General features: G+C 31.3%; 1 protein-coding gene across 1 annotated transcript; it reads right to left on the bottom strand.

Annotated features, from left to right (window-relative positions):
- Window positions 1-35,716: 35,716 nt before the first annotated feature.
- LOC139901044 (uncharacterized) lies at window positions 35,717-39,364 on the bottom strand. The gene is made up of 4 exons (XM_071883786.1): window positions 39,217-39,364; window positions 38,210-39,144; window positions 37,710-38,071; window positions 35,717-37,118 (listed from the first exon to the last, which is right to left on the bottom strand). Exons 1-4 carry the CDS (start codon window positions 39,362-39,364, stop codon window positions 35,717-35,719), a joined length of 2,847 nt encoding a protein of 948 aa, XP_071739887.1.
- Between the last annotated feature and the right edge of the window lie 32,725 nt (window positions 39,365-72,089).

The following is a 72,089-nucleotide window of genomic DNA, read 5'->3' as shown; positions in this document are numbered from 1 at the left end:
TAAACTATGTTCTAGTGATTACAAGTTTAAACCTTCGAAAAAGATAGCTTTATATGTATGAATTGAATGATGTTATAAACATCATTACTACCTCAAATTTTCTGGATAAAACTACTGGAAATGAGAAAAATGGATCTAGCTTCAAAGGATCCTTGGATGGCTTGAAAGTTCTTGAAGCAGAATCATGACACGAAAACAGTTCAAGTAAGATTTTCACTCGAAATAAGATTGTTATAGTTGTAGAAATTGAATCAAAGTTTGAATATGAATATTACCTTAAAAGATAACCTACTGTAAATAACAAAGGTTTCTTGATCTTAGATGATTACTTGGAATGGATTAGAAAGCTTGGAAGTAGACTTGCAAACTTGGAAGTATTCTTGATTTTTATGAAACTATACTTATGGAATTTATGAAGAACACTTAGAACATGAAGATGGAACTTGAGAGAGATCAATTAGATGAAGAAAATTGAAGAATGAAAGTGTTTGTAGGTATTTTTGGTCATTGGTATATGGATTAGATATAAAGGATATGTAATTTTGTTTTCATGTAAATAAGTCATGAATGATTACTAATATTTTTGTAATTTTATGAGATATTTCATGCTAGTTGCCAAATTATGGTTCCCACATGTGTTAGGTGACTCACATGTTCTGCTAAGAGCTGATCATTGGAGTGTATATACCAATAGTACATACATCTAAAAGCTGTGTATTGTACGAGTACGAATACGGGTGCATACGAGTAGAATTGTTGATGAAACTGAATGAGGATGTAATTGTAAGCATTTTTGTTAAATAGAAGTACTTTGATATGTGTCTTGAAGTCTTTCAAAAGTGTAAGAATACATATCAAAACACAACATGTATATACATTCTAATGAAGTCGTTCAGTCTTCGTTAGTCGTTACATGTAAGTGTTGTTTTGAAACCTTTAAGTTAACGATCTCAATTAATGTTGTTAACCCAATGTTTATTATATCAAATGAGATGTTAAATTATTATATTATCATGATATTATGATGCATGAATATCTCTTAATATGATATATACATTAAAATATCGTTACAACGATAATCGTTACATATAAGTCTCGTTTCGTAATTCTTGAGTTAGTAGTCTTGTTTTTACATATGTAGTTCATTGTTAACACACTTAATGATATATTTAAATATCATTTTATCATGTTAAATATAGTGTATCAATATCTTAATATGATACATATGTATTTAGTAGACGTTATCATAACGATAATCGTTATATATATCATTTCAAGTTTCTTAACTTAGTAATCTCATTTCTTATGTATATCACACATTGTTAATATATTTAGTGAGATACTTACTCATCATAATATCATGTCAACCATATATATATGTCTATATATACCACAACATGATGTTTTTACAAATTTGTAACGTTCGTGAATCGCCGGTCAACTTGGGTGATCAATTGTCTATATGAAACTTATTTAATTTAATCAAGTCTTAACAAGTTTGATTGCTTAACACGTTGGAAAAATTTAGTCATGTAAATATCAATCTCAATTAATATATATAAACATGGAAAAGTTCGGGTCACTACACCAATCCCATGCTCGGTCTATGTGAAATGTCCCGTTCTTATTGATTAAAAACGTTCCATATTAATTGATTTCGTTGCGAGGTTTTGACCTCTATATGAGACGTTTTTCAAAGACTGCATTCATTTTTAAAACAAACCATAACCTTTATTTCATAGATAAAGGTTTTAAAAAGCTTTACGTAGATTATCAAATAATGATAATCTAAAATATCCTGTTTACACACGACCATTACATAATGGTTTACAATACAAATATGTTACAACAAAATAAGTTTCTTGAATGCAGTTTTTACACAATATTATACAAGCATGGACTCCAAATCTCGTCCTTATTTAAGTATGCGACAGCGGAAGCTCTTAATAATTACCTGAGAATAAACATGCTTAAAACGTCAACAAAAATGTTGGTGAGTTATAGGTTTAACCTATATATATCAAATCATAATAATAGACCACAAGATTTCATATTTCAATACACATCCCATACATAGAGATAAAAATTATTCATATGGTGAACACCTGGTAACCGACATTAACAAGATGCATATATAAGAATATCCCCATCATTCCGGGACACCCTTCGGATATGATATAAATTTCGAAGTACTAAAGCATCTGGTACTTTGGATGGGGTTTGTTAAGCCCAATAGATCTATCTTTAGGATTCGCGTCAATTAGGGTGTCTGTTCCCTAATTCTTAGATTACCAGACTTAATAAAAAGGGGCATATTCGATTTCGATAATTCAACCATAGAATGTAGTTTTACGTACTTGTGTCTATTTTGTAAATCATTTATAAAACCTGCATGTATTCTCATCCCAAAAATATTAGATTTTAAAAGTGGGACTATAACTCACTTTCACAGATTTTTACTTCGTCGGGAATTAAGACTTGGCCACTGGTTGATTCACGAACCTATAACAATATATACATATATATCAAAGTATGTTCAAAATATATTTACAACACTTTTAATATATTTTAATGTTTTAAGTTTATTAAGTCAGTTGTCCTCGTTAGTAACCTACAACTAGTTGTCCACAGTTAGATGTACAGAAATAAATCAATAAATATTATCTTGAATCAATCCACGACCCAGTGTATACGTATCTCAGTATTGATCACAACTCAAACTATATATATTTTGGAATCAACCTCAACCCTGTATAGCTAACTCCAACATTCACATATAGAGTGTCTATGGTTGTTCCGAAATATATATAGATGTGTTGACATGATAGGTCGAAACATTGTATACGTGTCTATGGTATCTCAAGATTACATAATATACAATACAAGTTGATTAATTTATGGTTGGAATAGATTTGTTACCAATTTTCACGTAGCTAAAATGAGAAAAATTATCCAATCTTGTTTTACCCATAACTTCTTCATTTTAAATCCATTTTGAGTGAATCAAATTGCTATGGTTTCATATTGAACTCTATTTTATGAATCTAAACAGAAAAAGTATAGGTTTATAGTCGGAAAAATAAGTTACAAGTCATTTTTGTAAAGGTAGTCATTTCAGTCGAAAGAACGACGTCTAGATGACCATTTTAGAAAATATACTTCCACTTTGAGTTTAACCATAATTTTTGGATATAGTTTCATGTTCATAATAAAAATCATTTTCCCAGAATAACAACTTTTAAATCAAAGTTTATCATAGTTTTTAATTAACTAACCCAAAACAGCCCGCGGTGTTACTACGACGGCGTAAATCCGGTTTTACGGTGTTTTTCGTGTTTCCAGGTTTTAAATCATTAAGTTAGCATATCATATAGATATAGAACATGTGTTTAGTTGTTTTTAAAAGTCAAGTTAGAAGGATTAACTTTTGTTTGCGAACAAGTTTAGAATTAACTAAACTATGTTCTAGTGATTACAAGTTTAAACCTTCGAATAAGATAGCTTTATATGTATGAATTGAATGATGTTATGAACATCATTACTACCTTAAGTTCCTTGGATAAACCTACTGGAAAAGAGAAAATTGGATCTAGCTTCAATGGATCCTTGGATGGCTCGAAGTTCTTGAAGCAGAATCATGACACGAAAACAAGTTCAAGTAAGATCATCACTTGAAATAAGATTGTTATAGTTATAGAAATTGAACCAAAGTTTGAATATGATTATTACCTTGTATTAGAATGATAACCTACTGTAAGAAACAAAGATTTCTTGAGGTTGGATGATCACCTTACAAGATTGGAAGTGAGCTAGCAAACTTGAAAGTATTCTTGATTTTATGAAACTAGAACTTTTGGAATTTATGAAGAACACTTAGAACTTGAAGATAGAACTTGAGAGAGATCAATTAGATGAAGAAAATTTAAGAATGAAAGTGTTTGTAGGTGTTTTTAGTCGTTGGTGTATGGATTAGATATAAAGGATATGTAATTTTGTTTTCATGTAAATAAGTCATGAATGATTACTCATATTTTTGTAATTTTATGAGATATTTCATACTAGTTGCCAAATGATGGTTCCCACATGTGTTAGGTGACTCACATGGGCTGCTAAGAGCTAATCATTGGAGTGTATATACCAATAGTACATACATCTAAAAGCTGTGTATTGTACGAGTACGAATACGGGTGCATACGAGTAGAATTGTTGATGAAACTGAACGAGGATGTAATTGTAAGCATTTTTGTTAAGTAGAAGTATTTTGATAAGTGTATTGAAGTCTTTCAAAAGTGTATAAATACATATTAAAACACTACATGTATATACATTTTAACTGAGTCGTTAAGTCATCGTTAGTCGTTACATGTAAGTGTTGTTTTGAAACCTTTAGGTTAATGATCTTGTTAAATGTTGTTAACCCAATGTTTATAATATCAAATGAGATTTTAAATTATTATATTATCATGATATTATCATGTATGAATATCTCTTAATATGATATATATACATTAAATGTCTTTACAACGATAATCGTTACATATATGTCTCGTTTAAAAATCATTAAGTTAGTAGTCTTGTTTTTACATATGTAGTTCATTGTTAATATACTTAATGATATGTTTACTTATCATAGTATCATGTTAACTATATATATATCCATATATATGTCATCATATAGTTTTTACAAGTTTTAACGTTCGTGAATCACCGGTCAACTTGGGTGGTCAATTGTCTATATGAAACATATTTCAATTAATCAAGTCTTACCAAGTTTGATTGCTTAACATGTTGGAAACATTTAATCATGTAAATATAAATCTCAATTAATATATATAAACATGGAAAAGTTCGGGTCACTACAGTACCTACCCGTTAAATAAATTTCGTCTCGAAATTTTAAGCTGTTGAAGGTGTTGACGAATCTTCTGGAAATAGATGCGGGTATTTCTTCTTCATCTGATCTTCATGCTCCCAGGTGAACTCGGGTCCTCTACGAGCATTCCATCGAACCTTAACAATTGGTATCTTGTTTTGCTTAAGTCTTTTAACCTCACGATCCATTATTTCGACGGGTTCTTCGATGAATTGAAGTTTTTCGTTGATTTGGATTTCATCTAACAGAATAGTGAGATCTTCTTTAGCAAAACATTTCTTCAAATTCGAGACGTGGAAAGTGTTATGTACAGCCGCGAGTTGTTGAGGTAACTCAAGTCGGTAAGCTACTGGTCCGACACGATCAATAATCTTGAATGGTCCAATATACCTTGGATTTAATTTCCCTCGTTTACCAAATCGAACAACGCCTTTCCAAGGTGCAACTTTAAGCATGACCATCTCTCCAATTTCAAATTCTATATCTTTTCTTTTAATGTCAGCGTAGCTCTTTTGTCGACTTTGGGCGGTTTTCAACCGTTGTTGAATTTGGATGATCTTCTCGGTAGTTTCTTGTATAATCTCCGGACCCGTAATCTGTCTATCCCCCACTTCACTCCAACAAATCGGAGACCTGCACTTTCTACCATAAAGTGCTTCAAACGGCGCCATCTCAATGCTTGAATGGTAGCTGTTGTTGTAGGAAAATTCTACTAACGGTAGATGTCGATCCCAACTGTTTCCGAAATCAATAACACATGCTCGTAGCATGTCTTCAAGCGTTTGTATCGTCCTTTCGCTCTGCCCATCAGTTTGTGGATGATAGGCAGTACTCATGTCTAGACGAGTTCCTAATGCTTGCTGTAATGTCTGCCAGAATCTTGAAATAAATCTACCATCCCTATCAGAGATAATAGAGATTGGTATTCCATGTCTGGAGATGACTTCCTTCAAATACATTCGTGCTAACTTCTCCATCTTGTCATCTTCTCTTATTGGCAGGAAGTGTGCTGATTTGGTGAGACGATCAACTATTACCCAAATAGTATCAAAACTACTTGCAGTCCTTGGCAATTTAGTGATGAAATCCATGGTAATGTTTTCCCATTTCCATTCCGGGATTTCGGGTTGTTGAAGTAGACCTGATGGTTTCTGATGCTCAGCTTTGACCTTAGAACACGTCAAACATTCTCCTACGTATTTAGCAACATCGGCTTTCATACCCGGCCACCAAAAATGTTTCTTGAGATCCTTGTACATCTTCCCCGTTCCAGGATGTATTGAGTATCTGGTTTTATGAGCTTCTCTAAGTACCATTTCTCTCATATCTCCAAATTTTGGTACCCAAATCCTTTCAGCCCTATACCGGGTTCCGTCTTCCCGAATATTAAGATGCTTCTCCGATCCTTTGGGTATTTCATCCTTTAAATTTCCCTCTTTTAAAACTCCTTGTTGCGCCTCCTTTATTTGAGTAGTAATGTTATTATGAATCATTATATTCATAGATTTACTCGAATGGGTTCTCTGTCCTTCCTGCTCAAGGCATCAGCTACCACATTTGCCTTCCCCGGGTGGTAACGAATCTCAAAGTCGTAATCATTCAATAATTCAATCCACCTACGCTGCCTCATATTCAGTTGTTTCTGATTAAATATGTGTTGAAGATTTTTGTGGTCGGTATATATAATACTTTTGACCCCATATAAGTAGTGCCTCCAAGTCTTTAATGCAAAAACAACCGCGCCTAATTCCAAATCATGCGTCGTATAATTTTGTTCGTGAATCTTCAATTGTCTAGACGCATAAGCAATCACCTTCGTTCGTTGCATTAATACACAACTGAGACCTTTCTTTGATGCATCACAATAAATCACAAAATCATCATTCCCTTCAGGCAATGACAATATAGGTGCCGTAGTTAGCTTTTTCTTCAATAACTGAAACGCTTTCTCTTGTTCATCATTCCATTCAAATTTCTTCCCTTTATGCGTTAATGCAGTCAAGGGTTTTGCTATTCTGGAAAAGTCTTGGATGAACCTTCTGTAGTAACCAGCTAGTCCTAAAAACTGGCGTATGTGTTTTGGAGTTTTCGGGGTTTCCCACTTTTCAACAGTTTCTATCTTTGCCGGATCCACCTTAATACCTTCTTTGTTCACTATGTGACCGAGGAATTGAACTTCTTCCAACCAAAATGCACACTTTGAAAACTTAGCGTACAATTCTTCCTTCCTCAATACTTCTAACACCTTTCTCAAATGTTCACCATGTTCTTGGTCATTCTTTGAGTAAATAAGTATGTCATCAATGAAAACAATGACAAACTTGTCAAGGTATGGTCTACACACTCGGTTCATAAGGTCCATGAACACAGCTGGTGCATTAGTTAATCCAAACGGCATGACCATAAACTCGTAATGACCGTAACGTGTTCTGAAAGCAGTCTTTGGAATATCATCTTCTTTCACCCGCATTTGATGATACCCGGAACGTAAGTCAATCTTTGAATAAACAGACGAGCCTTGCAGTTGATCAAATAAGTCATCGATTCTCGGTAGTGGGTAGCGGTTCTTGATGGTAAGTTTGTTCAACTCTCGGTAGTCGATACACAACCTGAATGTACCATCTTTCTTCTTGACAAACAAAACAGGAGCTCCCCACGGTGATGTGCTTGGTCGAATGAAACCACGCTCTAAAAGTTCTTGTAATTGGCTTTGTAGTTCTTTCATCTCGCTGGGTGCGAGTCTGTAAGGAGCACTTGCTATTGGTGCAGCTCCTGGTACAAGATCTATTTGAAATTCAACGGATCGATGTGGGGGTAATCCCGGTAATTCTTTCGGAAATACATCAGGAAATTCTTTTGCGACGGGAACATCATTGATGCTCTTTTCTTCAGTTTGTACTTTCTCGACGTGTGCTAGAACAGCATAGCAACCTTTTCTTATTAGTTTTTGTGCATTCAAATTACTAATAAGATGTAGCTTCGTGTTGCCCTTTTCTCCGTACACCATTAAGGGTTTTCCTTTTTCTCGTATAATGCGAATTGCATTTTTGTAACAAACGATCTCCGCTTTCACTTCTTTCAACCAGTCCATACCGATTATCACATCAAAACTCCCTAACTCTACTAGTATCAAATCAATCTTAAATGTTTCGCTAACCAGTTTAATTTCTCGATTCCGACATATATTATCTGCTGAAATTAATTTACCATTTGCTAATTCGAGTAAAAATTTACTATCCAAAGGTGTCAATGGACAACTTAATTTAGCACAAAAATCTCTACTCATATAGCTTCTATCCGCACCCGAATCAAATAAAAACGTAAGCAGATTTATTGTCAATAAGAAACGTACCCGTAACAAGCTCCGGGTCTTCCTGTTCCTCTGCCGCATTAATATTGAAAACTCTTCCACGGCCTTGTCCATTCGTGTTCTCCTGGTTCGGGCAATTTCTAATAATGTGGCCCGGTTTTCCACATTTATAACAAACTACATTGGCATAACTTGCTCCGACACTACTTGCTCCGCCATTACTCGTTCCGACACCATTTGTTCCTTTCGTTCTATTAACCCCTGGTCCGTAGACCTCACACTTCGCCACGCTATGACCATTTCTTTTACACTTGTTGCAAAATTTGGTGCAGAACCCCGAGTGATTCTTTTCACACCTTTGGCATAGTTGCTTCTGATTGTTGTTGTTGTTGCGGTTATTATTGTTGTTGGGATGATTGTTGTAGTTGCTGTTGTTGTTGTTGTTGTTGTTGGGCCGTTTGTTGTAGTTGCGATTGATGTTGCGATTGTTGGGATAATTGTTGCGATTATTGTTGTAAATGCTGTTGTTGTTGTATTGGTGATTCTTATCACCGTTTTCCTCCCACTTTCTTTTGACTTGCTTCACATTGGCCTCTTCAGCAGTCTGTTCTTCAATTCTTTCTTCAATCTGGTTCACGAGTTTGTGAGCCATTCTACATGCCTGTTGTATGGAGTCGGGCTCGTGTGAACTTATATCTTCTTGGATTCTTTCCGGTAATCCTTTCACAAACGCGTCGATCTTCTCTTCCTCATCTTCGAATGCTCCCGGACACAATAGGCACAATTCTGTGAATCGTCTTTCGTACGTGGTAATATCAAATCCTTGGGTTCGTAACCCTCTAAGTTATGTCTTGAGCTTATTGACCTCGAATCTGGGACGGTACTTCTCGTTCATCAGGTGCTTGAATGCTGACCACGGTAGTGCGTACGCATCGCCTTGTCCCACTTGCTCTAGATAGGTATTCCACCATGTTAATGCAGAACCTGTGAAGGTATGCGTAGCGTACTTTACTTTGTCCTCTTCAGTACACTTACTTATGGCAAACACCGATTCGACCTTCTCGGTCCACCGTTTCAATCCGATCGGTCCTTCAGTTCCATCAAATTCCAAAGGTTTGCAGGTAGTGAATTCTTTGTAGGTGCATCCTACACGATTTCCTGTACTACTAGATCCAAGGTTATTGTTGGTATGTAGCGCAGCCTGTACTGCGGCTATGTTTGAAGCTAGAAAAGTACGGAATTCCTCTTCATTCATATTCACGGTGTGTCGAGTAGTCGGTGCCATTTCCTTCAAAATAGTTAAATGGAACAAGTTAATCATACAGAATATTAAGAGTAGTTAATAGTATTTCGTAGCATAATATGAACTCATTTATAAAAGCTTTTTCTTCATATTAGCGTTTTATAAGTTTAAATTCGGGTAGTACCTACCCGTTAAGTTCATACTTAGTAGCTAATATACAATTCAACTACTACAATTCTATATGAAAAACTGATTATAATAATATTTCGCGTTCAAACTTTTACACAATATTTTACAAACTTACAATACCGCTTATTTTACATATAGCATGAAATATAGCACACAATAAATTTGATACAAGATGGTTGTGAAGATAATTCTAGCTAGTACACAAGTCGTTCAGCAAAGGCAATAAAGACACGTAATTCATACGTCCAGAAACAAGTCATGCATTCTGGTTTTACTAGGATTACTTCCCATCCTTGGTCTTGTGGAACATAACCGTTATGGCCGTTGATAAGACAGCGTGTTGTAACGTCGTCAAAGGGACGAGGGTTACGTAATGTCCAACAGTCCCGTAACAATCTAAAAACCTCATTTCTTACCCCAATTACCGACTCCGTCACTTGTGGGAACGTTTTGTTTAATAGTTGTAGCCCGATGTTCTTGTTCTCACTTTGGTGAGAAGCGAACATTACTAATCCGTAAGCATAACATGCTTCTTTATGTTGCATGTTAGCCGCTTTTTCTAAATCACGAAGTCCAATATTCGGATATATTGAGTCAAAATAATTTCTTAACCCATTGCGTAAAATAGCATTTGGGTTCCCCGCAATATATGCGTCAAAGTAAACACATCGTAACTTATGGATTTCCCAATGTGATATCCCCCATCTTTCGAATGAAAGCCTTTTATAAACCAAGGCATTCTTGGAACGTTCTTCGAATGTCTTACAAACTGATCTCGCCTTAAATAGTTGTGCCGAAGAATTCTGACCGACTCTAGACAAGATTTCATCAATCATGTCTCCGGGTAGGTCTCTTAAAATATTGGGTTGTCTATCCATTTTGTGTTTTTATACTGTAAAATAGACAAGAGTTAGATTCATAAAAAAAATACTTATTAATACATGCAATTTTTACATATATCATAAAGCATAAGCACACTATATTACATATATTACACCACACGAATACAACTATCTTATTCCGACTCGCTTGTTTCTTCTTCTTCGGTTTTGGTTCGTTTTGCCAAGTTTCTAGGGATATATGATGTTCCCCTAATACGAGCCGTCGTGATCCACATTGGTTTAGAAAAACCTGGTGGTTTAGAGGTTCCCGGGTCATTGTTACAACTTAAGGACTTCGGGGGTTGACGATACATATAAAGTTCATCGGGGTTGGAATTAGATTTCTCTATTTTTATGCCCTTTCCCTTATTATTTTCTTTTGCCTTTTTAAATTCAGTTGGGGTAATTTCTATAACATCATCGGAATTCTCGTCGGAATCCGATTCATCGGAGAATTGGTAATCCTCCCAATATTTTGCTTCCTTGGCGGAAACACCATTGACCATAATTAACCTTGGTCGGTTGGTTGAGGATTTTCTTTTACTTAACCGTTTTATTATTTCCCCCACCGGTTCTATTTCTTCATCCGGTTCCGATTCTTCTTCCGGTTCCGATTCTTCTTCCGGTTCCGACTCTTCTTCCGGTTCCTCTTCGGGAACTTGTGAATCAGTCCACGAATCATTCCAATTTATATTTGACTCTTCATTATTATTAGGTGAGTCAATGGGACTTGTTCTAGAGGTAGACATCTATCACATAATATCAAACGCGTTAAGAGATTAATACATCACATAATATTCACATGTTAAAAATATATAGTTTCCAACAAAATTTGTTAAGCAATCATTTTTCAAGTAAACACGGTCGAAGTCCAGACTCACTAATGCATCCTAACAAACTCGATAAGACACACTAATGCAAAATTCTGGTTCTCTAAGACCAATGCTCGGATACCAACTGAAATGTCCCGTTCTTATTGATTAAAAACGTTCCATATTAATTGATTTCGTTGCGAGGTTTTGACCTCTATATGAGACGTTTTTCAAAGACTGCATTCATTTTTAAAACAAACCATAACCTTTATTTCATAGATAAAGGTTTTAAAAAGCTTTACGTAGATTATCAAATAATGATAATCTAAAATATCCTGTTTACACACGACCATTACATAATGGTTTACAATACAAATATGTTACAACAAAATAAGTTTCTTGAATGCAGTTTTTACACAATATTATACAAGCATGGACTCCAAATCTCGTCCTTATTTAAGTATGCGACAGCGGAAGCTCTTAATAATCACCTGAGAATAAACATGCTTAAAACGTCGACAAAAATGTTGGTGAGTTATAGGTTTAACCTATATATATCAAATCATAATAATAGACCACAAGACTTCATATTTCAATACACATCCCATACATAGAGATAAAAATCATTCATATGGTGAACACCTGGTAACCGACATTAACAAGATGCATATATAAGAATATCCCCATCATTCCGGGACACCCTTCGGATATGATATAAATTTCGAAGTACTAAAGCATCCGGTACTTTGGATGGGGTTTGTTAAGCCCAATAGATCTATCTTTAGGATTCGCGTCAATTAGGGTGTCTGTTCCCTAATTCTTAGATTACCAGACTTAATAAAAAGGGGCATATTCGATTTCGATAATTCAACCATAGAATGTAGTTTTACGTACTTGTGTCTATTTTGTAAATCATTTATAAAACCTGCATGTATTCTCATCCCAAGAATATTAGATTTTAAAAGTGGGACTATAACTCACTTTCACAGATTTTTACTTCATCGGGAAGTAAGACTTGGCCACTGGTTGATTCACGAACCTATAACAATATATACATATATATCAAAGTATGTTCAAAATATATTTACAACACTTTTAATATATTTTAATGTTTTAAGTTTATTAAGTCAGCTGTCCTCGTTAGTAACCTACAACTAGTTGTCCACAGTTAGATGTACAGAAATAAATCGATAAATATTATCTTGAATCAATCCACGACCCAGTGTATACGTATCTCAGTATTGATCACAACTCAAACTATATATATTTTGGAATCAACCTCAACCCTGTATAGCTAACTCCAACATTCACATATAGAGTGTCTATGGTTGTTCCGAAATATATATAGATGTGTCGACATGATAGGTCGAAACATTGTATACGTGTCTATGGTATCTCAAGATTACATAATATACAATACAAGTTGATTAAGTTATGGTTGGAATAGATTTGTTACCAATTTTCACGTAGCTAAAATGAGAAAAATTATCCAAACTTGTTTTACCCATAACTTCTTCATTTTAAATCCGTTTTGAGTGAATCAAATTGCTATGGTTTCATATTGAACTCTATTTTATGAATCTAAACAGAAAAAGTATAGGTTTATCGTCGGAAAAATAAGTTACAAGTCATTTTTGTAAAGGTAGTCATTTCAGTCGAAAGAACGACGTCTAGATGACCATTTTAGAAAACATACTTCCACTTTGAGTTTAACCATAATTTTTGGATATAGTTTCATGTTCATAATAAAAATAATTTTCCCAGAATAACAACTTTTAAATCAAAGTTTATCATAGTTTTTAATTAACTAACCCAAAACAGTCCGCGGTGTTACTACGACGGCGTAAATCCGGTTTTACGGTGTTTTTCGTGTTTTCAGGTTTTAAATCATTAAGTTAGCATATCATATAGATATAGAACATGTGTTTAGTTGATTTTAAAAGTCAAGTTAGAAGGATTAACTTTTGTTTGCGAACAAGTTTAGAATTAACTAAACTATGTTCTAGTGATTACAAGTTTAAACCTTCGAATAAGATAGCTTTATATGTATGAATTGAATGATGTTATGAACATCATTACTACCTTAAGTTCCTTGGATAAACCTACTGGAAAAGAGAAAATTGGATCTAGCTTCAATGGATCCTTGGATGGCTCGAAGTTCTTGAAGCAGAATCATGACACGAAAACAAGTTCAAGTAAGATCATCACTTGAAATAAGATTGTTATAGTTATAGAAATTGAACCAAAGTTTGAATATGATTATTACCTTGTATTAGAATGATAACCTACTATAAGAAACAAAGATTTCATGAGGTTGGATGATAACCTTACAAGATTGGAAGTGAGCTAGCAAACTTGAAAGTATTCTTGATTTTATGAAACTAGAACTTTTGGAATTTATGAAGAACACTTAGAACTTGAAGATAGAACTTGAGAGAGATCAATTAGATGAAGAAAATTGAAGAATGAAAGTGTTTGTAGGTATTTTTAGTCGTTGGTGTATGGATTAGATATAAAGGATATGTAATTTTGTTTTCATGTAAATAAGTCATGAATGATTACTCATATTTTTGTAATTTTATGAGATATTTCATGCTAGTTGCCAAATGATGGTTCCCACATGTGTTAGGTGACTCACATGGGCTGCTAAGAGCTGATCATTGGAGTGTATATACCAATAGTACATACATCTAAAAGCTGTGTATTGTACGAGTACGAATACGGGTGCATACGAGTAGAATTGTTGATGAAACTGAACGAGGATGTAATTGTAAGCATTTTTGTTAAGTAGAAGTATTTTGATAAGTGTATTGAAGTCTTTCAAAATTGTATAAATACATATTAAAACACTACATGTATATACATTTTAACTGAGTCGTTAAGTCATCGTTAGTCGTTACATGTAAGTGTTGTTTTGAAACCTTTAGGTTAACGATCTTGTTAAATGTTGTTAACCCAATGTTTATAATATCAAATGAGATTTTAAATTATTATATTATCATGATATTATCATGTATGAATATCTCTTAATATGATATATATACATTAAATGTCTTTACAACGATAATCGTTACATATATGTCTCGTTTAAAAATCATTAAGTTAGTAGTCTTGTTTTTACATATGTAGTTCATTGTTAATATACTTAATGATATGTTTACTTATCATAGTATCATGTTAACTATATATATATATCAATATATATGTCATCATATAGTTTTTACAAGTTTTAACGTTCGTGAATCACCGGTCAACTTGGGTGGTCAATTGTCTATATGAAACATATTTCAATTAATCAAGTCTTAACAAGTTTGATTGCTTAACATGTTGGAAATATTTAATCATGTAAATATCAATCTCAATTAATATATATAAACATGGAAAAGTTCGGGTCACTACACTATGTTTGTATAAACTAAATTGGATCGAAATGGTCACCTTGTGGTAATTTGAGTCGATGTGGGCCCGGTGTTGAAAAACTCGGTTTTATCATGGAAAACTCTTAGTTTTAATTATTATAACATATTGTGAAAGTGTTTTGGTTTAAAAGTGTCGGGAAGCGGGTTTTTCGCCCGCGTGTATAAGAAAAAACTGATCAGAACTTTTTAGTGTATTTGGACGCCATCCCAGATGGCTGAATGCCGTCCAGTCCTTCAGAGCTGGACGCCGTCCAGATGAACTGTCCCAAAAAAAAAATTATTGGCACGTTTTTGGATGGATAACGGGTTGGGTCGTTACATAAGTACTTGTGTCTATTTCGTCAAACATTTATAAAATCAGCGCATGTATTCTCAGTCCCAAAAATATATATTGTAAAAGCATTCAAACAGGGAGCAAATGAAACTCACAATACTGTATTTCGTAGCAATTATGCATATGACGGCACTGAACAAGTGCAGGGTTGGCCTCGGATTCACGAACCTATATTAAATATATATATTTATATATTGGTCAATATCTGTCTAACAATTTAGATCAAGTCGTAGTGTATCACAATCCTAATGCTCGAGACTGATATGCAAAAGTCAATAAAAGTCAACTTGACCCAAAATGACTTTCAAAATCTATACATGTTTTAACTTAAACATAGTTGTTTTATATATTTAAATATATTTATTAGATTTTATTAGAGTAATTAATACAAGTCATTTATTAATAAATAAAAATTTATATTAAAATTTATATATGATAAAAATATACTTTTATATATATCTCAAGTAATAAAATTTATACAGTTCACTCAACATCATAAAAATATAGTGGTATATATTATGATACCACTATACATGATAATTTTAATAATAATGATACTTTTTAATATTAACTGTAATAATAATAATAATATTTTATATAAAAATAATAATTCTATTTACAATGATAATTTTTAATAATAATAATAATACTAAAATGATAATAATAATGATATTTTATAATAACAATGATGTTTCTATTAAAAATGATAATTTTAATAAAAATGATACTTTTAATATTAATGATACTTTTAATAATAATAATAATGATAAAAATAATGAAAAAGATATTTTTCTCTTAAATTAATATCTTACAATATTTCAATTTCATCATGATACTCATACACATTATTTCTTAATCTATTTGTTTAATAGCTTTTAGTCCTCTTTTATATCGCATTCATAATAATGATAATAATGGTAATCATAATAATTAGATGATACTAATATTAGTTTTAATGATAATGATACTAATAATATAATAATAATTATAATAATACTAATGATAATACTAATAATTATTATAATGATAATACTAATAATAATAATAATAATAATAATAATAATAATAATAATAATAATAATAATAATAATAATAATAATAATAATAATAACAACTTTAGTGATAATAACGATAGTATAACAATAACAATTTTTAAATAAATATTTATATTAATAACGATAATGATAATAATAATAATAATAATAATTATTATTATTATTAGATAATAATAACGATGATAATAACGACGATAGTAATAATAATAATCATTTTAACTAACATTAATAATAATTCAGTTGACTATATCTTTTAATTCGTTCATCGAAACCATACGCTTTCTAAATGAAAAGTTATTAATTTTTCGCCAGCTTTCCAACGACATGCATATCATATACCTTATCTCAGTAGCATTTGTATTAAATTCATGATTTATCATAAACTATTTAACGACGAAACTAAGCATACAAGTAGGCATAATCATATATACTTGAGCACTAGTCAGGGATACACTATTAATATATAAAAGATAAGATATAAATGCTCACGTATCAATATTGTGATTCATTATGGCAGGAAAGTACGTAGACGCAATGGAGATGATAAACACTAATTTGACCTCACGAAAAATACCCCCGAAAAATACCCATAACCTCCATAGCTATAACCCATAATTTCTCTAGCTTCATCCCGCTCGAAAAACTCATTTTGAAATGACTCGCTCATGACCTCGTCGTAGTATTTTAATAATAATAATAATAATAATAATAATAATAATAATAATAATAATAATAATACTAATAATAATAATAATCTTTAATAATAATAATAATAATAATAATAATAATTAAATAAATATATCAGAGAGAATGAGATTGAGAGATGAATTATTTGTGTGTTAAACGGATCCAGAAATCGATCAATTTAAAGGATGTTTCCCACCTAACCACCTCATGCGATCACATGAGAGGCAAATGGAGAAGCTACGCGATCGCATGAGCTTCTTTGCTCCCCAATTTCAATCTTACGACAACTTTATTTATATTATTTAATATATAATATATTTAATCTTTAGAATTAATTAAATATTATATTATATTCTCGTGCATAGTTGATTTGTAATTTTAGCACCGATGAAATGTACGTTAATGCTCGACTTATGTCCTCGTTCTGGTTTCTCGAATGTCCTTTCGTACGCTTAGAAAACTTGTACTTTACGTTTTGCGACATGTACCTTTATCAAAATATAGACTCAAGTTATCAATAAACTATATCACTCAAAATGTAACTTGAACGTATAAGTGTTATGGTCATTTGATTCTTTAATTCATAATCTCGTTATTTATTAATATATATATGATAATATTGATTTGAATCCAAACGTTTTGTATCTAGTTAAAATTATATTTTATCACATTGTAAAAATATATATATTTTCATTTAAAATATAAACTTGTACATATCGTATGTAATGGAAATATTTATGTAATAATATAATATTTAGTTTTTCAAAACTAATTATATTTCAAAGTTCATTTTAAATTTGTTTAGAAAATATTATAACACGTGTCGTTTACACTTTAAAACTTAATTTGATATAATTCATTTATGCGTCAACGTTTATTTTTAACAACTTACAAGTTTTAAAACACGTTTTAATTTCTCGTTATATTTATCTATATTTTATTGAATCACGGACCATTGTTATGGATAATTTGTCAAAAGGTTTCTAGAAAGATTATGAAATTCAGGATAACGTTAAAACCTTTATCCTTATTATAATGGCTCAGTAATGAATTGTCAAAAGTGGTTCTAGATATTTATAAAGTTATATTCGTTTTTAAAGAAGACGTGACACTCAAATTTTTTTATATAATTTATATCAATAAAAGATAATGATAATAACTTTAATAATCTAATGTGTACTAATCTTTCGAAATATATCGTAGTACGTTTTATATCTTTAAACCAATATATATATATATATATATATATATATATATATATATATATATATATATATATATATATATATATATATATATATATATATATATATATATATGTGTGTGTGTGATTTAGTATATATAGCATAAAACTTTAATTAGGTTTTATATACATATTCAAATTATAAAAATGTTTTAATAATAAAATTCTTTTAGACTGAAAACGTGTTCGTACGTTTGACACTAAATCAAATAACTATCATAAAGTTTATTCTTCTAAAACTAATTATATTTAAATCACATAATTTATTACTAGAACTTATGTTCATCCTCATAAGTTTGTATTAACTTGTTTAATATCAAACAAGTGTTACTATATTTATTAATTGTATTCGAAACCACTTATATATAAGTTTAATATACTTTGTCTATATATATATATATATATATATATATATATATATATATATATATATATATATATATATATATATATATATATATATATATATATATATATATATATATACACGTTTCACATAACACGTTTTATTACGTAGATGTTTATCTAAAACGAATAAGTATAACGTTATACGTTTAATACTTTGTTAACGTTTTTGAGTCATATAATAAATTTCATAACTTATTTTCATATCAATCAACCCGTTAATTGCTTTACATTTATATATTCATACATATCTATTTGCACATGATTATTCGTGAATTTTCGAGAACAGTCGAAGGGTAAATGAATACATGAACACAGTTCAAAAGTTTTTGAGACTTCAACATTACAGACTTTGCTTATCGTGTCGGAAACATATAAAGATTAAGTTTAAATTTGGTCAGAAATTTCCGGGTGGTCACAGTTGAGATTTGATAGACTGTCATTATTAACTAACTCGCCGTCATTTACAACATCATCATTAGCAGACGCTTGATTGACAGTGCATTTTCAACATTTAGTGTTGTAACAGTATGCGAATCTAAGTTAATAGATTTATTCCGAAGATAATTTTATGTAAATATTTACGAATTTACTGATCTGAACTATTCTTTGTAGAGTTTAATGTCATCCGCTCTCGTTCGTGCGCATCAAATTAAACTGGTGGACTTAATGATACGCGTACCTCCGTGCATGGCTCTTGTGCGTATCACGTGCCTGGGCGCACGTTTATTTAAATAAATCTCACGTATAATATAAGGCGTGTTGTACAGCTTTGCTTGGCTTGCACGGAAATAATGTGAAATGATCTTATCCTTAATTAAATCGTAATCCTTTCCTAACTAAAATTTCGTTATTTATGGATATTATTCTAGAAGGATATATAGGATTATGGTTTCACTATAAATACAACCCGAACCTCATTCATTCACACAATAACGTTTTCTGCATAACTCGATGCACGATTTCATTCAAGAAACTAACTTACAGTAACAGGTATATTCTTTGAACTTAAATTCTATGCAACCTTGTGGCAACTGCCATCAATGGTGGACTGGCTTTAATCAACCTTTTGTAGATCATCATCTTAATGAGGGTTATTTACGGTAAACTAAAACGGAGATTAAAACCATGTTTTTCCTTAAACAATCACACTTGGCACTCAACATGAATCTTGTTCTAGCTACATATTTATGTTCGATCAAGTAGCGACAATGAATTTAAGCAGCTGCTCTGGACTTCACGAAGACTTTTTGAACAAATGAGCATTCCTTTCTTGTTAAATAAAATAAACCAACAATCCAAACAATAGTTTTAAAATGATTACCTAAGCCGCACACTTGTGAGCTATCTGACATTATAAATTAATTATGTCCGTGCACTTTATTACTATTACTGGATTTGCTACCCATGTCTGATATTTCATTTCTCTTAGAATTTTTGCTATCACTAATATCTGAACTTCTTCTCGTAAGAACTTGCTTTGTTCTGGGGTCATTCCTCTTCTCTTTTGACACACTAGAGGTATGTTTGAATTAACATTTAACTTATGCTCAACTACCTCTCTAAATACTTGCCATGTGAATATATCTACATTTGTTGTCAAAATATTGTATAGTTTTTCCTTAATTTCCTTAGTTAACGTGTTCCAATTATAATTTTCTATTCTGGAAATAAAGGATTTGGCGACAGTGATCCGTCTTCATGTTCGTACGATTAACTTGCGCACACTCGATTGGCCTTCGTTGTGTTGCGTATAAAGTTGTTGTTCCTGCAGGTGTAGGAAATTTCAACATTACGTGCACCGTTGATGTTATAGCTCTAAACTTCATCAATGCTGGCCAACCAAGTATGACATTGTACTATGAGCTTCCCTTTACAACCAAAAACTCTACGTTTGCAGATATCTTATATGGTGTTTTTCCAAAAATAATTACTAATGTTACACTTCCTTTTGACCAAGATGGTTCACTCATGAAACTAGTTAATGGTACCAAAGACTTTTTTTTTATCATTCTTTTCACTCATTCAAGAAATTGCACAACGCAATGCTAATACATAAAGTCTGCTACTGCTCCTCTGTAAATTCCTCCCACGATACAATTTGCTATTCATGCCTCAACAAACACTGGAGCATCTTATCGATTTGTATTGAATTTTCAAGGAAATGCTATTAACGGCTGTTTCCATTCTTCTAAAACTTTCATCTTCCTGCGTTATCCAACTCCCCACCTATGTATCATATTTGTTTCAATGGGGATTATCTCTTGTTCATTGCTTTCTTCACTTAATTCACTGATGTGATTCTGTCTCACGAATGGCGCCATATGTTGATACATATTTTTGTCTAGGAGCTAACAAGTATCAGCACAAGCTAGAACTACTTAGTGTAATGAGGTGGATTGCCGATTAATGTTTTCCCTTGAGACGAATCTCTGCAGACCCAGTTCACGACCAGAATGTCGTGGGGTGGCTTTATCAATCTCGAGAAGCCAAACTGTGAGTTGGTCCGTCTAGCGCTCTGCGGCTAAGTGTATATGTTCTAGAGTGAGAAAATACTATGTGATATTCAGAGACACGTGTCATGCTTCTATTGATTGATTTCTGCGAAGATTGTGTAACCGACTTTATGTTAAGTAGTGACGTAACATGTGTGCTGCTCACGTGTTCTTATAAGGGCTTAAGCATAGAAGCTGCCTTCAGGGCTTACGCAAAACGCTGGACGGCCTGATATTTATTTTTATTGTTCTTGACGGAACACGCTGAATGGGTAAATATTAAAAAAAGTTTCAACACTGTTTTTATGTGTTCTGAACGTTTCAACACCATTACACTGCTACGATAATATAATAAACTTGAAGTTTAACGTCTTGAGAAGCTTACCAGTTATTAAACCAACCAATCATCTTAATTTATGACGCGATTTCAGGAAATATGCATTTTTCTTAGCTTTAAACCTTTCTCCCCATACGTCATTAGCCACTATACACTAGAATAAAACATGATCTAAGAATTCAATACCTGGTAAGATATACAAAACGTTCTTGAGAAGTCTCCAAGTTAAATCGTCATTTAACCCATCTAGTAGCAAGGGGAACCCTGGAGAATGTGCTCATCATTAAAATGTCTAGCCCAATGAACTGATAGATTTTCTAGCCGAATGAATCGAAAAGCAGCCAACATTCAAAAATTTCATGTCTGAAAGTCTGGTTAAATTGAGTTTTGAACATTCTCTATTTTGATAAAGTCCAAGTATCAAATGTATAGGTTAATATTGTATCAAATATGTTCAATCAGAACATTTGAATCATTTAAACCATTCAATGTTTAATTGTTCAGTTTTATCACGCATATCTATAAATGAATGTTAGATATTCATATTTTTTTCTATAAATAAAGAAAAAGAAAAATATGAATTAAAAACTTCAATCATTACAAAATTGATCAATTTCTTTTTTGTTCACATAAACCATGAAAAGCTTCAATTTCTTTTAACAGATACATCAACAAATCCTTTGCTTTATATTTGTTTCTAACAATTGTTATTTCTCTCGTACTTCCCATCCTTAAAAAATATAATACATATAATCGTAAATTAATTGTTCACTTTCATACCTTTTTAATCAATATGGTTTTGCTAAATTGTCCTTTAGAGCACAACTTAAGTAGCACAAGTTAAAAAAATTCTAATCATAACAAAAAAAAAAAAATGTTATAGCCATTAGGTGAGTAAAACGGCAGAAAATCGGGTGCATATTATTATATAAGGTTAACTATACATTATCACTAATTATTAAAAAAAAAAAGTAAAAGGTAGAAGGTTTTTCTTGTTCGGACTATTCGGGAGGGCGACTAATCCGATCTCATACTCTGATGTATGCAGTCCAGCAGAATTAATCTATTGCTGTTTTCAACTCATCCCTGACCACCACTTAATATTCCTCTTAAAGATGATTCGAATCTGAGACCTCTTACAAGAAGCTCATGGCCCTAATCACTATTTCCAATCCATTACTAGTCACCACTACATTATCGCTAATTATGTTATGATTATTATTATGAAAAATCAAACATCAATAAATATTATTCCATTCGTCTCAAAAAATTGTCTAACTTTTTATTTTTGTTTTTCTCAAAATTATTGTCTCTTTCTCTAAATAAACATTAATATTATTAAAGTTCCAATTAATATTTAAGACTGTTTTTTTGGTATATCTCAAATCCAATAAAAAAGTCAAACAATACTGTCTTTTTTAACGTACGAAGTATTAACTTGTGCCCTTAGCGTTTCTCAATATTTATTAAATAATTTCGTATTAAATTTGTATTAAATATAACATTAAAATTTACATTTTAATTAACTTATATGGTAATTTAAACACCATAATTTAAACGTTTCAATTGTGGAATGATTAAACTGAAACAAAATTCTCAATATCATTTACAAACCAAACGCACCCATTTTATCTATATAATCTAATTCTATTCCTTCCTATCTTTCCCATATTCATAAAACTTACTTTTTCTTTAAAAAAAATTAAAATATCAAAAACACTATAAGATATGGTGCACCACGTAGGATTGCTTAGTCGATATGATGGCCCAACGTTTGGTATAAGCTATGTGTGGATTAATCAAACAAAACGTCACTCCCACTAAACCAGATTTTAATAAACTTATAGAAGGTGAATATCCAAATCAGAAAGTAGCATGCAATTATTTCAGCAAAGGTTCATACCACCACAATTTGTAGTCCTTATAAACACTACAAACACAACCCTACAAGTACATCATATTCCACTTAAACCCTCCATTATTTGACAATCAATTACTACAAGAATCCCCACTTGACATATCAAACTACGAGTACAAATCAAGGATGTGTTAGGATGCCTAGCTTTTAAGAGTTCAGGAGTAAACATTTATTTTTTCATAATCTCTGACTAGAATTATTGTTTACTAGATAAAATTTAAAGAGTTGATTAAAATAATAAACTCTGAAAATTAAGTTACTTGAACTAATCTTTTAAATAAATTATTTGAATTAACCTTCAAGACAAAATATGAGCTTATTATAAATAATTGACATAATCATCCCTTATAAACGCCAACAAGCTTGTTTTTGTTTTTGTTTTCTTACTTGTTTAGTTGAGCCTTTTCATTGTATTTGGTGTTGCTTTGGGCTTTGGTGTTTGATGTTATCCATGCCCGCACCTTGTGGGCGTTTTCATATCTAATAAAATTGCTTTTTCAAAAGAAAATAAAATAAATAATCATCCCTTCTAATCTTATGCATCATTTATATATAATTATATATGTCCTTTTACATTTTTTAGTTGCAATCATCAAATACTCATAAATTATAAGCTTGAAGTTCTAACTTTAAATATAAACTCAAATTACCAGCAAGTTGTTCCATCTCTGGCATACACACTTCAAAAATTTTTAAATTTAAACATCAAAATAAAGTTACAAGTGCTCTTTCCGACGGGGAGATCCACAAGAATCAAACTTGAGTTTTCTGTTACCTTTGATTTTACTAGAATCTATGATATAGAATTAATGACCAATGAATACATAACACGATTCTCTTTGAATACATAACACGATTCTCTTCAATGTAATTGTCGGGTCAATTCATGTCATGTCAAGTTATGATTATCATGATACACAAACATATTTATCAATCCGATGTCTCGAGAAGTAATGTAAATCCACGTGCTGCTATAAATATGATGACAAACTAGCAGACTACATTTGTGATTAACAAAACTATAACTGAATTTGAAAACTTATACTCCGTAGCTGATAGCTAAAGCTTGAAGCTTATAGCTATATCTCGTAGCTAAATTGTTGGTGCACTTTTGTTTTCTTTTTTTTGAAAAGCAAGTTTCTTGGCATCATTCAGAGGGACTTAACCACCTTCGCGATCATATGCTACACAAGCACACGCTTTCGGGCAGAAACCTGAACCGTATTATGAGAGTAAACAGAATTGAGCGGTTACAACTGAATTTCACTAATTCATAATTGGAAAAGCTAATTGCAATGTACATACAAGTGAGGTATAAATACAGCTACCGTATACGCTAACTACCTAATTAACAATTCTAACTAACTACAGTATACGCTAACTACCTAATTAACAATTCTAACTAACTCTGTTACAGTTGACCTAACGTTGACCATGACTGTTAAGTGTACAATTGAGTTAAACACTATTACTCGAGCTCAGATGCTTTCTATGTCTAATCGATTGAGATGAGGTATTCGAGCTTGAGTTATCTCCATTACTCCCCCCCGCAAGTTGGCAGTGTATATGGATCTACAATGCCAAACTTGGAGATGCATTTGTAGAAAGGGGATCTGCTTAGGGCCTTTGTGAGAACATCCGCTGTTTGATCCTGTGAAGATATGAATTTCGTTGAAATTAGACCAGCTTTGATTTTTTCTCGAACTAAATGGCAGTCAATTTCAATATGCTTGGTGCGTGCATGTTCTAATGACCCGTCCTAATCCACAAGGACGAATACATTACATTTGGTTACATTGCGAGGTACTAGACCTCTATATGATACATTTTACAAACATTGCATTCGTTTTTGAAAAGACAATCTTTCATTGCATCGAAAGTTGACGGCATGCATACCATTTTATAATATATCTAACTATAATTGACTTAATAATAATCTTGATGAACTCAACGACTCGAATGCAACGTCTTTTGAAATATGTCCTGAATGACTCCAAGTAATGTCTCTAAAATGAGCAAGTGCACAGCGGAAGATTTCTTTCATACCTGAGAATAAACATGCTTTAAAGTGTCAACCAAAAGGTTGGTGAGTTCATTAGTTTAACATAAATAGTCCTTTCATAATTTTAATAGACCACAAGATTTCATACTTCCATTTCTCATAATCATACGTCCCATGCATAGAGACAAAAATATCATTCATATGGATTGAACACCTGGTAACCGACATTCACAATATGTATATAAGAATATCCCCATCATTCCGGGATCCTCCTTCGGACATGATATAAATTTCGAAGTAATAAAGCATCCGGTACTTTGGATGGGGCTTGTTGGGCCCGATAGATCTATCTTTAGGATTCGCGTCAATTAGGGTGTCTGTTCCCTAATTCTTAGATTACCAGACTTAATAAAAAGGGGCATATTCGATTTCGATAATTCAACCATATAATGTAGTTTCGATTACTTGTGTCTATTTCGTAAAACATTTATAAAAGTTGCGCATGTATTCTCAGCCCAAAAATATATATTGCAAAAGCAATTAAAAAGGGAGCAAATGAAACTCACTATAATGTATTTTGTAGTAAAAATACATATGACGACATTGAACAATGCAGGATTGGCCTCGGATTCACGAACCTATATCAAGTATTAACACATTATAGTATAAATCAATTAAGTCTATATATTTGTTATGTTTTAATTATTCTTATAATATATTATGATACTTATTTGATATTTAATTAATGTTATATCAATAATATTAGTTGAAACATAATTTTTATGTAATATTAGTATATTTTATGTTATAATATATTTACATATATATCTTTTGTTTTGCAAAATTAATAATCGTAGAAATACCTGACTAAGGGTAATAATAATAATACTAATAGTATGATACTAGTAATAATAATGATAATAATGATTATCATACTTATATGGTGATAATAATATTTATAATACTAATAATAACAATCATAATAACAATACTATTAAATGATCATAAATTCTTATTTTAGTAATAATAATAGTAATAATTATATTACTACTAATAATAACAATAATAATAATAATATTAATTTTAGAAATGAGAACTACCTTCAAAGAGCTTTTCTAAAAAAAATGCCCCAAACAGGGCTCGAACTCGAGACCTCTCGCCCACCCGCAAACACGCTTAACCATTCTGCCATCCATGTTTTTCTGACTTATAAGGCAACCCAAACATACATATCTAGTATTTCTTTCTTCTTCACCAAGTTTAAAATCAAACAGGGGGCAAAAACTCAACAACAATCGATTGGGTTTTCATTTATGACTTGTAAACAACATGAAACAAAAAAAAAAATGTGTTCATGATATAAAAAAAAATGAGAAAAAAAAACACAAAAAATCCTACTGCTTTGCTGGTAGCTAGGAAAAAAAAATTTGTTTTCAATTTTGAGTTCGTTTTGGATAATCTTTACAACGTGAAACATGTTTCAAATCATTCCTAAAATCTATCAAAATCATCAATTTAACTTAAAACATCAAAACAAGCTCTAATTTCTCCAAGAACAAAACAGTTGACTTTTGACAATTTAACTTTGACTCGCAAATTCGAATTCGTTATTAAGAATTGGAACTTGAGATTTTGCAGGAAGTTTAAGTAAATGATTCCTAACAACTCTGCATTTTTAGTTTTTGAAATTTGTTTCGAATTTACGTTAGTGTATATTACTGTGAAGAACTCAAGAACTCAAAAATTGATTTTTAGATTAAGAGTGTTATAGGTTATGATTACAACATGAATTGTGTTGCAAATCATTCCTATAAACTTTATGAATCATCAAATTAACTGGAGATATCAAAACAAACTCGAATTTGATTCAAGAACACTTAGTTGACTTTGAAAACCAAAACTTTGACTCTCAAATTAGAAATTGATAGAAAGAATTGAAGATTGAAAACTTACAGATAGTTTAGATAGATGATTCCTAACAAGACTGCATTATTACATTTTGGAAATTCATTCGAAATCAAAATATGGTGAAAAAGATGAATGTACAGAGTGTCGAGCTTATTTTTAGTTTTCTATCTTTCTCAAATGCATATATCTATATAAGGAATAAATTTTATTCTGTAATGTACCTTGAAATTGACAGATAACAAATTGTAGACAAGAAACAAAAATTGATAAAAGTTGAGAGTGATCTGCAACTGATTTTGGAAACTGTTTGTGTACTATCCATTTTTTATATATCATTAATATTAATATTAATAATTAATAAATATAAATATATATATTAATAATAATAACTCTTTTAATATTATTAATATAAATAATAATAGTATTATAAATAACAAGAATGATGATATTTATTAATCATAATGTTTATAATAATAATAATAATATTAATAATAACATTAATGATAATAATAATACTAATAATACTAATATTAATATTAGTATTGAAAATAACAATAATATTACTAATACAACTAATTCTTAACTTGTAATTACATTTAATATACTAACCTTGCATATTATTAATTATATAATACTTATTTTATATAATAACACATTTGAAAATTTAATATATATATATATATATATATATATATATATATATATATATATATATATATAAATATATATATATATATATATATTTATACACAATCGTTCGTGAATCATCGGACATAGTCGAAGGGTAAATGTTATCCATGTAAACAGTTCAAAAATTCTGATACTCACATTACAGACTTTGCTTATCGTGTCGAAATCATATAAAGATTAAGTTTAAATTTAGTCGGAAATTCTCGGGTCATCACAGTACCTACCCGTTAAAGAAATTTCGTCCCGAAATTTGAGTGAGGTGGTCATGGCTAACAATAAAAATGTTTTCATGACCAATATGAGTGGATAATTAGAGGTTTATCATCATTGAATAATAAGGATAAAATAATTCGATTATTCTAAGGATACGAATGAAGCTATCGCAAAAGAGTGAATTGAAGAAAAATAAGATTTTCCTTAGCTTTTGACGTAAACAGGGTTAAATTTAGAAAATAAGGTGCGTCTTAACTTTTGACGTAGTCAGGGTTGAATTCCGTAATTCAAGGGATTTAAAAGAAATCTTCGAAATCTAAAAGATTTACTTCTTCAGCGAGTAAGGAAATTAAGATCTCTATAATTAAATACGGTGATCTGCCTCGATTACTCTATATGATATTTCCACTATAAATTAAGCTCTTTCGTTCCATTATCCTCACCATTCCTATACTTTCTTTCTTAGTTCATACATCCAAAAGATTGTGAAAATGCTTAATCCAGTTCTGATCCTTGTCCTTATCATGACTATCACCACAATCATTCTCCTTTTTCAACTTTCATCGGAGGAATCTGTTTTCTTCTACTTCGCCCTTGGGGTTATAGTGTTTTTGATTCTCTCGTGTCTTTATGTGGCGATAAACATTGATATACACGGTTTGTAATTCCTATGTTTGTGATCGGCTTTATATTTTCCTTTATTTTTCGGAGCTCCATGCTCTTGTTTTCTCTTCCCGACTCCAAGTCAAACGAATAATGGTCCAGAATTTGTAGATATAGAGTTTTGAATGATTATAATGTTCTAAGCAGGGTGGAACGTGATAGCACGATTTGCTTTTCAAATTTATCAAAAATACAGACGATAGAACTATCAAGAATATATTCTTCTTGATATGTTTGGAGGTTATGTAGAATGAAAGAGTTATGTAACATGACACATGATGATGGTATAATCTACTGTGAACCATCATCACGTTTCATTAGAAACTCAGCATGACTTACTGTAATATAATCACGTTGATCAAGTGTCATTATATTATACTAACTCATGCATCAGTTCCCAACACTACTTCAAAAACATTCATATTTTAAGCTCGAAAGTTTACAGAATATAGAAACTAACAGTTTCTATATGATGTAACATTGATAGCACGAATAGATTATTGATTTCAGATAAGAATAATTATGAAAATATCTTCATAAATATGGAGGATATTTATAATGAAAGATACGATGTTATCTTGGAATTTCTAATATCGATGGATGATGAAGAAGATTTATCCGTAAGGGTTTAGATTCGAAAACAAGGTATTCGCCAAAGATTTCATCAGAAACAGAATCATTTAGATTCTTTGAAGTCAAACTTATTCTTTGTGATTTGTCCACGGCTTCCTTCATAGTTTCGCAAAATTCGATTTCCGGTACTAAATTTTCTATTGAGTGTTTCCAAAACTCCATTCTTTATCATCAAATTTTAGACAGTTAAGGTCGTGTACAGTTTGTGCTGCTGTATTTCATCTTTTTCAGAATTTCAGAATGGAAGATCATAATTCTAAGAGATGAATGTTATACATATAACTGTTGATGTAGATATGCTGTGAGTTTTCAAGGTACTGATTGCTGATTCCCGGTAATTGGTATGTCAGTTCTCGTTACAAGGTGCGAATGAGTACATGATGAGACTTCAGCAGATATATATAGTGATTTGTCGGAGAGATTTAAACCAAGGAGCAACGAGGTTGTTGGTACGTCTGCTGGTAATATGATGGAATATAAAAGGTTTCCCGATAACAATAAAAGAGTACACATATAAATCAAGGTTATAATAAGGTTGTTTCGAATGAAAAGTTGAAGTTGACTTGCTGGAGCTGTGACAAAATTATCTAATTTGGAAAGGGATTACAAAGTTATTTTGGGTAATAATAACACTAAAGAAATTAATACAGCTATGTGTTAAATGTTTACTCAGGTTTTCGAGAGTTTCCAGGTGAATAGCTATATGCATCAATATTTTCTTCCGTAAATGAAGTGCGGTTGGTTCATCCTCTCGATTGAGGTATTTTCAAGAATCATGAAAGGTTTGAACGCAGAATGTAATTGTGAATATACAAATGATGTTTAAGACGAAATCAAGTGGCAACTTGAAGAATTGTTTAGTTTCATAGGTTATAATCAATATTTTAATTCATTTTAATTGTCCAATGTTTTTAGTCCACAGTCGATAGTCCACAGTTAACAATCCACTGATTCATATATAGTTTAATATATAATATTCGAATTAATTAATACATATCGTGACCCGTATACGTCTCAGACTCGATCACAACTCAAACTATATATATTATTATAGAATCAACCTCAACCCTGTATAGCTAACTCCCGCATTACTGCATATAGAGTGTCTATGGTTACTCCAAATAATATATATAGATGCGTCGATATGATATGTCAAAACCTTGTATACGTGTCCCGATATTTAAAGTGCGTAAAATAAATAACAGAAATTAAATGACGATAAATAAAGTGCGTAAAGTAAATAACAGAAATTAAATGACGATAAATAAAATTGCGAGAATGTAAATTGCGATAAATAAAGTGTAATCAGTTAGCTGAGAACAATTAGTTAGTAACAGTTAGCATGGATTCTTAACAAACTTTCTCATAGTTAATTTGTTTGTTTCTAACAAATTTTATTTTGTCCAATGTTTTCTTCATTATGCCACTTGTTGGATTATGATAAATCAAAATCCAAATATGAAATTGGATGAATGTGGTTATTCTGTGGTGAACGGATTTGTATATCGGTGGACGTAAGCAGGATAGTAAACGACTGTTGAATTAGATTCGAAGAATGTACAGTGTAACTTATTAATGTGAAATCTAAATATTCCTCGGGTATTACCTACCCGTTAAAATATTTTCACCATTAACAGTTTGTACACAAGATTTTTTTTTAATTATAATCTTTATGAAAATATATACATATATATCTTCTTCAGATGTAATCATGGATTTAATGAGTCAATATGATATTAAACTCATTTGATTTACCGTTGGAACAAGAATATATAATCTCTAAAACATTAGAGATTACATAATCACCATGTTGAACGAAGATAAATGATGTAGAACGATACGTAGAACGATAATTGTACTCAAGGTATAGAATGAGACATCGAGGCATGGGTTGTTGATGGCACTGGTGTTGTTATTGATGGTACTGTTGGTACCGGTGATGTTGTTGAAGCTGGTAATTTTTGCACCATATTCTCCAGATTGATTATTCGAGCGCGAAGTTCGTTGACTTCTATTATTCCAGGATGATTGTCGGTCGGTACGAGTGGATGAATAAGGTTTAGAATTTTAGATAGAATACAATCGTGGTGAGATATTCGGGAAATGGGGGTGAAAATGGTGTTTCAGACTGGTTCGCCGGTAAGTGCTTCAGGTTCATTGCCAAGAGGTAAATTCGGTTGGTGGGTGGAAAGGATCCCCTTCCTCTCGTCTCCATCAGTTAAGTCAACTACGAACCCATCAGATAAATTGGGGATGATTGATTGGTTGATTCATTCTGGTGACGTTGCCTCCGGAGCTTAGGTGAACATCCGTGTCGGAATAGCTGTCGGAATAACTATCGGATTAGCTATCGAAGTCTGAGGGACTCGAACTGGTTGAGGGATTCATCTCATACGATCAGATGAAGTATTTTCGATAAGAAATAGATTATAGGATGTAGATTAGTACCCTGCAATACATAATTCACATATGCGTATACAATACTAAAATCCCATATGTTACGGAGGAATCTACAGAAGTTGTCAGACAAAGTCTACAGTACAAGATATGCTAAGATATGAATTAGTAGATACGCTAAGATACGAATTTTGTCTATACACTATTCATGCAATCATTGCAGTAAGATTTATCTAGACTAAGAATGATAAGCAGGTAATTCCTAAGGATGATAAATAGATGATTTTCGACAGAAAATGATAAGCAAAACTTTTGACATGCAGACACGGTCGAAATCCAGACTCACTAATGCATCCTAACGACAATCAGTTAGACTCACTAATGCAAGACCTGGTTCGCTAAGACCACCGCTCTGATACCAACTCTAATGACCCGTCCTAATCCACAAGGACGAATACATTACATTTGGTTACATTGCGAGGTACTAGACCTCTATATGATAAATTTTACAAACATTGCATTCGTTTTTGAAAAGTCAATCTTTCATTGCATCGAAAGTTGACGGCATGCATAGCATTTTATAATATATCTAACTATAATTGACTTAATAATAATCTTGATGAACTCAACGACTCGAATGCAACGTCTTTTGAAATATGTCCTGAATGACTCCAAGTAATGTCTCTAAAATGAGCAAGTGCACAGCGGAAGATTTCTTTCATACCTGAGAATAAACATGCTTTAAAGTGTCAACCAAAAGGTTGGTGAGTTCATTAGTTTAACATAAATAGTCCTTTCATAATTTTAATAGACCACAAGATTTCATACTTCCATTTCTCATAATCATACGTCCCATGCATAGAGACAAAAATATCATTCATATGGATTGAACACCTGGTAACCGACATTCACAATATGTATATAAGAATATCCCCATCATTCTGGGATCCTCCTTCGGACATGATATAAATTTCGAAGTACTAAAGCATCCGGTACTTTGGATGGGGCTTGTTGGGCCCGATAGATCTATCTTTAGGATTCGCGTCAATTAGGGTGTCTGTTCCCTAATTCTTAGATTACCAGACTTAATAAAAAGGGGCATATTCGATTTCGATAATTCAACCATATAATGTAGTTTCGATTACTTGTGTCTATTTCGTAAAACATTTATAAAAGTTGCGCATGTATTCTCAGCCCAAAAATATATATTGCAAAAGCAATTAAAAAGGGAGCAAATGAAACTCACTATAATGTATTTTGTAGTAAAAATACATATGACGACATTGAACAATGCAGGATTGGCCTCGGATTCACGAACCTATATCAAGTATTAACACATTATAGTATAAATCAATTAAGTTTATATATTTGTTATGTTTTAATTATTCTTATAATATATTATGATACTTATTTGATATTTAATTAATGTTATATCAATAATATTAGTTGAAACATAATTTTTATGTAATATTAGTATATTTTATGTTATAATATATTTACATATATATCTTTTGTTTTGCAAAATTAATAATCGTAGAAATACCTGACTAAGGGTAATAATAATCATACTAATAGTATGATACTAGTAATAATAATGATAATAATGATTATCATACTTATATGGTGATAATAATATTTATAATACTAATAATAACAATCATAATAACAATACTATTAAATGATCATAAATTCTTATTTTAGTAATAATAATAGTAATAATTATATTACTACAAATAATAACAATAATAATAATAATATTAATTTTAGAAATGAGAACTATCTTCAAAGAGCTTTTCTAAAAAAAATGCCCCAAACAGGGCTCGAACTCGAGACCTCTCGCCCACCCGCAAACACGCTTAACCATTCTGCCATCCATGTTTTTCTGACTTATAAGGCAACCCAAACATACATATCTAGTATTTCTTTCATCTTAGTTCATCATCTTCTTCACCAAGTTTAAAATCAAACAGGGGGCAAAAACTCAACAACAATCGATTGGGTTTTCATTTATGACTTGTAAACAACATGAAACAAAAAAAAAATGTGTTCATGATATAAAAAAAATGAGAAAAAAAAAACACAAAAAATCCTACTGCTTTGCGCGTAGCTAGGAAAAAAAAATTTGTTTTCAATTTTGAGTTCGTTTTGGACAATCTTTACAACATGAAACATGTTTCAAATCATTCCTAAAATCTATCAAAATCATCAATTTAACTTAAAACATCAAAACAAGCTCTAATTTCTCCAAGAACAAAACAGTTGACTTTTGACAATTTAACTTTGACTCGCAAATTCGAATTCGTTATTAAGAATTGGAACTTGAGATTTTGCAGGAAGTTTAAGTAAATGATTCCTAACAACTCTGCATTTTTAGTTTTTGAAATTTGTTTCAAATTTACGTTAGTGTATATTACTGTGAAGAACTCAAGAACTCAAAAATTGATTTTTAGATTAAGAGTGTTATAGGTTATGATTACAACATGAATTGTGTTGCAAATCATTCCTATAAACTTTATGAATCATCAAATTAACTGGAGATATCAAAACAAACTCGAATTTGATTCAAGAACACTTAGTTGACTTTGAAAACCAAAACTTTGACTCTCAAATTAGAAATTGATAGAAAGAATTGAAGATTGAAAACTTACAGATAGTTTAGATAGATGATTCCTAACAAGACTGCATTATTACATTTTGGAAATTCATTCGAAATCAAAATATGGTGAAAAAGATGAATGTACAGAGTGTCGAGCTTATTTTTAGTTTTCTATCTTTCTCAAATGCATATATCTATATAAGGAATAAATTTTATTCTGTAATGTACCTTGAAATTGACAGATAACAAATTGTAGACAAGAAACAAAAATTGATAAAAGTTGAGAGTGATCTGCAACTGATTTTGGAAACTGTTTGTGTACTATCCATTTTTTATATATCATTAATATTAATATTAATAATTAATAAATATAAATATATATATTAATAATAATAACTCTTTTAATATTATTAATATAAATAATAATAGTATTATAAATAACAAGAATGATGATATTTATTAATCATAATGTTTATAATAATAATAATAATATTAATAATAACATTAATGATAATAATAATACTAATAATACTAATATTAATATTAGTATTGAAAATAACAATAATATTACTAATACAACTAATTCTTAACTTGTAATTACATTTAATATACTAACCTTGCATATTATTAATTATGTAATACTTATTTTATATAATAACACATTTGAAAATTTAATATATATATATATATATATATATATATATATATATATATATATATATATATATATATATATATATATATATATATATTTACACACAATCGTTCGTGAATCATCGGACATAGTCGAAGGGTAAATGTTATCCATGTAAACAGTTCAAAAATTCTGATACTCACATTACAGACTTTGCTTATCGTGTCAAAATCATATAAAGATTAAGTTTAAATTTAGTCGGAAATTCCCGGGTCATCACACATGTTGTACATGATTAAAGGCCAAGTTAATTGCAGATTCATTGTCACATTGAATTGCAATAGGTAAGTTAACTTTGACTTGTAAATCACTTAGTAGACTTCTTAACCATGTTATTTCACAGGTACAATCTGCCAGAGCTCGATATTCTGCTTCTGTTGAAGATCTGGAAACGACACCCTGTTTCTTTGATTGCCAGGAGATCGGACAATTACCTAGGAAGATACAGTAGCCTGTGATTGATCTTCTTATGGTGTTACAATTTCCCCAATCACTATCACAGTATGCCTGTAGTTGTAGTGATGAACTTGTAGGAAAGTATAAACCCTGTGCAGGACAAAGTTTTATATATCTTAGAACTTTGTAGAGTGCTTGTAAGTGATCTGTTCTCGGATTTTGGCTGAATTGGCTTAGATATTGAGCAGTAAAAGAGAGCTCTGGCCTGGTGATAGTAAGATAAATGAGTTTGCCAACCAGTGTTTTATATAGTGTTGGATCAGCTAGAGGTTGACCTGTGTCTGCAGATAGTTTAATGTTGGGTCAATGGGCACATTAGAGGGTTTTACATCCAGGATTCCTGCAGTGTGGAGTAATTCTAGTGCATATTTTCTCTGGGTCATAGTCATGCCATTCTTGTTTCTCAGAAATTCATTGCCTGGATAGTAATTGAGTGACCCAAGATATTTAATACTAAAAGATTTGTCCAGTTTTGTTTTGATTTCAGAGATGAGTTGTGTGTTGTTGCCTTTAAGGATAAGGTTATCAACATAGATCACTAAAGCCAAGAAGTTTGTGCCCTTTTTATAGGTGAACAAGGAGGAATCTACATAGCTTTGTGTGAACCCATTTTCTTGTAGAAAGGTTGTCAGTTTAATGAACCATTGCCTGTTTGCCTGCTTTAGACCATATAGGGATTTGAGAAGTTTGCAAACTGAGTTAGGTGGTACATTTTGGGTGTAACCTTGTGGCAGTGACATGTATACTTCTTCATTCAGATCACCATGAAGAACTGCATTGTTAACATCTAGTTGTTCAATATTCCAATGGTGATGAGTAGCAATTGCCACTAGTGCCCTGACAGTGACCATTTTAGCCACATGAGCAAATGTTTCTGTGTAGTCAGTTCCTTCCCTTTGAGTGAAACCTTTTACCACAAGTCTTGCTTTATATCTTTCTATTGACCCATCAGCTTTAAGTTTGATTCTATATACCCACTTGTTGCCTACTGGGGTCTTGTTGGGTGGTAAGGTTGTAATGACCCATGTGTTGTTGTCTTGAAGAGCCTGCAACTCTTTATTCATAGCTTGTACCCATTTCTCATTCTTAAATTCTTGGATATATGTATGTGGTTCCACAATGTTGTTAATTGTGCATATGAGGTGTCTAGTGGTAGGGGTTATGATATTGTTATAGTTGAGATATTTTGTGTGACGAAATTTAGAGATAGAGTTAATTGATGTTGAATGAATTGAATGGTGATAATCATTGAATTTTGCAGGTATGGTATGTGTTCTGGTGGAAGTTCTTCTAAATGATTGTGCTGTTGTAGATGTTTCATTGGTGGAATTAATGTGAGGAGTTGAAAGTTGTGATGTTGGAGAGTGATTTTGGTGGTCATTTGGTGTAGAATTTGTAGCTGTTGGTAGAGTGGTAGAAGTATTTGATGGTGGGGTGGAGTTTGCAGATTGTGGTATGTCTGGTTCTGGAATAGTGTTTGCAGGTGATGCTTGAGTTATGTTTGGTTCAGGTGTAGTATTGCACTTGTTAGTGGTGGTTGTGGAAGTTGATGGAGGACTATAGATGTGTGATTCATAATGAGTGTGGTGTATGGGAGATGTGTGAGGGGGTATGTCTTGTGTGCTTGTTTGAAATGGAAAGATGGATTCATTGAAGGTGACATGCCTAGTGGTGAAACCTTTGTGTGTTGTTAGGTCTTATAGTATGTATCCTTTTTGTGTTGTTGAATATCCAATAAGGACATATGGTATTGATCTTGGTGTAAATTTGTCATTTGAGTGTGTATAGGCATTGGCTAAGCATCCTATAATTCTGAGATGTGACAGATCAGGTGACTTTTTGTAGATTAGTTGATAGGGTGTGAGGTAGTTTAGAGGTTTGGAAGGTAGTCTGTTGATGATGTAAGAAGCTGTGAGGATGCAGTATCCCCATAGGTGTATTGGAAGATGAGAATGAAAACGAATGGATCTAGCTATCTCAAGGAGTTGTCTGTGTTTTCTTTCTACCCTGGCATTCTGTTGTGGTGTATAGGGACAGATTGTTTGATGTATAATTCCATGTTGTTGAAAGAAATCATTGAGTGAGCTGTTAAGGAATTCTGACCCATTGTCAGACCTTATGGTCTTGATGGTGGTGTTGAAATGATTTTGTACATAAGAACAGAATAATTTGATGTGTGAAGTAGCTTGGGATTTGTTGGGTTGGATATAAGTCCAGATGCCCCTAGAGTGGTCATCAACTATGGTGAGGAAGTACTTGCAATCGTGCATGGTGGTATGCTTATATGGGCCCCATATGTCTATGTGAATTAGATCAAATAAAGTGTTAGCATGTGATGTGCTATCAGGAAATGGTAGTTTGTGTTGCTTAGCTAATGGACAAATAGAGCAATCATTAATGTCATAGCTACACATTATTACAGATGAAAGACAATCAATTTGTTTAAGAACATTAAAAGATGAATGGCCAAGTCTTGAATGCCATAAGAAAGCTTTAGTTGAGTTGAATGTGTGTGGTGTCATGGCTTGATTGATACTGTGTGTTGTGCACTCCTTTTCTTGTTGGATGAGGTAGAGACCATTAAAGAGGGTGCCATGTGCAATCCTCTTATGGTGGTCCTGAAAATAGCATGATAAGGGTGTGAATAAGACAGATAGAGATAGATGTGTTCCTAGCTTGCTGATGGAGAGTATGTTATAGGAGAAACTAGGGATATATAGTAAAACATGCAATGTGATGAAGGAATTAATTCTTACAGAACCATAACTGGTTACTTGTGTGTTGTGGCCATTGGGTAAAGTTACAAGAATAGGTTTTGTGTATTGGTGTATGTTATGAATGTTATTTAGTGAGGAGGAAACATGGTCTTTGGCACCACTGTCCACAATCCAAGCATCTTTTAAATGATTAATAATAGAAGCTATGAATCTGTACTTTTGAGCACTTATGTGTGATGTGATTCTGTGTATACTTGTAGTAGCCTGATCACCTCTGTTTGACTGCATCATTAAGAGCACTTGATTTTGTTGATTCTGCAGCTGGTCCATTCTTGCACTCATTGCCATATCAGCTGATGTGCTCACATCATTCCCAGTCACTGAGTTGATGCTCTTAGTAGGTGCAGATGTTGAGTGGTAGTTGACTTTTTGTGGAGGTTTGTATTTAGCATGCAGTGGATAACCTATGGGGTATCCAACCAGTTTGTAGCATTCCTCTTTGGTATGCCCTTCAAAAGTACAATTAGCACAGAAGATGCCTTTCTTGAAGCTGCTCCTCCCTGCAGTGGTAGTTCTTGATGTATTCCACCTTGTTGTGTTGTTAGACTGCATAGAGAGAGTTGCTGAGATTGCAAGTCTTGTTAAGCCATGCTCTTTTTGTTTTTCTTCTTGCCTCACCATGCCATAAGCCTTGGCTGCAGTAGGCATAGGTTGCATTAATAGAATTTGTCCCCTAACATTTGAGTAACACTCATCTAATCCCATGAGAAATTGAATGAGTCTCTTTCTCTGATCTCTTTCACCATTGATCTTGCCATTTTCACAGTTCCAGGTACATGTGCAGGTATATGGAGACTCTAGGGCATCCATACCATCCCAATATCCCTTCAATTTCTGGTAATACACCTCAACAGATGCATTTTCTTGTTTTAACTGAGTGATTTCATTAGTCAATTGATAGATCTTGTGTCCATCTAATTATGCATAGTGTTCTTGTAGTTCTTTCCATAATTCAGCTGCATTGTTGACAAAACTCAGTGAATTGCCTATCTGATCAGTGAATGTGTTGAGAATCCAAGATATGATCATATCATTAGTCCTCTCCCAGATTGCCTTCATGTTTGAGTTTCCATTAGGTTCTGTTAGTTCACCTGTCACAATTTGTAGTTTATTCTTTGCATTTAATGCAATCATTATTGATCTTCTCCAGGAGCTGTAGTTGTCAGAACCTGTCAGCTTCTTTGATATGAGGATCAGCCAGGATGATCATTATGGTGTAGGTATAGCGGATGATTCGATGATGTTAGATCTTCTTCCAGTAATGAAGTAGAGATCGGCATCATGAATTGTGTTTTGATTTATTTGATTGTGAGAAATAAGGTTTGGAGTCGATTAAATTGAAATCGATGAAATTGACAGTCGTTTTGTAATTTGATTGAGTTGCGGAAGCATGTAATGATCGAATTTGTGAATTGCAGGTTGGCCGGAGATGTGGCCGGAGAAGATGATCGGAGCTAATGGAGCTATAGCTCTTATACCATGAGAGTAAACAAAATTGAGCGGTTACAACTTAATTTCACTAATTCATAATTGGGAAAGCTAATTGCAATGTACATACAAGTGAGGTATAAATACAGCTACAGTATACGCTAACTACCTAATTAACAATTCTAACTAACTCTGTTACAGTTGACCTAACGTTGACTGTGACTGTTAAGTGTACAATTGAGTTAAACACTATTACTCGAGCTCAGATGCTTTCTATGTCTAATCGATTGAGATGAGGTATTCGAGCTTGAGTTATCTCCATTATATTACATAGATCCGAATCTTAAACCATCCCGAGGGAGAGACGGGTTGGACCTGGATCCTGAATATGGGTCGATAAAACCTCCCTTGGGGCAATCCGACTTAAAGGAAATTAATTCCACATATATTATTAAGGGAGACACTCGAACTTAAGACCTCCCCACCCCTCCAAATACACAAATGTATAGGAGTGAACCACTGGACCACTAGGGTGAGTTTTGGTACACTTTTGTTTAACTCCCTAGTCATCTATCAATCTTTTAATGTTTAATCCAGTTATTTGGTTTGTGAACACTTGATGTGATTAAGTCTTTATACTTGTATGATTTTATCTGCGCTTAAACCTATTTATGTGTATAACTATTGACTGTCTAAGACTCAGTAAGTAACACATGTGAATTTATCTAATAATCACATGTATAATAACACTTATGCGTTCACAGAGAACTAACTGTGAGTCTCATAATTATCACATGTAAATCATAAGTATTCAGAGACGATGTTGGTCCCGATTTAAGAACAGGAAATTTGTAGAGGGGTTGAATACAATTATTTTTGTTAATTAAGTTAATTTAATAGTTTAAGCATATAATTAATAATCAATTAAATCAGAGTCATATGTAATTTTCAACTTAATTCTTTTATTGAAATAATCTCAAAGAATCACGGTTATCCTTTGGCGGAATGGATAACCGCTTGTACAGATTACACCTAGATAGCTTTCAAACGAATAATATTTATACAATGTCTGAACTCTATCAATTTAATACCCGCACCACTAATTTATAAAATAGTGGATTCAACTCTTTACAGAAGCCATAATAACCGTGTCATTGATCTATTATCCACCAGTATAAAAGATGTTTGTACTCAGCCGACAACTGTGGAAGGAAGCACGTGACTCCCTTTTCCTTCTTCGGTAGCTAATTGTAGGAATGTGATGACCTGCCAAAATCGTTATTGACGCGGTACATCAACATCTGGTCCCACAACGAAGTTATGCCCTCTATATGCATGTTTAATAAAAGTTTGCATTCAATTTAAAATACGTTTCCTCCAAGTGAGCAATAACTAAAGAAAAATAGTCAATTCCCGTAAATAGTATGTTGTTAAAAATAGCAGGTTTCCAAACGTAGTAAGTTTCTAAAAATAGTAAGTCAACATTATCCATAACAAAACATACTTAAATAAACGAGTGAATGCAAAAATACTTCAAAATATGGCATGACGGACTCCATGCAACACCTTGCCAACTAGCAAGCAAATAAACAACAGAAGCACACCTTACGGGCCTGAGAATAAACATACTTAAAAAGTCAACACAAATGTTGGTGAGTTATAGGTTTAAATAGTGCAATAATAAGTAAAGTAGACCACAAGATTTCCATGTTCAAAAGCATATAAAAAGATTCTGCCAAAATTCGAGCACCCGATTGTCATAACCCGGAATTTTCCATGATTATATATTATATGAGATTAATATTTACATGAATAAATGTTTCCAACATGTTAAGCAATCAAACTTGTCAAGACTTGATTAATTGAAACGGTTTTTATGTAAACGTTTGACCACCCAGTTTGTCCGATGATTCACGAACGTTATAACTTGTATATAACATATATATATATATATATATATATATATATATATATATATATATATATATATATATACATACATATATATATATATATGGACTTATCTATATGTTTATGTAATACCCGTCAAAATATGCCTTGACGTGCTGTATTACCAAAGGTCAAAGTCCAGTCTTCGTACTCTATATGCTTTAATCCTTAGTTTCCATGGTTGACCTCTAACATTTCTTTTATTGCGAAAGCATAACTAAAGTAGATTACCAGAGAATAACACGCTAAACACGTCAACACGAAGGTTGAGTGAATCATAGGTTTAGGTAGTATAAAGTGTAGATTGTATACCACAAGATTTGTTTATTTGCATGCTTTGCCGGCATCTTTAAAAAAATATAACATGATTCTATAAGTTTGAGCACCTTGTAACTAAGCCTTAACGTTTGTTTAGTACCCCTGTTGTTATGTACACCTAACCAAAATGTACCACCTCAAATAGTATACGCCCGTTAAGTTTAGGTTAGTTTCTAACCCGGACGGACGGGGATGTCAAGCCCTATGGATCCATATACACTTATTCGCGCCCATAAGTTCCTAAACTGGTAGTTACTAGTTACCAAAGCTAATGGATTTTCGGTTATAACTCAGCATAGAATATAAGTTTAGTACTTGTGTCTACTTGTAAAATAGAAAAAGACATGTATTCTCACCCCAAAAATAGTTTATAAAACAGTTGAAAAGTTGGGGCTATGGCTCAACTTATGAGCACAGTAACAGTGTGATAGCAAATAGCAGCGGTGGTCCAAAGTTGTCAACCTATCATCATTAGGTTTAAGTTAGTTGGATCATCATGGTCATCATCATCATCATTATAGTTATGTTTTTGATATATATGTTCATATATATTACCGGTGTTCTTTTAACAGTTTTCAATACTAACCATTCTCAAACTTTAGATATTATATAACTCAAATGATCCTCGTTGCTATCAAGTAAGTCAATGGATAACCAGATGTAACCGGGGGCCAGGACTATTTATCCGACTTTTAGCTGTGACATTCGAGATCCACAAACATATTGTCACACCCCCAAATAGGGCATGGGGTATTTGTGACTAATTATATCAAATCAAAGTTGTATAAACGAGAACGACTCTATATGAGACGTTTTATTGAGTTTTGCAGCGGAAGATAAATAGATTATATTGTATTAAATGTTCTTAATTGATATGATATGTAATGAAGACTCCAAGCATAGCAAGCAATCATCATCAAAGCAGAAGATATACAGCGGAAGCAATATTTAAGTACCTGAGAATAAACATGCTTTAAAGTGTCAACAGGTGGTTTAGTAAGTTCATAGGTTTATTATAAATAATGATTTTAATAATAGATATAGACCACAAGATTTAATAAAGAAGTAGATCTCGCAGATCAAAAACTTATGGCAGTGCGTGATATTTAGACTAAACGTTTAAAGTTTGCCCCAATGACAAGTTGTGTCTATACTTGTCGGTTTAATTTCATTATTAGGTAATACAAAGACTTAGTCAAATGTATCGGGGACGTTATTCCCGATAGGCCTACCCCCAATAATTAAGAATGCATTTAACGAGCAATTAAAAATATCACTGTAGGGACTTAGTCGGACATAGCCGGGTATAGCATAGTTTAACAGTTGGTACTTGTGTCTAACGTATAAAACAGTTATAAAAGTTGCGCATATATTCTCAGCCCAAAAATATATAAAAAGGGAGCTATAAAAACTCATGAAAAATCAGTTTTAGTATTTGTATTCATTTCATAAAAACAGTTATAAAAGTAGCGCATGTATTCTCAGCCCAAAAATATAGATAAAAAGGGAACTATGAAGACTCACCTTAAATAGCAGTTGAAGTATTCCTTGAAAGAATGAAATGAATGGAAATAAGTGACCGGGATCTCAACCTAGAGATAGAATGTACGATCAGATGTTGTCTAATAGACATAAGTATGGTAACTATACCAATGATAATGGTTTTCTGAAAGAAATTCCATTTTCGGAAAGGTTACTATCTAGGTTGACCTCACGAACAATACCCATAACCTCCATAGCTATAACCCATACTTTCCTTAGCTGTATCTCGCTCATAAAACCCATTTTGAAATGACCCACTCATGACTTCGTCGTAGTATTTTATGTATAAATAATAATATGTTATAATTCATTAGGCTTATAACTACCTTTAGTGGTTTGATTCTTGATTAAGAATACTAATAATGAAGTGTAAGAATAAAGATGATAATGGAGAGAAAGAAAGAAACACTTTGTAAGTGTGAGAAATGGTGCAAGTTTAATGCTTGCATTCATGAGTATTTATAGCCTAAAATTTCAATATAAAAATGCATACTTTATGTACCAAAATTGACTATATGTATACTAGTTTATAATTTTATTTTTAGTCAACATAAAGATGTACTAGTTTATGCTTCCCTTTTTTTTTTTAATTTTTATTTATTTTTAGTCAACATAAGGATGTATTTGTTTAGGATTCTTTTTAGTCTCATTATTATTATTATTATTATTATTATTATTATTATTATTATTATTATTATTATTATTATTATTATTATTATTATTATTATTATTATTATTATTATTATTATTATTATTATTATTATTATTACATTTACTACATGATAAATATTATTTTCTTTTTACTAATTCATTACATTAAATATATATATATATATATATATATATATATATATATATATATATATATATATATATATATATATATATATATATATATATATATATATATATATATATATATATATATATTCATTTCGAAATATATATTTGAAATATTTATTTAATATTTAGTTTTTCAAAATCAATTATATTTTAAAGTTTATTTTAAAATCGTTTAAATAATAGAAATTATTATAACAAGTAAAGTTTTTAATATATATATATGTATATATATATATATATATATATATATATATATATATATATATATATATATATATATATATATATATATATATATATATATATATACATAAAATTGTCCGTGAATCGTCGGAATCATATAAAAGTTAGGTTTAAATTTAGTCGGAAATTTCCGGGTTGTCATAGTACCTACCCGTTAAAAGAAATTTCGTCCTGAAATTTAGTTGTTGCCATCAATAGGCGTTGTTTGTAAAAAGGTGAGGATATTTCCGTTTTATTTGGTCTTTACGTTCCCAGGTATGCTCGGGGCCTTTCGTGAATTCTAGCGGATAGAATATTGTTCTGTTTCAAGCGTTTAAATCATACGAACCATAATTTATATAGGTTCTTCTATGAAGTGCATTTTATCATTAATGCGGAGGTTATCTAAAGGATTAGCAAAAGTGTCATTTGACTGGGTTATCCTCAAAAGAGATGATGGTGCTATACAAGCATTTTAGTAAACTGAACACATGAAATGTGTAATGAATAGTATTGAGCTCATTTAAAACCTTGAGCGTTTATGCCACAATATTGGGGCAAATATAACATAGAGGAGTTCGTGAAAATCACAGTCATTAAATTTGATAGAGATCATCATTGTTATAACAAGAATATTGTAATGATGAATATGAGTTGAAAAATAGAGTTTTATCAACTTTGAATAATATGGATAAAATAATTCGATTACTCGAAGAGTACGAGTGAAGCTATCACAAAAGAGTGAAATGAGGTAATAAAGTTTTGTCTTAACTTTTGACATAGTCATAGTTGACTACCGGAATTTAAGGGATTTAAAGAAATCTTTGTAAATCTTTATAAGATTTGATTCTCCGGTAATTAAGGAAATTGCGATTTTCTTTGATTAAATGCGGTAAATTGTCTCGATTGCTGTGTCTGGAATTTCGCTATAAATTAGCTTTTTTCGTTCCATTATCTTTACCACTTCTATACTTTCTTCCTCAATTCAAACTTTGAAAAGATTAAGGAAATGCTTAATCCAGTTCTGATCCTTGTTATTATATTGACCATATATACAGTCATTCTTCTTTTTCATTTACCACCAGAGGAATTTGTTTTCTTCTACTATTCCCTTGGGGTTATAATGTTTTTAATTCTCCCGTGTCTTTATGTTGCAATACGTATTGATATACATGGTTTGTAATTTCTGTGTTGTTATCGGGCTTTATAATTTCCCTTATATGTCAGAGCTCTATGCTCTTGTTTTCTCTTCTCGACTTTAAGTAAAGCGAGTTATGGTCCAAAATTCGTAGATACGAATTTTGGGATGATCATAATATAATAAGCAGAAAGAAATGTAGTAGCATGATTTGACTTGTTAAATTACCAGAATTACTGAGGATAGAACTATCAAGAATGTATTTTCTTGATATGTTCAGAGATTAAGTAGAATGTAAGAGTCGTGTAACATGGCAAATGATTGATTATAAAGTCTATGAATCATCATCTTCCATTAAAAATTTAGCATGACTTACTGTAATATAATCACGATGGCCTGACGTCATTATATTATACTAACTCATGCTTCAATTCCCAACACTTCTTCAAAACATTCATAATTTATACTTGAATGTTACAGAAATATAGAAACTAAAACAGTTTCCTTTATGATATCGCAAATAGATAATAATTGCTGATAAGAATAGTTATGAAGATATCTTCAGAAATATCGAGAATATTTATACTGAAAGATATGATGATATCTTAGAATTTCTAAGATAGAATGATAATGAGAAAAATTCTTCTATAAGGATTTAAGATAAGTAAGGAGCATATATGTCTTCTGTAATTTCCATCAGAAATCGAATCATCTGGATTCCTTGAGTATAGGTTTAGTCCTTGTGATTTGTCCACAGCCTCCTTCATAGTTTGCTCAATCCATTTTCCAGTTCCAAATCTGAGCTTATACCATTCTTTATTATCAAACTTTTGGCCCTTAAGACCTTCTACAATTTTGCTGTTTCCTCTGCATTTAATACAGCCATATTTGAATCATCGGTTATCAATCCGAGATGGTTTCAAGAAATTTTATTTTAGATGATTAAACGCTGATTGTGATCGTCAAGATACAAAGGATATTTTCAAGAATTGTGAATTTGAAGTGTTTAAGCGTAAGATGTATCTATCAATGGATCTAACGGTTGACGAAGAAATATTGTGATTATCAAAAGTAAGGAATGGTAAGTTTGGTGGTTTGATGTGATAATTCATCACAGAATACGAATGAATATAATTCATAAATGTAGTGATCTTTAGAAAGATAACACTTGCTAAAGCTTTACTTGAATCAAAATCAGAATATGTAATTTGATTTGTATGAAAATGGTTGTTCTTTGGTGCGCAGATACATATATCTTGTGAATGTAAGTAGGATAGCTACTGATTATTGAATCAGAATTTGAAGAATGTACAATGTAACATATTAATGTGAGATATAAATATTTCTCGGGTTTTACCTACCCGTTAAAATATTTTCACAATTAACAGTTTGTACAAAAGAATTTTTAATTACAATCTTTATGAAGATATACTTTCATATATGTATTCTTCAGATATAATATAGATTTAATGAGTAATATAATATTAAACTCATTTGATTTGCTGTTGAAACGGGAATAAATAATCTCCAAAATCTTAGAGATTTCATAATTGTCGCGAAATATTTCGCTAATGAAGTTATGAATCAATACTTCATCGTTCATTGTTGTTGATATACTTCAGTATATGAAGTTGGTGCTCGTGGAATTCTTGTGAAATTCGCAAGGCACGAATGATGTTTCTTAGAAAGTTTCGAGTATATCGAAAATGTAAGTGCAAAATCAAACATGTATTTGAATAATACACTTGGTTTATTATGAAATGGAGTTTATTGTGCTGAAGCAGTGATTAATGATTGTTTAGTCATTAACGAAGGATGTACATCATAGCATATTAGTGATATGAATTAACCAAGTAGTACATACTAGTTAAGATTCACACATAATAGCTTAATACGAAAAGTTTTATTATTATTCCAAAGCATATATATATATATATATATATATATATATATATATATATATATATATATATATATATATATATATATATATATATAGTATACATATATAATTATTCAGGAAGAACTAGTCAATACATCTTACCTCATTATTACTAATATTCCTTAGTATCTAGGGGCCGTATGATGTTGATATCCGAGGTACTGAGTGTGATGTTGAGGCATGAGATACGGATGTTGTTGTTGGTGAAGCTGATGCTGTTGGTGGTGATGCTGATGGTACTGGTGGTGATGGTTATGCTACTGGTGCTGATGATGCTCTTAGATTTCACACCATATTCTCTAGAGCCACTACTCGAGTGCGAAGCTCGTTGACTTTGACTTCTTCTATTATTCTGGGATGATTGGCGGTTCGGACAAGTGGATGAATAAGGTCTGAAATTCTAGATATTATATATTCGTAACGGGATATCCTGGAAATGAGGGTGAAAATAGTGTTTCGAATGGGTTCACCGGTAAGCGCTTCAGGTTCTTCGCCAATAGGACAATGTGGTGGGTGAAAAGGATCACCTTCTTCACTTCTCCATTGATTAAGTAGACTACGAACCCACCCCCAATTCATCCAAAATAGATGATGGCTAATTGGCTGGTTCATTCCGGTTACACTGCCATTGGAGCTCGAAGAGTTCGAGGAATCCATATTATGTGTTTTGAATAGGGTTTGATATGAAATGGGTGTTGCATATTAAATGATATCTTCGTCTCCTCGGATAGTATATATAGCAAAAAGATTTCCGTAATTTACGGAGGAAATTTAGGAAAAGTGTTAGACAAAGTCTATTGGGATAGATATGATAAGATATGATGAGATATGATTTGTCTATACTCCAATAATGGCAGTATGACGTGTCGAGATAAAAATGATAAGTATGTAATCTAATAATCTTTTGATTAAAGACTTTCAATTTGTATACTGTGATAACCCAATGACATTTTTTGGTTCGCAAACTGATGCATAAAGGCATAAGGTATATAGGTACGTGATATATAACAGGGAGTTATATACATTTGAGTATGAATATTAGCAATTATAGGAGTTTCAAAAATCATGGATAATATTTCATGTAATACATATGTAATACACAAAACCATGATAAATGACATAGGAATGTCAAGAATTTCAGAATTCATGGTGTTGCATTTAAATGCGGTGGCGGAATTGGATATTACTTAGGACAGTGAGCAGAGTTCTTAGATTAGCTTGGCATTATAAGATAAGTAAAGTTTCTAAAGTATAGTGTAGCATTTATCAGTTAAAGGCAACAAGTAAAGGCACTATGGTCAAGGAAAGTTGTAGTCCTACATTGCTAAGGTACTTAAATGTATAAGGCACACATAAAATGCAATCCTGGTTCTCTACAACAACTCTGCTCTGATACCAATCTCTGTCACACCCCCAAATAGGGCATGGGGTATTTGTGACTAATTATATCAAATCACAGTTGTATAAACGAGAACGACTCTATATGAGACGTATTATTGAGTTTTGCAGCGAAAGATAAATAGATTACATTGTATTAAATATTCTTAATTTATATGATATGTAATGAAGACTCCAAGCATAGCAAGCAATCATCATCAAAGCAGCAGATATACAGCGGAAGTAATATTTAAGTACCTGAGAATAAACATGCTTTAAAGTGTCAACACAAGGTTGAGTGAGTTCATAGGTTTATCATAAATAATGATTTCAGTAATAGATATAGACCACAAGATTTAATATAGAAGTAGATCTCGCAGATCAAAAAGTTATGTCAGTGCGTGATATTTAGACTAAACGTTTAAATTTTGCCCCAATGACAAGTTGTATCTATACTTGTCGGTTTAATTTCATTATTAGGTAATACAAAGACTTAGTCAAATGTATCGAGGACGTTACTCCCGATAGGCCTATCCCCAATAATTAAGAATGCATTTAACGAGCAATTAAAAATATCACTGTAGGGACTTAGTAGGACATAGCCGGGTATAGCATAGTTTAACAGTTGGTACTTGTGTCTAACGTATAAAATAGTTATAAAAGTTGCGTATGTATTCTCTGCCCAAAAATATATAAAAAGGGAGCTATGAAAACTCATGAAAAATTAGTTTTAGTATTTGTATTCATTTCATAAAAACAGTTATAAAAGTAGCGCATGTATTCTCAGCCCAAAAATATAGATAAAAAGGGAACTATGAAAACTCACCTTAAATAGCAGTTGAAGTATTCCTTGAAAGGAATGAAATGAATGGAAATAAGTGACCGGGATCTCAACCTAGAGATAGAATGTACGATCAGATATTGTCTAATAGACATAAGTATGGTAACTATACCATTGATAATGGTTTTCTGAAAGAAATTTCATTTTTAGAAAGGTTACTATCTATGGAAATTTTCCACTTTTAGTAACTTTCCAATTATAGAAAGTTCGGGTTATAATCTTTAACAAGACGTTGTACGACAATCTCAAATCTCGTTGCTATCATACAAGTCACTTGAATGATCAGTTGTTACCGGTTGGCCCAGGATCTCTTGACCAAAATCTATGTTTGGCATTCGAGATCCACAAGCGTCCCATAATGGTACCAAGGATCACCCTAGGCCTTAAGTAGCGTTGAGGTTCATATATAGTGCACGTTATCTTGATTATAACCTTGGTGATAATAACGATGTAACGGACATTACAAATGCTAGGTTGACCTCACGAACAATACCCATAACCTCCATAGCTATAACCCATACTTTCCTTAGCTGTATCCCGCTGATAAAACCCATTTTGAAATGACCCGCTCATGACTTCGTCGTAGTATTTTATGTATAAATAATAATATGTTATAATTCAGTAGGCTTATAACTACCTTTAGTGGTTTGATTCTTGATTATGAATACTAATAATGAAGTGTAAGAACAAAGATGATAATGGAGAGAAAGAAAGAAACACTTTGTAAGTGTGAGAAATGGTGCAAGTTTAATGCTTGCATTCATGAGTATTTATAGCCTAAAATTTCAATATAAAAATGCATACTTTATGTACAAAAATTAACTATATGTATACTAGTTTATAATTTTATTTTTAGTCAACATAAGGATGTACTAGTTTATACTTTCCTTTTTTTTTAATTTTTATTTATTTTTAGTCAACATAATGATGTATTTGTTTAGGATTCTTTTTAGTCTCATTATTATTATTACGATTATTATTATTATTACATTTACTACATGATAAGTATTATTTTCTTTTTAGTAATTCATTACATTGATATATATATATATATATATATATATATATATATATATATATATATATATATATATATATATATATATATATATATATATATACATATATTCATTTCGAAATATATATTTGGAATATTTATTTAATATTTAGTTTTTCAAAATCAATTATTTTTTAAAGTTTATTTTAAAATCATTTAAATAATAGAAATTATTATAAAACGTAACATTTTTAATTAATATATATATATATATATTAAAATCGCTTAAATAATAGAAATTATTATAACACGTAACATTTTTAATTAATATATATATATATTTATATATATATATATATATTTACATAAAATTATCCGTGAATCGTCGAAATCATATAAAAGTTAGGTTTAAATTTAGTCGGAAATTTTTGGGTTGTCATACATATCCTAAAATGGCAACCTAGACACCATCCATGACTGTAACTAGCGTTGAGACTCTTGAAAGTCATACGTTATCCATTTGTAATTATAGTTTCTTTAAAACTTTTGAATGTGTGTATACAACACGTTTAATTTTATGTATCATATGTATTATTATACTTAGTTAAGTTAGGGTGTTATAATATAAGTTTATAAGTTATAGTGTTATCTTATATAATATTATCACCATTTATTTAGTATTATAGTATTAGACGTGTCATATTCTAAATATTATATTAGTTAATAAGTTAGATAAATTTTATCCTCTTTTAAGTTATTTCACCTTTATCTTATCCTTTACTTAATCTAAATTGAAATTTTATTAATTTAAAATTATCATTATCATAATAATATCTTAATCATAATACTTTCATTCTTAAACAAAATCTTTATATTTTCCATAATCATAATCTTATGTTATTAAAGTATAACCTTTATAATCAAAATCATCCTTATCATATTATCATAATAATATCATAATAAATAACAATGATATTCATAATCAAACTCTTAATATTACCATCAACTTTTATTTATATTAATATGTGTTCATGATCATGTTCATATTCATCCTTTAATTGTATTTAAACAGCATATCTTAACCATATAAATTAGATAGCATATACATAAAGTGTATATTTAATACTTGAGTTTATAGTGTACCCTGAGGGTGTTTTAACAAGAAAAAGAGATGATTTTGATGGTGGTAATGTAACCGAACAGCAGCAAAAATTCAGCAGCAAAACAAGAGTAAAAACGTACCAAAAAGTGGCAGTTTGCGGTGGTTCTTGGCGGCGGACAGTAGCAGCTAAACAAGGACTGTTTCGGGCAATTTGTGCTGGCGTTTGGTGGTCAAAAACAGCAGCAAAATAGTTGCTGTAGGTCGCGATGGTGTGGCTGCAAAATGGCAGCAGCAGCAGCCTAAAAAGCTTCGGCTTTTTGGTGCTTTTTGGCGGACAGGTACATCAGTAAAGAGCTATAGAAAGGGGTGGTTTTGGGGTAGTTTATGGCTGCTAACAGCAGCTATGAAGTGGCATTGGTGGTGTGGTTGAAATCGGCCAAAGCCGATGGTGGTGGGGTGTTTAATGGTGGCCGAAGGTGGTTATTGGAGTGGTGATGGGGCTGCCGATATCAAGAGGGAGAGGGGAGATTTTTTTTTTTTTGTATGTGATTTTATGAATGAAAGATTAGAAGGTCTAGAGGGTTTATATAGGCTAGTAGTTTGATAGAGGTTAGGATTAGTATAAGATTAGGATAAGGCTTTAGAAGTTTGAAGAACATTAGGACTTCTCATTTTTAAGATAGAGTTTAAGTGTTTCAGAGTGATTAGGATTTCTTTAGGATAAAGTTTATGAATTGGTATGTGTTTAGGACTCTTCAAAGATTAATCTAGAATTAAAATAAATAATACATTTAATTTATTTATTTATCTTATTTAATTTTCGCCGAATTATTTGTTTATTTATTTAATTTTCGGTAATTTTTAAATATTTATATATTTATTTGATTTTTGTTTTTTATCAAATGTACACTCTAGTCCCCGCACATTTTTATTCGTGTTAGTTCTTTGTTAATTATTTATTGATGATGACCCATGATCGTTAGTTTAGGTAACCTCGTTACCTAAGTTCGTTACTTTCTTAAAAGAAATAGTTTCAATTTTCTAACCGAGTTTGTTTACTTTGAAAAACCTAAGTTTCATGTTCGTTATTCCTACGGTCGTTAAATTTAAAAATGATCGAAAAATTTGGGTTGTTATAGTACCTACCCGTTATTGAAAATTTCGTCCCGAAATTTGGTTATTGCCATCAGTTAGCGTTGCGTTTGAAAACGGGTGAGGATATTTTCATTTAACTTGGTCTTTACGTTCCTTACATGAACCGAGGTTCTCAACGGGCGTTCTAACGAAGTTTTGACAATAGAAATCCTTCTATGTTTGAGTCGTTTGACCTCACGGTCCATAACTTTTACATGTTGTTCTATGAAGTTTAGTTTCTCATCATTGTGTAGTCTATTTAGGGGAAAAGTAAGGTCCTCTTTCACATTATCTATTCTTACAAGTTGTTGAGGTAGTTGTAATCGATAGGCTATGGGTCTCACGCGTTCGATGGCCCTGCGTATCTCGGGCTTAGTTTTCCTTGTTTGCTAAAGCGTATCACACCTTTCTAGGTGATACCTTTAGCATAACCAAGTCATCGGTTTGAAATTATAAAGGTTTCCTTCGGATGCCGGCATAGTTATCTCGACGACTTCAGGCCGTCTTCAGCCTTTCCTTGATTCGTACAATCTTTTCAGTAGTTTCGTGAATAATCTCGGAACCAGTTAACTATCGGTGACCTACTTCATTCCAGCAGATCGGTGATCTACACTTTCTCCCAATAGGTGCTTCAAATAGTACAGTGTTCGATACTTGAGTGATAACTGTGTTTGTAAGAGAATTCATCTAATGGTAAGAATCGATCTCATCCTTTATCAAAGTCACCCACACATACTCGTAGCATATCTTCCAACGTTTGTGGATGGTATGCGGTACTCATATCTAGTAGCGTTCCTAAAGCTTCTTGTGAGGATCTCCATAATCGCGAGATAAATCGGCTGTCATGATCAGATATAATAGATATAGGCACTTCATGCCTCGGCACAACTTCCTTCAAGTATGTTTGTGCCATTTTCTCTATGTTGTCAGTTTCCTTAATAGGTAAGAAATGAGCAAACTTGTTGGGACGATCAACTATTTTTCAAATAGTATTATAACCACTCACGGTCCTTGGTAACTTAATGATGAAATCCATAATAACACGTTCCCATTTCTACTCGGGGATCTCTTGATAGATTAATCCCTCACATTCTCCTCCTTAAGTGCTTCGAGTTGTGCATCTCGAACTCGAGGAGTGAGGTTTGTATGAACTACCACGTTTAGTGCTTGTACTCGTAGTGGTTTAACTCTTTCCTTTTGACTTAGGGTGCCGGTAACTATGTTCATCTTTTCGAGATGGTAACAGGTTTCACAGTCGTAATCGATTAATAGCTCAACCCAACGTCGTTGCCTCATGTTGAGTTGTTTTTGGTTCAAGACGTGTTGTAGGCTCTTGAGATCGGTGTATATTGTGCATTTTGTTCCATACAAGTAGTGTCTCCACGTTTTAAGTGTAAGGACAACAGCTCCAAGTTTCAAATCATGAGTTGTGTAGTTTTACTCATAAATCTTCAATTGGCATGATGCGTAAGCAATGACCTTCTGTCATTGCAGCAAAACACAACCAGATCCTTGGCGTGAAGTATTACAATACAGGATGAAGTCATCATTCCCTTCGGGCAATGATAGGGTAGGTGCGGAGATTAATTTCAATAGTTGAAAAGCAGTTTCTTGCTCATTCGACCACACATACTTCTTGCCGTTGTGAGCTAGTGCAGTCAATGGTCGAGTAATTTTTGTGAAGTCTTAAAACAAATCTTCTAAAATAACCAGCAATCCTATGAATAGGCGTACTTGCATAGGTGTTTGGGCACTTCACAACAGCTTCAATCTTCGTCGGGTCTACTTGAATTCTTGAATACTAACAACGTGACTAAGAAATTGCACTTTTTATAGCCAAAACTCACACTTAGAGATTTTAGCATACAATTTCTCTTTCTCAAGTAACTCCAGTAGTAACCTAAAATGTTGTTCATGCTCTTCTCTCTTATTCGAGCACACCAAGATGTCATCTATGAATACGATAACAAACTTATCCCATTGCATACTTAGTTCATGAGATCCTTGAACACGGCGGGTGCATTTGTTAAACCGATTAGCTTCATTGAAAAACTCGTAATGATAATAACGTGTTATAAATGCAGTCTTCGAAACATCTTTTTCTTTCACCCTCCATTGGTGATATCCGGATCTTAAGTCAATCTTTAAAAAATGGAAGATCCTTGTAGTTAATCAAACTGATCATCAGTCCTCAGCAACGGGTATCTATTTTTTTATTGTCGTTTTGTTAAATTCTCTATAGTTGTTACACATGCGTAGAGAGCCATCCTTCTTCCTAAGGATTGGAGCTCCCCCGGGTGATGAACTTGGTCGGATAAACCCTTTATCCAACAACTCCTTCGATTTTTGACGGTGCTTTCCTATAATATGATCGAGCAATAGGTGAAGCTGTGAGCACTAATTTCCTCCGATCGATGAGGGGAAAGGCCGGGAAGTTCTTCAGGGAAAACATTCGAAAATTCTCTGACGACTGGTACATTCTTGAAGGTGACATGTTTCTTTCAAACAGCACATTATGTCAATGTTCATGATCTCGATAGAATTTAAGTATTTATGGAATTTAGAGTAGTTATGAGAAGTGAAGAATCGTAACAAGCGGCAGTAAGTAGTACGAGATAGCTCAAAGAAACATATGGTCGTTAATAAGAAACTCTCAGTAGTGTGTGGTAGTGAATAACGTCAAACAGAGAGGGGTAGTATCGAGTAGTGTTGAAGTGAAAGAAATGTATACAATTAACAAAAAGAATTAAATTTGGACGCACAATTTTAATTATGCACAAGTTTGTAAGTTACTATACCCAAAACAGTGCCTATTAAATTCCGTTCTGCTTTCCATTCCTTATGTTATAATGTCAGAACTTCTATATGAGTCACCGTAATATAATCCCGGTCATTATATTACCCTAACTCATACTTTCATCTCGGCATTACCCCATAAGTTCAAGTCGGCGAGATCTGCCTATAATTAACAAGTTATAAGTATCAGAAAACATATGCTTTTATAGACACAAACTGAAAAATATGAGGCTTTATGTTATAGATAACTTCATTTTGACACTTTTGATGCGTATTTTAAAACAAACAGGGCTGTACATATTCTAAAAACATTTTCGAAGTTTACTACGCACTTTATTAAATAAAATATATATACTAAAAAAATGCATATAATTAATAATATATTCTTATAAAAATATAGTGTAGTTTCCATTTGACGTTGGTATAAGGTAAATATCCCACGACTTAGGGTAAATAAATAACAATAGTAGTAATAATAATACCAATTGAAATCATGTATTAGGAAAAAAAGAAAAATGTAATATCCCAAAATATAAAGAAAATATAAACCTCCCTAAGTGGTAGAGTACCTATCTCAAAAATAAAGGACTAACCGCGTCCGCTAGACCTAACGTAATATCAGGTAAAATAAATAATAGATCTATATGATTGATCCCTATTGGTCGGAACTATTTCCTCCGAAAAGCCTCTGCTCTAGGTTGAGTAACCTCGACATAACTAGCGACTCGAGCCGATGCGGTCTTACAAATCCTCTCTAAGATAGCGACTCTAAATAACAATTTCTTCACAAACTTCTTCAATTATTTAACCTCGTTAACAGGTGAGGTTTTTGTATCGCTAGTGGATGGTGTATCAAGATGGCGACGAATTACACGGGGTGGTGAAGCGTCCAAAACAGATTACCGCACAACGTCCTTGTTACCCTGACGCGCACAAGGGCTAGGTATAACCTTACGCTTACGTGGGTTTTTAGGGAGTGAAGGTATACGGGGAACAAAAGATGTAGTAGGTGGAGTAATAGGTGAAATCTAGTCTTGTGGAATTGGTACAGCAGTATATGCTTCCTCAGATTCTTCTTTCTCCTCGGATTCCTCTTGGTCAGGATAATCGTACAAAGAGTTATCCGTTCGTGGAGTAATAGGCTCTAGATTCGCTTTCAGAGTCAGAATGACCTCTCCATTCGGAGGAACTCATGAGATGATACTCGGGTGAGCGAATAGGACTTTCATTCTCAGTGTCCAAAATGATGATATGGTTTAGTTGCGACATTTAATCTAAGGAAACATTTTAAAGTTCAAGTATATGTAAGAACAAGTAGTTAAGAAAATTTCTAGATTCTAAGTTATAGATTAGGCTTCTAATGCATCCTATAGGCAGACACACTAATGCAACCTAATTCCCTATAACTGAGGCTCTGATACCAACTGTAATACCCCGTCAAAATATACCTTGACGTGCTGTATTATCGAAGGTCAAAGTCCAGTCTTCGTACTCTATATGCTTTAATCCTTAGTTTCCATGCTTGACCTATAACATTTATTTTATTGCGGAAGCATAACTAAATTAGATTACTTGAGAATAACATGCTAAAAACGTCAACACGAAGGTTGAGTGAATCATAGGTTTAGATAGTATAAAGTGTGAAGACCCGTCCTAATCCATCCGGACGAAGTCCACATCGATTATAAATGATTCACAACAGTTGATTATATCGTGAGGTACTTGACCTCTATATGATACATTTTACAAACATTGCATTCATTTTTAAAAGATAACTTTCATTTCATCGTAAGTTGACAGACATGCATACCATTTCATAATATATCTAAACTATAAATAACTTGATAATATTCTTGATGAAATCAATGACTCGAATGCAACGTCTTTTGAAATATGTCATGAATGACTCCAAGTAATATCTCTAAAATGAGCAAATGAACAGCGGAAGATTTCTTTCGTACCTGAGAATAAACATGCTTTCAAGTGTCAACCAAAAGGTTGGTGAGTTCATTAGTTTAACGTAAATAATCATTTCATAATTTTAATAGACCACAAGATTTTCATTTCTCATAAATATACGTCCCATGCATAGAGACAAAAATTATCATTCATATGGTGAACCCCTGGTAATCGACATTCACAATATACATATAAGAATATCCCCATCATTCCGGGATCCTCCTTCGGACATGATATAAATTTCGAAGTACTAAAGCATCCGGTACTTTGGATGGGGCTTGTTGGGCCCGATAGATCTATCTTTAGAGTTCGCGTCAATTAGGGTGTCTGTTCCCTAATTCTTAGATTACCAGACTTAATAAAAAGGGGCATATTCGATTTCGATAATTCAACCATAGAATGTAGTTTCAATTACTTGTGTCTATTTCGTCAAACATTTATAAAAGCGCATGTATTCTCAGTCCCAAAAATATAAAGGGCAAAAAGGCAAATGAAACTCACCTAATGTATTTTGTAGTAAAAATACATATAACGACATTGGACAATTGTAGGGTTGGCCTCGGATTCACGAACTTATATCATTGGTGTATTTATTAAAACGTATAATCATAATCGAACAAAATTATATATTATTTCTTAAATTATATATTATACTTATTTAGTTTGTATATATATTTTAAAATGTTTAATATTTATCTACTTAGTTATATTAATATATCTATATATATATATATATGTATATATATATGGTTAGTATTATATAAAAATATTATTAGTTTGGTATATATAAGTATTTATTTAAATATTGCTATTATGTTTGATATATAGGTATATAAACTATTAACATAATTATGATATATGTATGAAGTATATTTTTAGATACAAAATATTTATCTGTAACAAAAATGATAGTTTTGATAATAATGAAATTTACTAAAAATCATAAATTTCTTAATGTTGATAATATTAATAATAAAAACGATATTCGTTAAAATCGATACTTATGTTAATAATAGTAATAGTAAAACTAATAATTACAAAAACGATATTAATACTAATATTAGTGAAAAATAATTATAATTTGTATGATTTTTATAATATCAATAATAATAACCTAATCCTAATCATACTAATAATAGTAAGACTTATATTAGTAGTAGTCTTATGAAATCAATAATAACGATAGTAATAATAATAATATTTAGTGATATTACAAGTAATGATAATAATTGTAATATTAGTAATAATAACAATGATTAATAATAATAATGTTTATCATAAGTAATAACACTAATATTAATAATAATACTAACAATAAATACAAATAATAATAATAATAATAATAATAATAATAATAATAATAATAATAATAATAATAATAATAATAATATAATAATAATAATAATAATAATAATAATAATAATAATAATAATAATAATAATAATAATAATAATAATAATAATAATAATAATAATAATAATAATAATAATAATAATAATAATAATAATAATAATAATAATAATAAGGAAGCTACCTTCAAGAGAAATCTGCCTGAAAAAATAAACAGCCCCTTCAGGGGCTCGAACCCGCAACCATCAGTTAACACGAACACTCCTCAAACCATTGATCTGTTGTAGCTTTTCTATTTATAAAATCAGTCTGTTTATTCTTAACCCATCTTTCTGTTTCCTATTATTCATCTTCCTCAAATTGAATTCGACTAGAGTTCGAGACTAACAAGCAACATGTTATATATTTAGTTTTAGGATTTAAAATAGATACATATACGATTAATGATTGATCAAATTAATTTAAAACAAAGAAAAATAAAAATAAAAGGCTGAAACAGTTCGTGAAGAACACGATGTAACTAAAAATCAGTTTCGAAATTTTAGGAAGTTTTAGACTAAGATTACATCACGAATTATATTTAAAATCACTCCTAGGAACTTTCTGTAACCTCAATCGAATCAGAAATATCGATTTGAATTTGAATTTGATGATGAACAAGAGTTTGACTTTTTGAAATATATATTTGACTTCCAAAATTCGATTTGATAAAGAGGAATTGGAAGGTGATCTTTTGCAGATAGTTTCACTATAGGATTCCTAACAATACCTCAATCTTACATTTTGAAATTATTTTCAAATTCAAGATTTGGCAAGTTGAGTTTTGAAACAGAGATATCGACATGTAAAAAAAAAATATAATTACATTATCAGGATTTAAAAAGCAGTGGAAGTTATAATTGATATAGAAAGTGAATAATTGTGTGATTGTGAGAATAACAAAGACACTCGTTTAGTTTATAACCTAGAAGTCGACCAATTCATTCAGTGAAAAGAAAGAAGAAATAAAAAAATAAAAAAAATAAAAAGGCTGTAATCGTACTACTGATTTTTGTTTCTATATAGATAATTAGGTTCCGTTTGTTAACTTGAACAGACAAAAAACAAAATTTGATAAAGGGTCGATGGATATATGTAACGTATTCAGTATCTTTTTGTACCAATTTTCAACTAATTAATGAATATAAATATTATATTAATAATACTTTTTAATATCACTAATCACTAAAAATAATAATACAAATATAAATATCAAGTTCATTGATTATTATTTAATAATAATAATAATAATAATAATAATAAGTTGTTTTAGTAATTATAAAATTTTAGTTATGATAATACTAATACTAATAACAATAATAATAATAGAAATAATAATAATATTAATGATATTATTATTACAATAAAAATAATAAGAATAATGATAATCATAACCTTGAATGGTAATTTTAGTAATTAGATTAACAATAATACTTTTAGTAATCATAAAAATAACTAATATTATAATTGTACTAATAACAATGATATTAATAATGACAACAAATAATACTAATAGATTTAATAATAATATATCAATATATCAAACCTGATATTAATGTTAATGATTATATTAATAATGAAAGTAATAATATTTATATAACAACTATATTTTAACTTGTTATTAAATTTAATTTATTAATATTACATATCATTAATTATATATAGAAATTATATCTATATATAAATATTCATTTTATCACTAACTAAATTATTAACTTACATTTTTAATTCTACTAATGAAATTGTATTTTATGATTTCAAATTATTATGTATTCTTATATTTATATTTATATGTTTATATATATATATATATATACACATATTTATTTACAGACAATTATTCGTGAATCGTTGGGCTTAGTCAATGGTCAAATGGTTTCATGAAATAGTTCAAAATTTTTGAGACTCAAATATACAGACTTTGCTTATCGTGTCGAAATTAAATAAGATTCAAGTTTAAATTTGGTCGGAAATTCCTGGGTCATCATAGTACCTACCCGTTAAAGAAATTTCGTCCCGAAATTTGAGTGAGGTCGTCATGGCTAACAATAAATATGTTTTCCTGACGAATTTGAGCTGATAAATAGAGTTTTATCATTATTAAATAATACAGATAAAATAATTCGATTATTCGAAGAGCACGAATGAAACTATCATGAGAGAGGTCCCAACAGGCATCGTCCACATTCGCCCAAAAACTTGCCCAAATTTTTTTCAGCCATTAGTAAAATAAAAAAATTCCAACGGCTATCCCAACGGTCACTTTTACACTATAAAAACACCAAACATATACTTCATTTTATACACTCAAACATATATTTCTTTTATATTTCCACCTTTCTCAAAATCAAAATCAAACACTCCCAAACTGCAAAATGTTAACACTACCCCCAATGATTGTTTCATTCGATGTTCATTACGAAGGTGATTTCCGTAATCAAATGAAGGAATATAAGTGGAGCAACAGTATTTCGATTGAAGATATCGACATTGGTGATGTTGGTTTACAAGATTTTCTATCCTTTCTGAAGGGAAAAGTTCCATGTGAATTCACGTCTGTGTTCTTTTATAAATACGATTATGATGCGGATTGTAGGGCAAGTTCTCTGTGTACCGATGATCAATCGTAATTTATAAAAGATACCATTGAAGATCGCGGTAAACGCATTTCTTTGTATGCAGTTCTTGAAGATGAAGAGACGTTGGGTTATCGTTACCTCGATGAATCAGCTGAAGCAGCAGTTTAGGCATCAAGAGAAATACCGATGTCTCCAGAGTACCTCACGGATGGTGAAATGACTGGTGAACGCTACTTTGCAAATGACAATTGACGACGACGAGTAGTTTGATTGTAATCTTTTAATTTTTAATTGTCGTGATGTTTTAATTTTTAATTATTGTAATTTCAGTGTTGTTGTCGAGTTTTATATCTTCCTTTATGTTTCGGAGCTCTTCGTCTTTTTAATCTACTCTCGATCTCTAGTAAAACGAGTAATGGTCTAGAATTTGTAAGTATGGAGTTTCGAATGAATTTAATGTTATAATCAAGAAAGAACGTAATAGCACGATTTGATTTTTCAAATTACCAGAATCATTGAGAATAGAGCTATCAAGAATATACTTTCTTGATATGTTCAGAAGTCAATTAGAATGAGAGAGTTATGTAACATGACGCATAATGGTGTTATGATCTACTGTGAGCCATCGTGTCCCATTAGAATTCAGCATGACTTACTGTAATATAATCACGTTGATCAAGTGTCATTATATTATACTAACTCATGCATCAGTTCCCAACATTACTTCAATAACATTCATATTTTAAGCTCGAAAGTTTACAGAATATATAAACTAACAGTTTCTATATGATGTACTACTGATAGCACGAAGAGATTAATGATTTCAGATAAGAATTGTTATAAAAATATCTTCAGAAATATGGAGGATATTTATAATGAAAGATATGATAATATCTCGGAATATCTAAGATCAGAGGATGATAGAAACTATTGTCTGCAAGGGTTAGTGTAACGAGCAAGATATTTGCGAAAGACTTCAGTAGACATTGAATCATTTAGATTCTTTGAAGTCAAACTTATTCTTTGTGATTTGTCCACGGCTTTCTTCATAGTTTCGTATAAACTGCTTTTCGGTACTAAATTTTCTATTGAATGTTTCCAATATAATGATACACAGGAAGCACGAAGGGGTATATAATTTCGGACGAGAATATATATGAAAATATCCTCAGATATATCGAAGATATTGATGATGATATTTTGGAATTTTTAAGTTCGATGGTTGATGGAGAAAGATTTTCCGCAAGATTTTAACATGACTTCGGAGCAAGATAATCTCTAAAGATTTCATCGGATTCAGAACTACCTAGATTCTTTGAATATAGGGTTTGGTCCTTTTATTTGTCCTTGGTCCCCTTCGTGGTTAGCTCAATGCGTTTTCCAGTTCCAACTTTTCTGAGCTTTTCCAACATGCTATTCTTTATCATCAAACTTCCGATGATTAAGGTCGTTTACGGTTGTCTATGGTTTCTGCTGCTTCATTCAACTTTTTCAACATTTAGAGTATTGATTTGTGACTGAGTGCTTTTCAGAATTTCAGAATGAGAGATCATAATTCTAAGAGATAAATGTCATACATATAACTATTGATGTAGATATGCTGTGAGTTTTCAAAGTACTGATTGCTGATTCCGGGTAATTGGTATGGTAGTTCTCGTTACAAGATGCGGATGATTATATGATAGAGTTTCAATGAATAAATATAATAATTTGTCAGAGAGATTCAAGTCAAGAAGCAACGAGGTTGCTGGTACGTCTGCTGGTAGTATAGTGGAATATAAAAGAATTCTCCGGTATCAAAAGGGTAATTGTATATATCTGGATTATAGTAAAGCTACTTCGAATGAAAGGTCGAAGCTGACTTGCTGGAGGTGTGACAAAATTGGCTACTTTGAAAAGGGATCGCAAAGTAATTTTTTAATTTTTTTTTGCTAATAAATGCCAAAGGATCTGATGCGGCTACGTGTTAAACTTTTACTCAATTTTCGAGAGTTTCTCAGGTGCATAACTGTATGCATAAATCTTTCCTTCCGTAGATGAAGTGCAGTTGGTTCATCCTATCAATTGAGGTGTTTTCAAGAATCATGAAAGGTTTGAATGCAGATTGTAATTGTTTAGATACAATGAGGTTTAAGATGAAATCAAGTGGCAACTTGAAGAATTATTTAGTTTCATATGTTATAATTAATATTTTAATTCATTTTAATTGTCCAAAGTTGGCAGTCCACAGTTGATAGTCCACAGTTGACAGTCTAATAATTTATATATATTTTAATATATAATATTCGAATTAATTAATAAATATCGTGACCCGTATACGTCTCAGGCTCGGTCACAACTCAAAGTATATATATTATTTGAGAATCAACCTCAACCCTGTATAGAGAACTCGATCATTACTGCATATAGAGTGTCTATGGTGGTTCCAAATAATATATATAGATGCGTCGATATGATATGTCAAAACCTTGTATACGTGTCCCGATATTTAAAGTGCGTAAAAAAATAACAGAAAATAAATGACGATAAATAAAGTGCGTAAAGTTAATAACAGAAATTAAATTACAATAAATAAAATTGCGAGAATTTAAATTGCGATAAATAAATTGCGATAAATAAAATGTGATACAGAATTAACAGTTAGCTAGGAACAGTTAGATAGGATCTTGTTAGCGTGTTTTCTTAACAAAATTTCATATTGTTAGTTAGTCTGTTTCTAATAAATTTTTATTGTGTCTATTATTTCTTCATTATGCCACTTGTTGGATTCTGATAGGTCAAAATCCAAATATGTAATTGGATGAATATGGTTATTCTGTGGTGAATGGATTTATATATCGGCGGATGTAAGTAGGATAGTATATGACTGTTGAAACAGATTCGAAGAACGTACAATGTAACTTATTAATGTGAAATTTAAATAGTCCTCGGGTATTACCTACCCGTTAAAATATTTTCACCATTAACAGTTTGTACAAGAGAATTTTTAATTACAATCTTTATGAAAACATATATACATATATATTTTCTTCAGATGTATTCATGGATTTAATGAGTCAATATGTTATTAAATTCATTTGATTTACCATTTGAACATGAATATATAATCTCTGAAACATTAGAGTTTACATAATCATCATGTCGAACGAAGATAAATGATGTAGAACATCATATAGAACGACGATTATACTCGAGGTACAGAATGAGATGTCGAAGCTGGTGATGCAGATGTTGTTGTTGGTGCTAAGGTTGGTGATGTGACTGGTGTTGGTGATACTGCTGGTGCTTGCAAACTGTGTACCGTGCTCTCTAAAGTTAACACTCGAGCTCGGAGTTCTTTAACTTCTTCTACTAACCCTGGTTGGTTATCAGTGTGAGGTAGTGATTGGATATCTTCTCTAGTTCCTTTGATGGTAGTCTCAAGACGAAAAATTCTGGCAAAAAGGGTATAAACGGTGTTGCGAACAGGTTCGCCGGTGAGCGGGTCGAGTACTCCAAGGTTAGGTGGTAGATTCGATTCATGATATGGAGTACCTTCTTCCCTTCTCCATAGGGTGAGTATGTCGCGAACCCACCCCCATTTTCTCCAGTAATCACGGTAGTTAATTGGTTGGTGTGCTCCTGTCACGCTGCCTTCAGAGTCAGAGGAACTTGGTCGATTCGTAGAGGCCATCTTACGCGATCTCATGAAAGGTTTTTGGTACAAAGAATTTAGTGACAGCAGTTGATGGTTGGATGGTATTCTCAATGCATAAATTACGTAGATATATATAGTACCAGGATCCCTTAAATTAAGGAGAAATTTACGAGAGATATCAGGCAAGGTCTACAGTAACAGATACGCTAAGATATGAATTGTCAGATACTCTAAGATATGAATTTATCTATACACTATTCATGCAATCAATGCAGTAATATGTGTCTAGACTAGGAATGATAAGCATGTAATTTTCTAAGGATGATAATTAGATGATTTTTCGACAAAAATGATAAGCAAAACTTTAGATATGCAGACACGGTCGAAGTCCAGACTCACTAATGCCTCCTAACGACTTACCAGTTAGACACACTAATGCAAACCTGGTTCGCTAAGACCTCTGCTTTGATACCAACTGTGAAGACCCGTCCTAATTCATCCGGACGAAGTCCACATCGATTATAAACGTTTTACAATAGTTGATTACATCGCGAGGTACTTGACCTCTATATGATACATTTTACAAACATTGCATTCATTTTTAAAAGACAACTTTCATTTCATCGTAAGTTGACAGACATGCATACCATTTCATAATATATCTAAACTATAAATAACTTGATAATATTCTTGATGAACTCAATGACTCGAATGCAACGTCTTTTGAAATATGTCATGAATGACTCCAAGTAATATCTCTAAAATGAGCAAATGCACAGCGGAAGATTTCTTTCGTACCTGAGAATAAACATGCTTTCAAGTATCAACCAAAAGGTTGGTGAGTTCATTAGTTTAACATAAATAATCATTTCATAATTTTAATAGACTACAAGATTTTCATTTCTCATAAATATACGTCCCATGCATAGAGACAAAAATATCATTCATATGGTGAACACCTGGTAATCGACATTCACAATATAGATATAAGAATATCCCCATCATTCCGGGATCCTCCTTCGGACATGATATAAATTTCGAAGTACTAAAGCATCCGGTACTTTGGATGGGGCTTGTTGGGCCCGATATATCTATCTTTAGAGGTCGCGTCAATTAGGGTGTCTGTTCCCTAATTCTTAGATTACCAGACTTAATAAAAAGGGGCATATTCGATTTCGATAATTCAACCATAGAATGTAGTTTCAATTACTTGTGTCTATTTCGTCAAACATTTATAAAAGCGCATGTATTCTCAGTCCCAAAAATATAAAGGGTAAAAAGGCAAATTAAACTCACCTAATGTATTTTGTAGTAAAAATACATATAACGACATTGGACAATTGTAGGGTTGGCCTCGGATTCACGAACCTATATCATTGGTGTATTTATTAAAACGTATAATCATAATTGAACAAAATTATATATTATTTCTTAAATTATATATTATACTTATTTAGTTTGTATATATATTTAAAAATGTTTAATATTTATCTACTTAGTTATATTAATATATCTATATATATATGTATATATATATGGTTAGTATTATATAAAAATATTATTAGTTTGGTATATATAAGCATTTATTTAAATATTGCTATTATGTTTGATATATAGGTATATAAACTATTAACATAATTATGATATATGTATTAAGTATATTTTTAGATACAAAATATTTATCTGTAACAAAAATGATAGTTTTGATAATAATGATTTACTAAAAATCATAAATTTCTTAATGTCGATAATATTAATAATAAAAACGATATTCGTTAAAATCGATACTTATGTTAATAATAGTAATATTAAAACGAATAATTACAAAAACGATATTAATACTAATATTAGTGAAAAATAATAATAATTTGTATGATTTTTATAATATCAATAATAATAACCTAATCCTAATCATATTAATAATAGTAAGACTTATATTAGTAGTAGTCTTATGAAATCAATAATAACGATAGTAATAATAATAATATTTAGTGATATTACAAATAATGATAATAATTGTAATATTAGTAATAATAACAATGATTAATAATAATAATGTTTATCATAAGTAATAACACTAATATTAATAATAATACTAACAATAAATACAAATAATAATAATAATAATAATAATAATAATAATAATAATAATAATAATAATAATAATAATAATAATAATAATAATAATAATAATAAGGAAGCTACCTTCAAGAGAAATCTGCCTGAAAAAAATAAACAGCCCCTTCAGGGGCTCGAACCCGCGACCATCAGTTAACACGAACACTCCTCAAACCATTGATCCGTCGCAGCTTTTCTGTTTATAAAATCAGTCTGTTTATTCTTAACCCATCTTTCTGTTTCCTATTATTCATCTTCCTCAAATTGAATTCGACTAGAGTTCGAGACTAACAAGCAACGTGTTATATATTTAGTTTTAGGATTTAAAATAGATACATATACGATTAATGATTAATCAAATTAATTTAAAACAAAGAAAAATAAAAATAAAAGGCTGAAACAGTTCGTGAAGAACACGATGTAACTAAAAATCAGTTTCGAAATTTTAGGAAGTTTTAGACTAAGATTACATCATGAACAAGAGTTTAGACTAAAAATCACTCCTAGGAACTTTCTGTAACCTCAATCGAATCAGAAATATCGATTTGAATTTGAATTTGATGATGAACAAGAGTTTGACTTTTTGAAATATATATCTGACTTCCAAAATTCGATTTGATAAAGAGGAATTGGAAGATGATCTTTTGCAGATAGTTTCACTATAGGATTCCTAACAATACCTCAATCTTATATTTTGAAATTATTTTCAAATTCAAGATTTGGCAAGTTGAGTTTTGAAACAGAGATATCGACATGTAAAAAAAATATAATTACATTATCAGGATTTAAAAATCAGTGGGAGTTATAATTGATATAGAAAGTGAATAATTGTGTGATAGTGAGAGTAACAAAGACAATCGTTTAGTTTATAACCTAGAAGTCGACTGATTCATTCAGTGAAAAGAAAGAAGAAATAAAAAATAAAAAAAATAAAAAAAATAAAAAGGCTGTAATCGTACTACTGATTTTTGTTTCTATATAGATAATTAGGTTCCATTTGTTTCTAAATTATTAACTTACATTTTTAATTCTACTAATGAAATTGTATTTTATGATTTCAAATTATTATGTATTCTTATATTTATATTTATATGTTTATATATATATATATATATATATATATATATATATATATATATATATACATATTTATTTACAAACAATTATTCGTGAATCGTTGGGCTTAGACAATGGTCAAATGGTTTCATGAAATAGTTCAAAATTTTTGAGACTCAAATATACAGACTTTGCTTATCGTGTCGAAATTAAATAAGATTCAAGTTTAAATTTGGTCGGAAATTCCCGGGTCATCACATAAAGTGTAGATTGTAAACCACAAGATTTGTTTGTTTGCATGCTTTGCCGGCATCTTTAAAAAAATATAAAACGATTCTATAAATTTGAGCACCTGGTAACTAATCCTTAACGTTTTTTTAGTACCCCTGTTGTTACGTACACCTAACCAAAATGTACCACCTCAAATAGTATACACCCGTTAAGTTTAGGTTAGTTTCTAACCCTGACGGACGGGGATGTCAAGCCCTATGGATCCATATACACGTATTCGCACCCACCAGTTCCAAAACTGGTAGTTACTAGTTACCAAAGCTAAGGGATTTTCTGAGACGACCCGTCCTAATCCATAAGGACGAATACAGTAACATATGATTACATTGCGAGGTATTTGACCTCTAAATGATACATTTTACAAACATTGCATTCGTTTTTAAAAGACAAACTTTCATTACATCGAGAGTTGATAGGCATGCATACCATTTCATAATATATCAAACTATCAATGACTTAATAATAATCTTGTTGAACTCAACGACTCGAATGCAATGTCTTTTGAAATATGTCATGAATGAATCCATGTAATATCTCTAAAATGAGCAAATGCACAGCGGAAGATTTCTTTGATACCTGAGAATAAACATGCTTTAAATTGTCAACCAAAAGGTTGGTGTAACGACCCTACTTTTTCCGTTATCTTTTACCGTTAATTATTTAACGACCGTTAAATATTGTTCGTGCCACGTCATTTCTATGACCTATATAATTATTTTTGTAATAATATATATATTAATTATTATGTGCTATGTGAATATTTTTATTCATATTTTAAGATATATGTTTCTACGTGTCGCGAATTTCTATCCGGCGAATCTTTTCGGTTTTCAAACCAACGGTCGAGCTTTTGGGATTTTTAAGTCCTAACTATTTTAAATATGATATTTTTATGTCATATGGTTATATATAGTATTTATATATATTTTTCGTCGCGTAATAATTATCTCTCCGAATTTTCAATCGCGTAGTCGTGTTTTCGCGTTTCGGGTTTCGTTCGGGCATTTGGGCCACAAGTAAATTATCAAATCACAAATTTGGGCGAATGGGGACCACCCCACACCACCATTCGGCCGAACCCCTTAGAGGGGGAGGGGTAGCCTTACCTTTTGTTTTTCCCATTTTGCATTTTACACTTCATAATTTCACAAAACCTAAACTCCTAAATTTTGCTCTCATTTTTCTCCTCCCTCCTCTTTTGGCCATCGCACCCAAAACCACCAAACATCATCATCTTCATCAATTGCTAGCTTGGATCAAGAAATCATTCACATATTCGGATTCTACGCGTTCTCCTCTACACGATTACATCCTTTGATTCTTGATTAGGGTATAAACCCTAACCGTAGATTTTTAATTTTTTCTTTATTTTTCTGTATTTTGATGTTATAATGATTGTATGATGCTTATATGTTATTGTAATGTTGATTGTATGCGTAGAAATGCTCGATTATATATGTTTTTGGTATGATTAATTTGGGACAGCATCATTTTTGTTCATTTCTAATTATATAACTGATATAAAAGTGAAAATAAAGTGTTTATATGAGTTCCTCTCATCAAGACATTAATTTTAGACTCCGGATTCATGTCATTTCGATTCCCGGAGCTCTAGATATGATTAAAATGGTATTTTGTTGGGATTAAATTGTGAAAACGAATTGAACCAGGTGTGGTCTGAATTTGTGACCATTTTTAGTCTTTAGTGTGTACTAGTGTGTTAGGATTGATGATGGGATGAACTTTCATGTTCGGGTCATCGAAATCCGAGCCACGGATCACCCGTTATGACTAAAATGTGTTTTTGAACGGATTAAAGTTCCAAGTGGTGTAATGGCTGATCATCACGACTTGGTTACTGTTCTTTGAGTGTTCTAGAGTGCACCAAAGTGTCAGGTGGTTTGATTAGGCAGAGATATATATAAGGCTCGCCGAAAACCGACACCCGGGGCTCAAGATATGACCTGATGAACTTTTAATTAAAACTTATGGTTAATTATTAAAACTTATAATATAAATAATGATTTTCGTTATTATTAAATTACTTATGTTATAAAAAGTAATTTTTATAATTTAAAACTTATGATATATATTTATTATATCATTTAATTATTACTTATGATTTAATTAAACATTTAATTAAACTTATGATTAATAATACTTTTATTATTAATGAAAAATACTTATGATAAGTATTAAACTTATATTATGAGATTATTATTATTATAAGACTTATAATAAGTATTAATTAACTATTTAATTATTATAAGACTTAGTTATTATTTAATTATAATTTAATTATTAAATACTTATGATTTAATAATTACAATTAGAAACTTATGATATGATTAATAATTCATTATTAATTAATAATACTTATGATATGATTTAAAAATTATTATTAATTAATAATACTTAAATTATGATTAATATTTAATTAATTAATTAAATACTTATGTTATATTAATTATATCATTTAAACTTATGTTAACTTTAATAATTCAATTTAATTTAATTAAACTTATGTTATGACATAATTATACATATTTTACTTTAATTAACATTATAACTTATATTATTATTATAACTTATACTTTTAAAATTAACATTGACTATGTTTGACCAAGGTTGACTTTTGAGTTGACTTTCAATTGACTTTGACTTTCAGTTGACTTTTGTTGACTTTCTAAATAAGGAAACTTTCCTAACTTAAAAATTTTCTAAAAATAGAAACTTTCTAAATATGGAAACTTTCTAAATTTGGAAACTTTCCAAAAATAGAAACTTTTCTAAAATAGAAACTTTCCAAAAATAGAAACTTTCCAAAAATAGAAAATTTCCAAAAATGGAAACCTGCTAAAAATAGAAACTTTCTAAAAATAGAAAGTGTGTGTCCGTACGCTATTCTGATCAAACCGATGCATGTTGAGTATTGTTCTATGTCTACTTGCAACATGTACAATAGCTATCATACTAAGACTTGACCTAAGTAAGTTATTTATATCAACCTGCTTTATTTATAGGTCGTCGTTGTGATCATTCCTTATCACTTTACTTCATTTGCTATTCGCTTATTGTGTGGTTACATCGTTTACTATTAATGTGAGTTATAGTTCCGTTTTTACATACTTTTCAAAGTATATATTTGGGATGTGATTACATGCAATTTATTTTACGTTTAGACGCAAGTGACAATTAAA

The sequence above is a fragment of the Rutidosis leptorrhynchoides genome, chromosome 3 (genome assembly GCF_046630445.1).
Source record: "Rutidosis leptorrhynchoides isolate AG116_Rl617_1_P2 chromosome 3, CSIRO_AGI_Rlap_v1, whole genome shotgun sequence".
NCBI lineage: Eukaryota > Viridiplantae > Streptophyta > Magnoliopsida > Asterales > Asteraceae > Rutidosis > Rutidosis leptorrhynchoides.
The sequence above is the reverse complement of the archived record's forward strand: the minus strand, read 5'-3'. Positions and strand labels throughout refer to the sequence as shown.

What these genes read in the sequence shown, in the direction of transcription:
- LOC139901044 (XM_071883786.1), bottom strand. Translation starts at nt 39,364, where the DNA reads ATGATTGCATTAAATGCAAAGAATAAACTACAAATTGTGACAGGTGAA. An exon ending in CACATTCACTGATCAGATAG is followed by an intron (nt 39,145 to 39,216) that starts GCAATTCACTGA and finishes ATGCATAATTAG; the next exon opens with ATGGACACAAGATCTATCAA. An exon ending in AAGTAACCAGTTATGGTTCT is followed by an intron (nt 38,072 to 38,209) that starts GTAAGAATTAAT and finishes TGCTATTTTCAG; the next exon opens with GACCACCATAAGAGGATTGC.